This window comes from Mytilus edulis, chromosome 12, assembly GCF_963676685.1.
Source record: "Mytilus edulis chromosome 12, xbMytEdul2.2, whole genome shotgun sequence".
In the NCBI taxonomy this organism is placed as follows: Eukaryota; Metazoa; Mollusca; class Bivalvia; order Mytilida; family Mytilidae; genus Mytilus; species Mytilus edulis.
This window is the reverse complement of record NC_092355.1, coordinates 52,504,401-52,576,489: the sequence shown is the minus strand read 5'-3', so window position 1 is coordinate 52,576,489 and position 72,089 is coordinate 52,504,401. Positions and strand designations below refer to the sequence as shown.

At 31.9% G+C, this 72,089-nt stretch overlaps 2 protein-coding genes across 2 annotated transcripts; both read left to right on the top strand.

The window, feature by feature from the left end:
- Window positions 1-21,708: 21,708 nt before the first annotated feature.
- On the top strand, window positions 21,709-23,514 carry LOC139497684 (uncharacterized). The gene has a single exon (XM_071285918.1). The coding sequence runs from the start codon at window positions 21,709-21,711 to the stop codon at window positions 23,512-23,514; it is 1,806 nt and encodes a 601-aa protein (XP_071142019.1).
- An 18,905-nt stretch (window positions 23,515-42,419) lies between these two features.
- On the top strand, window positions 42,420-46,616 carry LOC139497683 (uncharacterized). The gene is made up of 2 exons (XM_071285916.1): window positions 42,420-42,861; window positions 45,188-46,616. Exons 1-2 carry the CDS (start codon window positions 42,420-42,422, stop codon window positions 45,637-45,639), a joined length of 894 nt encoding a protein of 297 aa, XP_071142017.1. The 3' UTR covers window positions 45,640-46,616.
- Window positions 46,617-72,089: the final 25,473 nt, after the last annotated feature.

Here is a 72,089-nt window from a genome sequence, read left to right as displayed (position 1 = left end):
GTAAATTTACAGATGATAAATAAATCGACAAACGAGTTTTATAGGTACACATGATAAGGTAAATCAAAAGTATGAACAGGTCGTAAACTCCGATTAAAGCGAAAATAGTAAGGTCCCAACGTATTATTATATAGGACATCGTTTTGGTCAAATTCTTCATGCTCGCTTAAGAATGGAGTCAAGTTCTTTGAATTCTCACCTTTTCGTTCGTAATTTAGTAGACTCTCCAAATTGTCGATGTGGTGATGTAGAAACAAATACTCACTTTCTGTTATCTTGTCCTATATACATTAATTTAAGACATGCACTATTAGATTCTATTTCAGTTCTTCCTGTCCAAGTAAACACAAAAACTTTGCTTTTTGGATCAACGGTACTTTCAGATGAGCAAAATAGTATTTTATTCAGTTTGGTGCAAAAACATATTATTAAAAGTAAACGTTTTAACCCTTGATGTTAATGCTTCATTTTTTATCTTGCTTAGATAAAGATATAATTGTTTTGGATTTTGGACATTTACGTCCCTGAAACATTATTTTATACATATAGATTTGAACCACCCTGAAGGGCAGACTGAGGCAGTATTTCAATTTTATTACCGTATGTTGTGTAGATTAGAAAAAAATATGTAAGTGTGTTTACCTTTCAAGCAGTTGTTATACTCAATCACTCATGATTTACTACTTAAAGTACGACAAAAGGGTAATGATTGCTTTGACTTTTACCTCCTTGCCTTATGTATATGGAATGAGCATCTTAGGTGCGGAAAATAAGTCTTGTTTCTATGGAGATTTTATTAGCGATATTAGACTCATCCATTCATACATCGTTTTCCTAGGCCTTACAACTATTGTTTATTCCTTGTCCTATACTCCAAAGGACCTATTATTTACATAAACAAGGCAGTTGGTTTTAGTCCTCAATTATATAAATTAGACATCTATAACATTATAAGAATTATACCTACATAAGTTAGGCCGCTAGTTTTTCGTTTGAATTATTTACAATTGTCATTTCTTGGATTCTTATAGCTGGCTATGTAATATTGGTTTACTTATTGTTAAAGGTCGTACAGTATTCCATAGTTGCTCACTTATGTGTCAGTTGGTCAATGGATTTTTTAAAATCGATATCATTATTTTCTTCATAAAACTAAAGTTATAAAAATTAAAGACAAACGGGATAATTTAACAAAAAATGCAACAAAGAAAGAAAGCATGTAGTCAAAGACGAATTGTTTTAACGATGTAAAAAACCATCAAATATAAATTTAGGTCTTTCCATATGACATTTCTAGATAATTGATACCATGTAGTCAAAGACGAATGGCAATAACGATGTAAAAAACCTTCAAATATAAATTTAGGTCTTTCCATATGACATTTCTAGATAATCAATTATATACTTCAAGGCCAAATATATACTTCAATTATCTAGAAATGTCATATGGAAAGACCTAAATTTATATTTGAAGGTTTTTTACATCGTTATTGCAATTCGTCTTTGACTACATGGTATAAATTCGTGTGTGCACTACTTCTCTGAAACGTCATGTCAAATTGGCATCAAATTTGCAGCCATCAGGTGACAAATGTGTTCCTTTTAACTAAAACAATGTGTATTTGCGTTTTCGTTGAAAAAAAAACAAGTCTCAATGCCAAAAAAATTGCTTGTAAGCTCCGTAAATATCAGAGAAATCTTATGATAGAATAACTGCTCAAAAGTTAAAATACAAATCTGAGTTACAAACTTCTGCTGGTAAATTTACAGATGATAAATTAATCGACAAACGAGTTTTATAGGTACACATGATAAGGTAAATCAAAAGTATGAACAGGTCGTAAACTCCGATTAAAGCGAAAATAGTAAGGTCCCAACGTATTATTATATAGGACATCGTTTTGGTCAAATTCTTCATGCTCGCTTAAGAATGGAGTCAAGTTCTTTGAATTCTCACCTTTTCGTTCGTAATTTAGTAGACTCTCCAAATTGTCGATGTGGTGATGTAGAAACAAATACTCACTTTCTTTTATCTTGTCCTATATACATTAATTTAAGACATGCACTATTAGATTCTATTTCAGTTCTTCCTGTCCAAGTAAACACAAAAACTTTGCTTTTTGGATCAACGGTACTTTCAGATGAGCAAAATAGTATTTTATTCAGTTTGGTGCAAAAACATATTATTAAAAGTAAACGTTTTAACCCTTGATGTTAATGCCTCATTTTTTATCTTGCTTAGATAAAGATATAATTGTTTTGGATTTTTGACATTTACGTCCCTGAAACATTATTTTATACATATAGATTTGAACCACCCTGAAGGGCAGACTGAGGCAGTATTTCAATTTTATTACCGTATGTTGTGTAGATTAGAAAAAAAATATGTAAGTGTGTTTACCTTTCAAGCAGTTGTTATACTCAATCACTCATGATTTACTACTTAAAGTACGACAAAAGGGTAATGATTGCTTTGACTTTTACCTCCTTGCCTTATGTATATGGAATGAGCATCTTAGGTGCGGAAAATAAGTCTTGTTTCTATGGAGATTTTATTAGCGATATTAGACTCATCCATTCATACATCGTTTTCCTAGACCTTACAACTATTGTTTATTCCTTGTCCTATACTCCAAAGGACCTATTATTTACATAAACAAGGCAGTTGGTTTTAGTCCTCAATTATATAAATTAGACATCTATAAAATTATAAGAATAATCCTACATAAGTTAGGCCGCTAGTTTTTCGTTTGAATTATTTACAATTGTCATTTCTTGGATTCTTATAGCTGGCTATGTAATATTGGTTTACTTATTGTTAAAGGTCGTACAGTATTCCATAGTTGCTCACTTATGTGTCAGTTGGTCAATGGATTTTTTAAAATCGATATCATTATTTTCTTCATAAAACTAAAGTTATAAAAATTAAAGACAAACGGGATAATTTAACAAAAAATGCAACAAAGAAAGAAAGCATGTAGTCAAAGACGAATTGTTTTAACGATGTAAAAAACCATCAAATATAAATTTAGGTCTTTCCATATGACATTTCTAGATAATTGATACCATGTAGTCAAAGACGAATGGCAATAACGATGTAAAAAACCTTCAAATATAAATTTAGGTCTTTCCATATGACATTTCTAGATAATCAATTATATACTTCAAGGCCAAATATATACTTCAATTATCTAGAAATGTCATATGGAAAGACCTAAATTTATATTTGAAGGTTTTTTACATCGTTATTGCAATTCGTCTTTGACTACATGGTATAAATTCGTGTGTGCACTACTTCTCTGAAACGTCATGTCAAATTGGCATCAAATTTGCAGCCATCAGGGCCCGGTTGTTCAAAAGGCTGGATAAAGTTATCCACAGGATAAAGTCTGTATCCATGGGATAACTTTTGTCCACTGGACAAATCCGGTTGTTCAAAATTTGTCCAGTGGATAAAATAGCTTAACCACAGACAAAATTTGTCCAGTGTCTGAGGGTTCGGATAAGTTCTTATCCAGAGGCTAAATATGGCTGCCCATATGTTGTATGATGTGTAGTGAACGTATAAACCACGCATGAATAGTGAATTTCACGGTGAACCATATATATATAGAATTTCAGGCTAGGTAAAGATTTTCTGAAGCTAGCATAGAAGTTTAAACAATTTTGCTTTATGATGATTTGAAAAGACCTACCCAGAGAAATTATTGGAACGTAATCATAAATGAATATAGACTAATAACTGGTTCACACTTAAACGCTGCCTATACGCATTTTGTTTCATAATTGACAAAATCGTCGCATCGGAATGTTTTAATCTCCGTTAGCACTTTTGTGGTTTTGTGAAAAGTGCTTTCTTTCACGTCCGCATTTCCATCAAGTATGGCATGCCAAGAAAACATTTTCAGGCAATTTTTTAATATAAATTACAGAACTGTGAATAATAACATACATTGTAAATTCATGACATAAGAAGACATCATGTGACAATTTTAATTATTTAATTGTGTAAGCGTAAGTAACAATAATAGAGATCAACAAAATTATTAAACACTTTTATGATCTAAATTATGTATCTTGAGTATTTTTTTTTGGTTATGGTGTTGAATTTATTTATTGGACTTATGATAAGTAATTGTACCCCGCCTTCCTGTTGTTCTTTTTCAACGACAATGCGTGCTACCTCGAGCTCGTATTTCTTGTTTGCAAATTTTTCTTTACTACTATCGCGTATTTACTTCATAACAAGCTGTTTTATCGCGTAATTACAAAATATTTATCGAGTAATCACAAGAAAACTATCGCGTCCAAAAAATATCGAGATCAGTAGTTTGTTATCTCGTTAAAACGAGATAAGTATCGTGTAATAACAGGAAACCTATCTCGTTATTATGAAATAAAAATTAAACTGTTGGTTTTCCTGTTTGAATGGTTTTTCTTTCAATTCCGTATTTTAGAAATTATTTCTTGAAATAAAACCCAGTGGCCAAGAATAAAGGCATAATCTGAATTTTGATTAATGTAAACCTAGAAAAGCGCTCCGAACGCCAAAAAAATATGAAGAGAATCAGATATGTTTATTTGCCTATTTTTTTCTGAATTAAACTGAAACACTTTCATTTTAATATCATTTTGGTACATGACGTTAATTGACACTTGGGTGTACAGGAATAGGTGTGTTTTGTTGTTTAGTTGGACATGTTGTACAGTTGAGATTTCCCATCTATATTCCACTATGAGCTCCTTATTCAAAAATAAATGTTGTCACCAAATGCTTTGTAAAATAGAACACAATCATAAACGCTTATTATATATGTTGGTCACTTTACAAAGTGACGCGAGCGTACTGTTTTACCTGTGTCCATTTGACCACCCGTCCCTCACGTAATCGGTATATAGGATGTAGCTTTGGGTTTATAAAACTTATTTCGAAGTGCAACATTTTCTTTATGTCAACTTGAAAAAAAAATATATATATACCAAAAGTGCGCATATTAGTAAAACTTTTTTAAATGACAGTTTGCTAAATTTGGTATTTTGAAAAATATATAAAGACACGCAGAGCACATAGTCCGATTTCCTCCTTCTTCAGTGTGTAATTTTAAGATGGACATTTTATAATGTACCGAGTGTTTTACTTATAGAGGATGCATGTATGTTCTCAGATTTTTTTATTGTATTTTTTTTTTCACGAATAACAGAATGTTGAACTTTAATACAGTTTCAATTTTGCAAAGTTTGTCTGCAACTATGCATACTACCCAAACGTTTACATCATGCAGATAATATACTAGTACTATATTAAAAACATGTATTATTTTTCTTTCACTTTTACAACTGACGGAATGTTTTTATTAGTAACGAAATTCGTCTTTTAGACACAACATTTTCAAATTGTATTGTATTGTCCTGAACAAGCCTGAAATATTTGCCACTGCACATTTGCAACCTTAAATCAATCAATTTAAATTGTACTTGAAAATAACTGTTCACTCAATAACATTTTTGAAGCAGAATATGCACCCTGTTAGTTGGAAATAAAACTAAATCAGTAAAATTCATAGGAAATTTACGAAACCCGAAAGGGAAAATGAAAACAAAATAACAAACACCATTCAGATCCCGTTACATGTTTTTTTCAATACCTCTCAGATAAAAGCACGTTACTCTTTATTAAGTAATGTCATCCTTTTTCTGCAAAATTGTATGCATATCGGTTAACTTTGAAGCAATTTATCTAAACAAACAAGGATGGTGACATGTGTCTCTATACATTCACGGGCTCACAAAAAAATCCTTGAAATTGTTAATTTTTAGTCTTTCTCCATATATAAGAGATCCTAATAAATTAGTGACGAGGTTCGGAATATTTTTTTTGTTAGCATGCCATTTTTGTGAATTTTCTGCGACTGTCATACAAGTGAAAGGTTTGACTAGCCATAAAACCAGGCCCAATCCACCATTTTCTACATAAGAAAATGCCTGCACCAATTCGGAATATAACAGTTGTTATTCATTTGATTAAGGACTTTCCGTTTCAATACAATAGGGGTCGTTATTTTTGTTTGTTTTTTACTTTTTATTAGCACTTTTTTTAATCGTTTAATTAACTCATTTATAAGATAATTGTTTTCTTGCTTAATTTTAATAATTTTAATATACATTTTTGTCTCCTTTTTTTTATATCCCTTTTCTCCTTTCTCCTGCCCTTCTCTCCCTTCTCCTGCCCCTCTCTCCCATGCTCCCAATACCCTGTCCAGGCCCTCATTAATATACCGTTTTGTAAATCATTTTCGCAATCAATGATAATCATTGCCATAAATGTTAATTTGGCATGCCATACTTGATAGAAATGCGGACGTGAAAGAAAGCACCTTTCTTAAAAGCGTCAATGAAGATGAATCCGGGATGAATCGCCTAGAATGTACATTCCAGGGCGACGAAATCGTCATTTATTAAACAAAATACATGTTTTTCAAGGTAAAGATGTACTAAAATTAAAGAATATTTATGCAAAAGGTGTTCCTGTTAAGAAACCACCATTCCTCAGAGATTACATTCTAAACAAAGTTTTGCAGTTTTTACGCTACAAAAGACATGTTCATGCTTTGACATGATTTACGTCTATGTCACAGGGTTCTTAATATTGAAATTTTGTATAAAAAAAAAAAAGGAATATTGTTTTAGTATGAACAACTTATCAAAAAACTTTATTCACATCCCTAAATGTCTTTGAAGTTTATCACAGCTCCTTCTCATTTTGGTTAAAATTCGACGGTCTGCTTAAATGTCACTTTTAATCCATGAATATTAGATACTGGAATATCCTGTTTTCCTGTCTCAAATATGTTTAATTTTAGTCCTAAGGAAACTAGCCATTATCTAGCATGAAGATAAATCTGTCGTCGGATCCCACTGAATACTGGAAATCCTCTCCGGTCTGCAGTTCGTTGATTTAATGAAAACTACGAGAAGCGATTTGTTTTTAAAACTGTTTTATAAATGTTTGACTTTGAGCGTACCTATGTCACACTTAAATATTTGAACTGCATCAACATATATATTCAATGAATTTCTGGTATATATCATTGTGGGCCGTTCATAGTTTAATATACAAAAAAAGGTACATGTATGAAAAATGCCATTTTCTGACTTTTCGCGAATCTTGATGTACTTTCGGAAACAGAGCTTGAATAATATCACTAAAGAGTTCTCTGGTTATGGGAGTTGTCCTCCGGATAGCATTTTGTCCAGTGGATAGCTGGTCAATCCTTAACCAGTTTTTGAACAACACAATTTAACCTCTGGATAGCAATCCACTGGATAAACATTTATCCAATGGACAAGCTTATCCAGTGGATAACTTTATCCAGCCTTTTGAACAACCGGGCCCAGGTGACAAATGTGTTCCTTTTAACTAAAACAATGTGTATTTGCGTTTTCGTTGAAAAAAAACAAGTCTCAATGCCAAAAAAATTGCTTGTAAGCTCCGTAAATATCAGTGAAATCTTATGATAGAATAACTGCTCAAAAGTTAAAATACAAATCTGAGTTACAAACTTCTGCTGGTAAATTTACAGATGATAAATAAATCGACAAACGAGTTTTATAGGTACACATGATAAGGTAAATCAAAAGTATGAACAGGTCGTAAACTCCGATTAAAGCGAAAATAGTAAGGTCCCAACGTATTATTATATAGGACATCGTTTTGGTCAAATTCTTCATGCTCGCTTAAGAATGGAGTCAAGTTCTTTGAATTCTCACCTTTTCGTTCGTAATTTAGTAGACTCTCCAAATTGTCGATGTGGTGATGTAGAAACAAATACTCACTTTCTGTTATCTTGTCCTATATACATTAATTTAAGACATGCACTATTAGATTCTATTTCAGTTCTTCCTGTCCAGGTAAACACAAAAACTTTGCTTTTTGGATCAACGGTACTTTCAGATGAGCAAAATAGTATTTTATTCAGTTTGGTGCAAAAACATATTATTAAAAGTAAACGTTTTAACCCTTGATGTTAATGCCTCATTTTTTATCTTGCTTAAATAAAGATATAATTGTTTTGGATTTTGGACATTTACGTCCCTGAAACATTATTTTATACATATAGATTTGAACCACCCTGAAGGGCAGACTGAGGCAGTATTTCAATTTTATTACCGTATGTTGTGTAGATTAGAAAAAAATATGTAAGTGTGTTTACCTTTCAAGCAGTTGTTATACTCAATCACTCATGATTTACTACTTAAAGTACGACAAAAGGGTAATGATTGCTTTGACTTTTACCTCCTTGCCTTATGTATATGGAATGAGCATCTTAGGTGCGGAAAATAAGTCTTGTTTCTATGGAGATTGTATTAGCGATATTAGACTCATCCATTCATACATCGTTTTCCTAGGCCTTACAACTATTGTTTATTCCTTGTCCTATACTCCAAAGGACCTATTATTTACATAAACAAGGCAGTTGGTTTTAGTCCTCAATTATATAAATAAGACATCTATAACATTATAAGAATTATACCTACATAAGTTAGGCCGATAGTTTTTCGTTTGAATTATTTACAATTGTCATTTCTTGGATTCTTATAGCTGGCTATGTAATATTGGTTTACTTATTGTTAAAGGTCGTACAGTATTCCATAGTTGCTCACTTATGTGTCAGTTGGTCAATTCCTTAGTGTTGTCCAATCGATAATTATATCAAATCTTTTTATTTTTATAATTATATCATGTATAAAACTGAGACACAGTGATCTTTTTGGTTCTTATTTTCATATAACCATAATGTGTTGGCTGAATTACCAACAGGGTTCACTTGAATGAAAACCTCAGAAAACCGTGTATGTTGTTTTTTTTAACTTATAGTTCTAGTTGATATATCAATAGAACCAAATTGAAGAAAAAATGAATTGTGAATAAAAAGAAAATTACCAATTCGTCTGAACATGAAATTGAATGAAAAGGCTTCGATGAGCATCTTCTGTTTGACAATTGTCTGAGGAGGATCCCACCAATATGCAACGGAGAAGAGGTCAAAAAGGAGAGTCGCACATTTCGTTCCCATAAGAATTGTCCAAAATGTCTACCTCAACATTCAACATATACATGATATATGTGGTCAATAAGAAATTCCAGCATATTTACTATTTTTTGTGATAGCACTTGTATTTGAAAAGATCGATATTTTTAAATATCTCGAAGTTCTATCGAGTTTTTTTATGATAGATTATAAATACCATTGATTTTCGGCATCAGTGAAGAGAAAGCTTCATTAGAAAACTGATAATGACATTTTTCAACCAGAAGTAGTAAACTATCTTCCATTTTTAAGACAAACGTATATAGAAACCATCCACTTTTAATAAGTAACTAGAAACTTAGAAATGAAAACAATAGAAACTTTATGTAATACGGAAGTAGCTTCTTATCAATTATCTAGAAATGTCATATGGAAAGACCTAAATTTATATTTGAAGGTTTTTTACATCGTTATTGCAATTCGTCTTTGACTACATAAATTACAATTATTCACGTTTATTTATTATTATTTTTATTCTATTTTTCTCATGAATTTTTTTTTCTTCCTTTTTCACCTTTTTCATATTCATATATTTATTACAGAGCATGCCAGTATTTATATTTATGTATTGTTCAATAAGTGTATTATGTCTGTAAAGGGAGACAGATTTGTAAAAGCAAATTGCTTGTTTCTGAATCCTTAATATTATTTCATTGTATAATATGTTTAATGTTGATTTATCTGAATAAATATTGTTTAAACTAAAGCGAAAATTCGCAAAAAAATAAAAAATTGATATTATGTTCATCCTAAATAAATAAGCATAATCTTAAAATATTAAAGCTTTATTCGTCTAGATAAGTGAGTTATTAGATTTTCAAAATCAACTCTAAATTCTCGGCAAGACGCAATCTTGAAAACTATTGACTACGGATTTAACTACCACAAAGTCCTAGTGCACGGCATGACATATCCGTTAATCAGTGTTAATATGACTTGTCAAGCTGATGGATTTTCTACCCGACCAAGTAATGGAAGCCGAAGAAGTCTAAATAGTGTTCAAGATCATCAAATCAAGTAATGCTTCACTAAAATTGATAAGAATATTTTAAGAAATACTTTACAAGACATCTTAATTTTTTAAGAGGGGTAAATATTCAACGTACAATGCTGAGGTCAGATTAAAAAGCTGAAAATGACATAACATAAGATCATGCAATGGTTTCAGCTCGTCAATAAATTTACATTTTTCTCACCCAGATACAGTATCAAGTATTGTATGAATTATGCTATAATAATGTTAAAGTAGTCTTAATAAGATTAAGATACTTATTATAAACTGAATTTATAAAGTTTTTTTTAATGCTTATTTCTAACGTATATTTTTATTTTATTTTGGGTTTTTACCTAACCCACGTTCAAAAACTTGTCTTCTTGTAATCAGCATACCTTTAATTATCGGGGTATTGTAAATGTGACATATTCGGATATTCTAACAGTCGACTTCCTGGCAGGCTTGTTTAATTTAATACACAATGAACCAGGTCAATGAATCACATGCGTGATTGCGAGTGAACCAGGTGTGCACAAGTAAAATTTATATATTTATAAAATATACCATACCAATATAAAACTGTCCGTGATATACGGCCTGTGTACAAAATCTAACAATTTTTTAATAAGAGTGATTGTAGGAATACGTATAGATTATTCTACTGTTATCTAATTTCAATTTTACTTTTATTTATATTTCAGCACCTATTCTTCCGTTTTTATTTATAATTTTTGGTCCCGTTATTTCTTATAATTAATTCGTCTAGTTTATATCTTCAAATATGTGACTTCATTTTCACTCTAGAAAACAGTGGTATATTTTAAAATGAAGGCCGTTAATTTTAATAATTGTTCGTTCATTTTACATGTGATATAAGAATATCAATTTGTACACTTCGGACTATTCAAATGCAGAATAAACTGTGCATGTTTGCTTTGGTCTAACGAGATAAGAGAACTGAAAAAAACTGTCATATAAAAACAAGCACGCTCAAATCAAAGTATAAAAATATGTGAGTAAACGTTAACTTGAACAGCAAAATTAACATTAACAACCTTTGATCTTGAGTGTACATTGGTAATAAATCTATGTATTTTTATAGTATAGCTCCTTCTATAATCCAAATGATATCAGATAATAAGTTTTCATAAGATTAACCCTTCAGACCTCACTTAAATCTGAAACTGTGTTATAGTAGGCTCAGCTAAAATCTAATGCCAAACGCTAGAAGTAAAAATGTAATACAGGTACACCTTTCTTTGATCATGGCTTTCAAATGTCTAAATTTAATTGTTCCCGTACATTTTTTGCCTATATAAGACAATTAAAATGCTTTTGTAAAACAAGTTCTATTTTCCCTTTTAAAAAACATAAATAAATCATAAGAGTGTACTTAGTATATCATTTTATTACGAAAACTAAATTTAATTTCTATACGTTAACCGGTTCATTTTTTAGATATAGGAAGATGTGGTGTGAGTGCCAATGAGACAACTCTCCATACAAATAACAATTTAAAAAGTAAACCATTATAGGTTAAAGTACGGCCTTCAACACGGAGCCTTGGCTCACATCGAACAACAAGCTATAAAGGGCCCCAAAATTACTAGTGTAAAACCATTCAAACAGGAAAACCAACGGTCTAATCTATATAAACAAAACGAGAAACGAGAAACACGTATATATTACATAAACAAACGACAACTACTGTACATCAGATTCCTGACTTAGGACAGGTGCAAACATTTGCAGCGGGATTACACGTTTTAATGGATCCAAACCTTCTCCCTTTTTCTGAAACAATAGCACAACATCACAACAAAGAAAAACATACGATAAAATATCAATTGGCAGACTTAACTCAATCAAAAAACGTATGATTAAACAATGAACGAATAAATTTGATCTGCGATATCTGAATACAAATGCAAAGTTAATTAAATATTAGAGACAAACATTCATGGCCAAAAAGCTAACAAACAAATTCAAACACAGGACATGGCTGAGAAATATTTAACCAATCAATGTTCACTTTAGAAAAAACCCGTTTTTTTTATAATCTTGAAGTTTATACAAATGTTGTAAGAATAAGTGAAAAATTGAAGATATTACAAATAATCAAAGCTGGTGTACAGACAAGATCCATATAAATAAAAAAATAACAAAAAAGCATTATAAACAGTATCAACAGGTCGAATTAACAAGAAAATACGATTTGAGAGTACTCGCAGTTAGTTTAGTTACATATTTGAATTCAAATAAAATTATAGCATCAGATATAATTAAATAATTCCACGGCGATTCACTTGTATTTGTCAACACCTTGAGAATGTATTTCAAATTTGTGTATTATAATCCACTGATCCGAATAGACAGTCGCACCTGACACGGAGTGCCCTAGAGGCAAAGCTAATTACCAATCTGAAAATAACATTTTACCTTCACAAGTATTGTCGGAGAGGAATACACACATCGGATAAACCTAGTGATAACGTAGATAGCAAAAGGTCAATAAGCGAAACCTATATATTGTCTCAACAGTTTAACGTTATATATAAAAAAAAAGAAGATGTGGTATGATTGCCAATGAGACAACTATCCACAAAAGACCAAAAAATGACACAGACATTAACAACTATAGGTCACCGTACGGCCTTCAACAATGAGCAAAGCCGCATAGTCAGCTATAAAAGGCCCCGATAAGACAATTTAAAACAATTCAAACGAGAAAACTAACGGCCTTATTTATATAAAAAAAATGAAAGAAAAAAACAAATATGTAACACATAAACAAACGACAACCACTTAATTACAGGCTCCTGACTTTGGACAGGCACATACATTAATAATGTGGCGGTGTTAAACATGTTAGCGGGATCCCAACCCTCCCCTAACCTGGGACAGTGGTATAACAGTATAACATAAGAACGAACTATAAAAATCAGTTGAAAAAGGCTTAACTCATCAGATGGACAAACATACAAGTGGACGTGGCCAAGTACTTATACATCCCGAAAAAAAAGACCCAATGAACAGATCTGAGATTACTGCAGTAATCTGACAGCTAGTTCAGAGCCACTAACATCTAATAAAAAAAATCATGAATCTAAGACTAAACAATCAATCCGTACACATCCAACATCCAATGGATTTAGTGTAAAGACGTCATAAACAGCCAGAGAAAAACATGACCTTGTGTAATGCCAAGTTAAAGATATCGAGCGATTGTAGATTCATGATTTTAGTGTGGAGTTTCCCGTTTAAAACCGAAATTTAATTCACTTTATCAGTATAAAAAAACATATGTTAAATCAAAATAATAATAATGAAAATTTCTTGTGCTGTCTACAAAAACCAATCGAAACATTTACGGGAAATATAGAATAAAATATCTCATGAATGTGTACAACTGCACGTCTGTGCGTTTTATTTTTTTTATTATCGGATGTTTATTACATATAGCATTAGTCATCGGGGCGCTTACGATTACGTTAAAATATAATTAAAAACCAAGACTTTTAATGATTGTATTTTAAATCCCGGCATGCAAAAAACAGGAGAAAACGTCATGACCTACAGGAAGTAGTTAATATTTTATCATTAATTATTGAATTTCTCCTTTATTACTGAACATATAGCGATAAAAATTTGTGAATATATATATTATTTCATAATGAACATATTTAAACCATAAGTAAAAAATCCCTTAAATACAACAGTTACTTACACTAACAACAAAAATGCGTTATGTGTTATTCGGACGATATACAATTTGTCTGTCCAATATATAAAAAAAAATAACAAATGCAAATATTTCGATAAAATGAACAAGCCTCGTGAAATCATAATCTGCTCGAGAGAAGCGCACGGAACCTAAAGTTGCACCAAATATTCCACTCTAAATATTGAAACTGAACCGACTTAAACGTGTTCATATATGAAAATGTGAACTTGGGTTCCGTTGTTTAACTTGTGTTTTTATGTTACTCTCGCGAAGTGAAGAAATAACTATTAGACGTTAAGACATATATTGAACAGTTAAAACAGACACACAAGAAAAGCAAACAAGAAACAAACAAACTTAGAAACAAACAGCATCAATCAATCCTGTCTCCAAAAGGAAAGCAATTGATTTATATTTTTTTACTGTATAGTACTTTCTTGCCAACTTTGAGTGTGTTTTTGTTTTGTATCTTTTTCAATTATCATTTGTTTATATTAATGTAGGATACATGCAAAAGGTTATATCGAGTTAACATGATATCTTGTACATATTTGTTTTCGTTTTGTTCTAAATAGATAGTAAATTTCAGATAAAGATGTAGATAATCGATTACACAAATTGTTCAAATATTAAAGGTATATTGATTCAGATAAAGTTGTAGTGGTTTCGGATTTTGGACATTTACTTCGCTGTAATGTTCTTATATCATATACATTTAAACCAACCTCAGGGGTAGACATAATGATTATTTCAATTTGATGATCGTGTAATGCGTAGATAGAAAATAATGTAAGTATGTTAACCTTTTACGTATACTTCAGTTCGTCATGACATCATACTTATAGTACGACAAAAGTGTACTGATTATTTTGTGACTTGTATCGTTAATTCCTTGATTAAGATGTATTGATTGTAATGATACCTGAACCTAATAACTAATAACTAATTATCATATGAATTGAATTTCTTTTCTTTCGAACGAGAATATATTAAGTATATGGAATTATTTCATTATTATTTACATCTGTACTTCATGGTAAGGGTTAAGGTAAAAATGGAAATTGATACAGTTTACATGACTTTTTTTGCTGTGAACTTAGTTTTCCTTTTTGTCTTAATATCATATTCCCCGTTTCCTATCTCTATTCTGTTATTTTTTTAACCTTTAATGCCTGACTTGATATTAATAATAATATGCTTTTGTGCAATAGTTATTCTAATAATAGACAACAAAAAGACTATGGTAAACATTGAACTTCAATTATTGATAAGAACTTAAAAGTTGTTTTCGACAATTTACAAAACTCCGACAAATTTTAACAAAGACTTTTAGTTTATGACGAGGATGCCTCCAAAGAGTGCCCAAGACCGTTTAGCATTTCAACCCGAGAATAACGTGTTCAACTGAAACTCAGTATTTTATCATAAGTATAACTTTCTACGTTTTTCTGAGAGTCTGTTTTAGGACGACAGATTTATGTTGATATTCCGTCGATTGCACCTAGTGGTAATGGTAAAATACCAGATGGTAATTTATGCCAGGCACCCTTCATACTACCGGATTGTTCTAATGTTGGCTAACGATTCAAAGGGATGTATACGTTTCTTTAAAAAATAAAATGCAAGAGAAAACGTTATCTTGTTCATTACCTTTGACAAACGTACATCAAAAAACGTAGACCAAAAATAGTTTGACAGATAAGATCGAAAACAAAGAACAAAAAACATGACTCTGTTCAACGGTGAAAGTTTGTGAAGTCGGCCACACCTTAGAAGTTAAAAACAACAAAAATTATAGGTCTGCGTATGGACGTCAACAATTAACTAAAACCATACAGCATAGTAAGCTATAAAATTAAATGGTCCTGAAATGTAAAAGATCTTGTAGATTTGTCTGTATCTAAAACACAATCGTAATTTGGTTCTTTGATGCCCCTTCTACAATAGTTATCTTATGAATAAACAAATATTTAAAAAAAAGTATGACATTAAAACGACAAAAGACAAACAACACAGTAAAACATACAACGACAAACAAAGAATTTGATAATGCAAGCCTAACCAAAACCTAAGTTATGATATGGTATATAAAAAGGTATTTTTATCTTATGCTGAAATGATTTTAGCTTATGGGAAAAATGATTAAAGCTTATGATAACATGAGTTTTGCTTATGCTAAACTGAATTAAGCTTATGCTGAATTATAATTTAGTATATGAATAATTCATTGTGATATCTAATAAAAAGCGTACATTACATGTAGTTGGCTGGACAGTTGTTGCATGCGGTCACTACTAATATCAATATATCACCACTACATTCTGAATTTTCAATGTTTTTTTACAATGTATTTTGTATTATTTAAACATATTTGTTTATAGCGGATTGTGAAACAAGTTTTGCAACCTATATATATTAATCCCTTTCCATTTTGCGGGTGCGAGTGCTGCCTTGTATCTGTATAAGCCTGCTCTTTTTAAAAATATACAAGGGTGTCTTTACCGTGCAAGAGATTTGGCTCTCTCGTCACACGGGACAGTCATTTGTCGTCCCCTTCCGACGAACTGCCATCGTTTTTGCAAGACCATACTCGCAAATGGTGTCAAGGGAGAGCCGAGAATTCAGTCCCTGAATATTTGATGAATTTGCCTCCTTTAAAACATCTGCCTCGCTCTGCTCCGTAAAATTGCGCCCCCTAACCTCAAAACGTGAATCCGCCCTGTTTTATGATATTTATTTTTATTCATTATAGTTTATCATTAACTATTTAAAGGGTACTAGCTACGAGATATGTAAAACAATCAAAAGTATGATTCGTTTTGTTCAATCATTAATGAAAGTGAAATGGTGAAATAGCAATTTGCTTTTATCAGCTATAATGGTTCAATTTTGTCAACTAAAGCTCATAAACATTGATAATGAGTTATTTACTTGTAAGTGAATAATTCGACCTCATTTAATCTGTATTCATGTGAATTCCAATTCAAAGAGATAGAATAACGTATGCATTGTCCGTGTACGGGTATTTAAAGGAAAAGAATGTCAACATTGAAAGTGAAACAAAGGTAATTAATTTGATTTACTGATTCAATCCACACAAATTCATTATCATAAAGGTAAAAACGACGATAAACATAAATTTGTAATCTATAATACAAAATTTAACAGACCTATACAAATCCAATTGCACGAGATGCTTAATCTATTTATATCCATGTTTATGTTAAGGTTCATGTGGACCCTTTGGCTAAAATGGCCGTATTTTCACCTCAAAATTTACTCTGAGTACAGACAAACCTGCGATTCTGTAAAAAAATTTCAGGCATAGCATGCCCTAGATAAATAAATGTCAAATGTGTTTAACATGTTTAATGTTTAAGAAAAATAAAAACTTACCAAGATTTTGCAGTGCACTTTTTTTCATTCCTCCAGAAGGTGCCAAAATAAACTAAGTTGGGAAACAGGTTTGAGAACTTCCCCACAGGTAATAATTGAAGTGAGCGTTTTTAATTGACATGGACATTAGATGAACAATAGATACTTGACAATAATTGGTGATTTAAACTGTGTACCTGAGTAGACCGTATCAAGAGAAACTCAACTGTTTGTTAACTTTATCATCTTCTGCAGGAACGAAAAAAAGTGCACGGAAAAATCCAGTTAAGTAATGAATTTTCTGAATCATACAATGTATTTAAATTCTATTTATCTAGGGCATGCTATGCCTTAAAACTTTTCCAGATGCACAGGTTTGTTTGTACACAGAGTAAATTTTGAGGTGAAAATACGGCCATTTTAGCCATAGGGTCCACATGAACCTTAATATCGCTTATATGATCATATAAGATCAACTCGATAGTTAATTATATGGCGTCTTAAAGGGGCACTTGCTACGAGATATATAAAAAAATCTAAAGTTTCATTTTTTTCTGTTCAATCAATAATGAAAGTGAAATAGTGAAACAACAATTTGCTTTTTGCAGCCAAAAAGGTTCAATTTTGTCAAACTACGCTAAGAGACATTAATAATTAGTAATTCACTTGCAAGTGAATGATTCGACCTCTTTAAATCCGTATTCATGTGAACTTTAATTTAACCCCTAGCTAGAGATTGACAACGCATGCATTTTACGTGTACTGGTTATTTAAAGAAAAAGAATGTCAACAATGAAAGTGAAACTACGGTAACTCATTTGATTACTAATGCAATGCACATAAAATCATTCTTATACGGTTAAAAGCAATGAGAAACATCTATTTTTAATCTATAAAATAAAATCAAACAGACCCGTAAAAATCCAATTGCACGTGTTGGTTTAATCTATTCATATCTTTATTTATGTTTACATCGCTTAATATATGGTTATCTGAGGTCATATCGATAGTTAATTAAATGGCGTCTGGACTAAAATACACACGAAAAACGAACCTATATATTATCTACCCCATGCTCTGTAAACTGTTTATTTTAGACTTTTGATAGTTTGGATAAATATTTTACATTGTTATAAATCAAATATGAGAATTTGAGTCAAATCGGTGACCATGAATTTGACAGCTAGTGCCCCTTTAACTAAAATTCACACGAAACGAACTTGGGAAGCTACATCTTATTGATACCATGTCCTATAAGTTGTTTATTTTATACTTTTGATAGTTTGGGAAATGTTTTACATTGTAATAAATAAAATATGAGAATCTAAGTCAAATCTGTGAATTTGGCAGCTAGTACCCCTTAAGGGAAGGCTATTATGGACAATGCCAATAATCCTTGCGTAGAAAAGAAAATGCTGTTAGAAGACTTTATACAAAATCATCATGAGAATATAAGGATAATCTCTCCGTATAGATCATGTAAAATTACTACGTAATCAAATCAACAAGTCTTAATATAGATTATCTGGTTTTTTAATAGCTGTTTGTCATAGATATTAATAGAATGATCTGGTTGTTGGACATTTTACTTCCCTGTTTACCTGTTGAAAACGTTCCTTTGAAATTATCAACACCTATTGGCAGATATCATCATCTAATTTAACAACGTTACTCATATCACAGCTCTGATATTTTTGTAAGTACATATAGCAGGTTTTTTTTGGATACATGTATCAATTAAATGTTTATGTGTTAAAAAACGAAGGTAAAAACCGTTGACAAAAAGTTGAATTGACCTTCATCAAAAACGTTTCTTCGTTTACTAATAATTACAAGTTTTATCTGTTATGGAAGATTGAAATACCAGTATTAATGCTGGCAGACAATAACAAAAAGTTCGCCGACTCGTTTCGACGGTATGCATCATTCAAAATAGTCTCCTGTTTTAAAAAAACACACACCAAATGTTGAATACGAATAACGTCATAATATGATTGCGTTGTAAGCCTTATATTGTATTACATTGATTTTTTTTATTAGCTAAAATACAAACTTGTGTATGAAATCTCAGATTTGATTATTTCAAGACAAATTTAAATCCGTTATAAGTTAACTTTCCAAAACAATACACTTTTAATCCGAGTATCAACGATGAGTTAACGTGGATTTATTTTTTTCTCGCTGGACATCAATTTTCGTAGATTTCCGGGCATCTGTGAGACACGAAATCCAAATTCCAACGTCCGACGAATTGAAACATCTGCTATAGGAATGTATGCAGACTTTCCACGAAAATTCAAATTTTCCTAAATCGACAGAAATTGGTCCCAATTATCTATAATATGCGTTAATTTTTTAAATGAATTATTTTTCGAATTTTTTTTCGACGTGACAAAGTTATAGCAAAGTTTAATCAACATCTGTGACAAAACTCTCATATCCTTACCTAATCTTAAGTGGTTCATGTTCACGATTTACATATTGTGTTTTAGAAGTCTGCCTGTATTTTGGCTGAACATATATGGATGAATTTTATATTATGCACATATTCAATATTCCAAACAAACCAATAGGGAGATATACATCATGTAAAAGAAGTTAATAGGAAAAGAAAGAGATGTAGGATACCTCGAGACGTCATCAACATAACAAAAATGTAATCAAATGACATATAAACCACTTAAAATTTAAAATTTCTAATACATTAAATCATGGAAATACTTTAATGTGATTATAATGTCACAAATATTTTAATTGGAAGACCATGCATGCAGATATTCAGAATGTAAGTAAAAGGAGATTGAGGAGTTATAGGGGAGCTTAGACATGTTAGATCCTCACCTCTTTTGTACATATGCAAACACAATCTCTAGCCCCTAAAAAATACGAAGTTATGCAAACCTTTTTTTAATAAGAGGGCACTCACATGCAACATCTACAATTGTTTAGGGCCTAAATAGAAGCTATAATTTAAATACTTAGCTTTGTCAAAACATCGGTCAATACATGCAAAAGTGTTCAAATGAAGTCGATAGACTATGTCTGGACAAAATTATATTCATTGAAATAGATGCATCGGCATACCATATATCATGGATATAATCAGAGGTGAATTGTGATTCCTTTAAACAAGTATTTCAAATGCATTCATGTAGTACTTTTATCCTTTAAAATTTATCATGTCTAAGAAAATGTTTTAATGGAAGGACTTTTATCCCAAGTTGACCTTTTAGTTGTACATATCTGTTAGTATACCTGATACGTAGCAAATCTAAAAACCGCTAATAGAACGTTAGAACCTTCCGTACTCTTTATTATTACATGCCTATATAGTCGATCGGGATGTTTACTAAACGTCCTTAAAAGTCTTGACAGTTTTCACTTGAATAATTGCTTCGGACTTATTTTTTGTTAATTAGATTTTAAAAACTTTGAAACGACCTTATCCTTTTCAGTCCTTTTATGAATAATTCGAATTATGCTTTAGATCTCCTTTTTTGCAATAATCATGCTGAATTGATGTACCAACATAACAGACAATGTTAGTCTACTACATAGTTTTGTGAAATCAGTCAAACAGGCGGCCTAGTTGGTATTCTGTACGTTTTGTTTTCTATGCTTGTTTAGAATTCTTTGTTTGCTGGAACATCAAATACATAAAACAGATGTTATAAAGTGGTAAGACTGTTGATTTAAATGTCTATTTAATTATTTTCTTATTTGTGCCAAGGATCTTCGTATCATTGGATATTCCTGAAATCTTTCTGGGAATATATCAACTTATTCTTTTAATTTTTTGTTATTATGTAAAACCACTGGTAATATTTTAGGGATTATATAAAACTGCTATTGATTTTAGCGATTATGCAAATCTTTAAAATATCAAGAATTCACCATAATTATTGATTTTCCAAAATCAATGTTAAATATATAGCGTATACATGCATAGCAAATTATGTCTGCACAACTTAAAAAAAACTAATGAATTATCATGAAACAAATACAATTTAGGTTTTCTCACCCCTCTCATCTCTGTGCTGCCTTGACCAATAAATGCATTGGTTAAAAGATAACACGATTTTCTCCACCGACTATATTCTGTAACAAAACATTGTACATTGTTCGATTCAATAAAATATGCAACATGTACAGTTATCTTAAAAATAAGTATATTTTATTGTTATTATCAAGCAAATATAAAGCATGTATTGTTTCATTTCCTTTATACCTACTTAGTGTAAGAATTTTTTTCACGTTTAAAAAATCTTGCTTTACGTAATATAAATACATTTTATTACATGTCAACGTATTGGTAATAACAACACAAGCTTTTTATAACGTCGCCTCTATATACATTAATTACCTTTTATTTTGCCATTGAAAATAAATGAGTGAAAAGTTTTTGAGACGTTTTGAGAAAAAACAATATTTATAATTTAATATTTTTCACTAACTGTATATAGTATAGTATACTAATTGTAAATACTTTTCTTTCTTTGATTTTTTTTGATAGATATGGTTTAATTATGGATTTATCTGACAAGCATCTGTCGCTTCAGTTTTATAATCACGTATGTGACATAATTGGTTCTCCTGACGTTGTCAAGACAAGAAGAAAAATATTTACCTTGATTGACTGGTCCGATTTGAAACCTTGTGGAATAAGTAGTGGTAGTAAAGCCGAAGGTTTGGATCTCAACGGTAGCGATTATGACGCAATGTATAACTTTTCCCTTGTTCGTGTGTATGAAAGTTTAAATGATGTGCAGTCTGATTCAGATCAAATTATATTACAGATGGATACAAATGATACTAAACCTGGATTTACAAAACTTAAGTTAGTTAGCAATTATATTGATTCATTACAACACTGGTGTGAATCTTCGGGAGAAGAAACGTACATCTCAAGTAAGCTTTTTCGAGAAGACGACTTACCTGATAAAATGGTTATTCATGGTCCATGTCAATCTTCACTTACAGGGAATTTTGATTGTGCAAAATGTTTTAGATGTAAAGAATGGATCACACTAGCTCAACCATGGATTCACAGGTCACGTACAACATGGCCCCACTACACACTAGTTATTTCAGCTATACAATATGGCGTTTTATTTGTTCCTATTGGATGTAAAAACTCTCCAAATGAAAACTTAGAATGGCGCGTATCGTTTTCCGTAACCGAAAAGATGTTGATTCATTCTTTTCCCCATACTCAGTTATTATGTTATGCATTAATGAAAATTATTCTAAAAGACATCATCAAACTAAAACATGGTGATCTACTCTGCTCCTATTTCCTTAAAACGATAATGTTCTGGTTAAGTGAGGAGATAAATCCATCAGAATGGAAACCTGTGAATATGATTCCTTGTTTCTTGAAATGTATGAGAAGACTTATTTATTGTGTTGAACAAAAAACATGTCTTCATTACTTTATCCCTGAAAACAATCTGTTTGAAGACAGATTTATTGGAAATGCTCATAAGGCATTACTGGATACATTACGATTTGTTTTTAGATCACCATGTACTTCTTTATTTACAACTGAAACTTTTCTGAATTACAGATTACAATCAGTAAATTCGCATGGGATGGACCTATCGGCGTCGGCATTATCATGTTTTTTTCATACCAATGTAGCTAATTATGATTCTTGTTCAATTTACAGTAAGTTTAAACATTTTGGAAAAAGCTATAATATTATTTTTGGAAAGGACATGTGTGCGTACATACTAAGTGTATGTTCCAGGGAAACTGTACAATCTTCTGATTTGTTTAACCTGACAATCAAAAACAAAACTTTTTATAAACAATACAAGAGAATATTTGGTCTTTTCAAGATAAGTTTACAGTCAGATGCTGTATCCTCGTGGTTATTTTTAGCATCTTTATTGTACAAGTGTAAACGATTTCTAGAATGTATCGATATTATCAAATACTGTTTATCCAGTTGTACCCCAGATAAGATACTTTTACATTTTAACAACAATTTGACAGAACAGACTAAATTTAAGAACTTTACACAAAGATTTGGTTTACTGATTACTTGGAAATATTTGATAATTAATCCTTTGATGTTTAGGAGTCCGTTTTCTCTATTACCAAATAAACTGAGACCGTTGATTGAAAGTGACCGTATTGATTTCCCCCCTGTTGTTTACTCTTATGTTTTATTATTTTTGTGCTATCATCACATAAGAGATTTCAGGGGAAAGATTAGCGCACTGTGGGATCTTGAACTAACAGTAAAAGAAAGATACTTGGTGTTTCCAGGTGCTAGAATGTTAAAAACAGCAAACAAATGTCTCCATATAGCCAAGGCATTAACATGATATTCGTATAAAGGAGAAATTTATCATCATGCGAATCTTGAATGCGTCGTTGTTGCGAAAACACACCGGAAAAAAATACAATTGTGATAAATGAATATTTTCGATATTCTGCAAATGGTGTTTAAGTACAGCAACGTTTTTTTGAACCAATCAATTGGTTATCTTGGATATAAACTGACTATGCCTGTTTTATAGTAAATGTTATAAACCATAACAACACAAATATCACAGATAAAAAATATCAACGTCATCAGATGTCAGGATTCAGATAACAGAGATATGGTAACCGGATGACTATAGAGGTCAATTCGATAAATAATTAGATGGCGTCTAGACTCAAATTATACGAAACGAAGCTATGTATGTTCATGCCTGTGCCTTGTTTATTGTTTTATTTAGACTTTTAATAGTTTGGATAAATGTTTTACATTGTTATAAATAAAATATGAGAATTTGATTAGAATCGGTGTACATGAATTTGACAGCTAGTGACCCTTTAAGAAGATATATAACATGCAATTCACGTGACAACCAATATGGTTAAAAAATAAAATCAAGTTTAGAATCAGATCGATCAGTGACGTTTTAGACCCTGAATATGAAACAATCGTAATAAACACGAAGGCCATCAACATAAATCTTTTTATCGAGACTCCTGAAGCCGGAACCATGAAGTCTATGTTATGGTCTTGAATGATGAGTTCGATTGTTAATTTCCTTTGTGATGTTGATTGCAACATCAATAAACTATTTTTCACGTATACAAGTTATTTCAGAGCTTAACTGGCTATAGTTTTGGCCAAGCAAACCGCTGGAGCCAATTAGCTATATGTATGGAATGCAACAGTTGTCTTATGTTGAACTATGATATTACGTTATGTTTTTTTAGTATTACTTGATGATAGTTTGTCTCTACATAATATGGTTTTGACATTATTTAATGATGTTTTGATATAACTCAATATTGAATAGTTATTATTTTATGATATATCGATAGCATATAGTTTTGTCATTATTTGATATGGTTTTGTCATAACTCGATGTGGATTCACCATTTTCTAACGTGGTTGTGTAATTGCTCATGGTGGTTTTAACATAACTTGATGTGTATGTGACTTAACGTAATACAGTTGTTTTATTACATGATTTCGTTTTGTAATTTTGTAATGACGATTTGCCAATTCGTTATATGTCTTTTACATGACGCAATTATCAATGATTATGTTTCAAAATTTGACAATTTTACACTACATGATGTGTCAAGTACAATATTTGATGTGGTCCAATCCCATATGTGGTTAAATCTTGTAAAAACAGAAAAATGCACTTCCCTTTCCTTGACAAAATTTGAAATCGTGAGTCTTCGATTCTAAATAAGCAAATAAAACATTAAAGGCATACCTAAGTCTTTAAATAAAATCTATAAGGTAAATTTTCCTAACTACAATATGGGTTCTAAACTTTTTTTTCAAAACTTTCTTTAAGAAATTATACCTTTGTCAGAATACTTAATATCAAATAGTGAGGCATCAAATCTGAGACTTCCTGTGATTACAATTTATAACATGCAATTTACGTTGCAATTTAAGAGACATGTATTGTTGAAATGCGCATTTGGTGCAGGAAAATTGGTACCGTTAATTACTACCAATGGCTCGATGGTGAACTGTTAGTCCCCGAAGGTATCATGAGCCCAGTAGCCAGTAATTCGGTACTGGCATGAAAATACGGATTTTGTGGATTATAAACATTTTGATGTAACCCAGTCCAGGCGATTATTGTTATTCGTAATATTCCTCAAACTTGTAATATTACGACAAATAGTAACATTACAGCTTTGTGTAATACAAGGCCTATATTACAAAAAAAGCGTAATAATCAATATTACGAATATCTGTAATATAGTTTTTCTATATTACGAATATTTGTAATATACGATTAAACGGCTGTTTCGTAAAATTCGACGTGTCTTACCATGACACCAAGAAGTCTTTCTAAAAGAAATACATACGGTAATCATTTTTACATATGCAGAACATTTACTTTTAAAGTCGAATTTTGTTTTTTTTACAAAATTAATGATTTTCCTACGAAATTTCTAACTAACAACTTAAGTTTGGACAAACTGATCATTCCCACAATCTTGAAATTAATTTCCTGAAACGTTTTATGTGTTGTGCTTTGAATGCTCGTATTACGTCGAAAAATCTTTAAAGAGACATGAGTATCGATTCCAAACCACATTTCAATGGAGATAACTCTTGGTCGCTTAGAAGTGGCTGAAAAGTATACATCGTTGTCTCCCTTAAAATTGATCTAATGCACTTGAAATTCCAATGTTTGTTAGTAGCTGGGAAAATATAAGACAAAACTGATAAATCAAATTGATTTCAAGTCATTTTTGGAATATTAAAATAATATAACAGATCACAGAAATTGAAAATAGATGTGCACGACATCTTGAACACATGACAAAGGGAATCATGTCCTATGTAATAGTATAATCTGGAGAGATTTTAAATTTTCCGCAATAAATGATGTTAGGCACCGACCTTTTTTTTGTTATTAGGGTGGGGTATTTTATTGTTAAAGAATTGTTAAAATAAAAATTTCTAAAATATAATAATTTGTTTCAGAACGGAAAAAAAAAATAATTTGTTTTATAATTAAAAAAAAACTTTGATGAGGGTCTTGATTAGGATCTTCATATCTGTATTCTAGAATTTGTCATGTGTCTGTTGATGCCTTTTTCACACTGAAAGACCGCGACTTAAATTTTATTCTTTTAATTTTTACACTCGATTTTTGAAAAGATGTTCTTTAAATTTGGTCCATTTTCCTCTTTTCGGTAAACCCGTTCTGATCCTAATTAATTTAGATAAGTTTTGTGTCTGCATATGTTCGTCACAAGACCACATCATAAAGAAAAAACAAAACAGATAAATAAAAAAAAACCACACACACACACATACCGAAATGAATGGAAGTTGTCCGAGTCAAACCAAACAAATATTTTAGACACAATCTACAGGCGTGCAGGTGTAATAACTGGTATTTACATTTTGATAATTTTGATAAGAGGTTCTTACTTCCTACAAAGTAACCTATGTCAAACAATATTTATTTCTGATTACAGTACATGTAATATGAACAATCGTAACAATAGGCTATTATACTATAGAATATATATTTTAGATTAAAGAAGACTTTTTAATTTTTTGTTTGATTTCCAATGACAAAGCTTTGATCCCTAACCTTCATTCTATTCTGACGTATACGCCCCTAATAGTTTCTTAACTTGAATTCGTCCTTTTGTTTATAAGCGGTGCTACCCAAAAGAAAATTGGAGATGCTTTTCTGGGAAATTGTTTTTGAAAAGATTGGAGACGTTTTAAATTTTCTTTAACCTGGTCAGCACTCGTTAACCCAGCTGTAATTCTGTTGTTGTTTTTTCTCATTAAGGTTTGGATAAAACTGTTATAAAACATTTAAGACACAACAAAATAAGTATTTATATTTAGAATAATTGTTTTCTATTACATAATACGGAACAAAAATATTGATTTGACGACTTCAATTAGCTTATATCAAAAATATTGATTTGACGACTTCAATTAGCTTATATCATGTATATAAGTGTTTCTATTAATGAATGTTTTTTATATATTGTGTGTCGAGAATGATGTATGATTTGTTTTGATTTTTGTTAACAAGACTTGTAAAGTTTATCACCTCCCATAAAAAAACACACAAAAAACGAGATAAAAAGAAACAACGGCATACCGTAAAACCTAATATGGTAAGATGATAGGGTATGCGGTATGGTACAAATGCTACCATAACGTGGTATGTAACGATGGTATCGTGGTATGGCATTGTCATAAGGAATATACTACAATACCATAGTTAAATTAAAAATTGTATAATAAGAAAGTTTTAGTCATAAACTATTAAAACTCATTTCACATCTCCATAATATTGATAACAGAGATTGAACTTGATGATAAATTGTTGGACTCATATTCCCTGTTAAACAAAATCGAACATCGGAATGGTGACAAACAGTGGCGGATCAAAAAGGTGGGGGTTCGCGGGTTGGAACCCCACTGTTTTGTTTGGCCGATCAATGCATTTGAATGGGGATATATAACCCCTCCTTTTTTGTCCTGCGTTTGGACTCCCCCTTTTTTAAATGACTGAATCCGCCCCTGTTAATGTTGAATTCGGTATACTACCGTATATATTCATGATTCACAAGGGTACCTATGAAGCTAATAAATAACATATCATGTGACCTAAATAAGGTGCAAACTTTACAAATGCACGGTAGTATTTGTACCATATCATTTGTATATACATGTTACGATTGGATTTGTACCTTATAACCATTATATTGAGGTTACAATACCACATATCATACCACTGTACCATATCGTATGCCCCCTAAAATGCATCAGACTGATTTATAAAAAGAACTCATTATCTCAGCTTTATTTTGTCATTCTAAATACATTTTGACACATGTTTTCAATGTGTTGTCACATACTTACTTACAACAACATATAATATGGTTCTTGCAAAACGATAGATTTCAATAATTTAGGAGGAGCTCTTCAGCAAAGCAAAGTTTTAAATAATGACATCTTGGTTTAAATACAATTGTTGAAATAATACACATCAATTATATCACTTGATTCCTTTAGTTTTAGTTTGGTTCGTGTTGCTCAGTCTTGGGTTTTCTATGTTATTTTGTTTGGCTGTGTGTTTTTTTCTTTTTCCTTTTTAGCCATAGGGTAACGGTTGTCAGTTTATTTTCGACTTGTGAGTTTGTCCCTTTGGTGTCCTTCGCCTCTCTTTTATAACTTAACTCGTGTGTTCTATGTTTCTTATTTACATGTATATAATTGTAATTTATGCTAATATGTTTACTATTTAACCCTGAAGTTTTACTTTTATCAATTATTATAAATTATTGTTGTTTTTTTTTATTAATTCAAACTAAAAGAATTATTCAGTGTCAGACTAGGTACATGTATATCTGTTATAAAATTGTGCTATACAAGAAGAATATTGATTGATTGATTGATTGATGTTTAACACCGCTTTCACCACTATTGTGTTATTTTGTGGCGATCAGATTTTATTGTTGGAGAAAGCCGGAGTGCCCATAGAAAACCAATCGAGTGCACCTGCTCCGTGCGGGAATCGATCTCACAACCTCAGTGTTGACAGGCTAGTGATACAGTAGTTCGACAACTTAGACCACTTGGCAACAAAGCCCCCTACAAGAAACATAAAAAAAGATATTTTTTTGGGGGGGGGAGGGGGACGCATCACAAAGTGTTCCATAAGAATGATTAAAGAAAAATGCGTAAATGGTTCCCTGAAACCCTGTGTGTCGCCTACTATTGCTGCTGTCCGATTAAAAGTGTAATATTGACTTAAAAGTGGGTCTATTTATCAGTAAAAAAAAACAGAATTAAAAAAAAATCCAACTATGTCTTCAGATGCTATTTCTTGGAGATTTGCTTATGGCCAAGTTTCAACAATCCATCAAGTATTACAAACTTATCATGTCCAGACTGTCTGTATATATATATATATATATGTGTTTTGTTTATATTATGATATTCAGGCTTTTGGATTAAAAATCAATCGACCAAAACTTACCTGTATTATTACCGATCTATTTTTACACCTTATACATTATGTATCAGTATTGTTAAAACTTGTGACACTTGAAGAAGGCCATTTGTTGAGCCGAAATATTTGTCAGCACGATTTAATAACAACATTTTCGTATTATAACATCTTATATCAGTACCGTTGTGCAAATCTTTAGACTGATATGTACTGTAGTACGCCGCTAGATTAAAACTGACGTGGAAAGGTAACACATGCCCACCGAAAGCTCTTTTTTTTTGAGAGCCCAAGTGGTCGTGTGGTCTAGCGGGACGGCTGCAGTGCAGGCGATTTGGTGTCACGATATCACAGTAGCATGGGTTCGAATCCCGGCGAGGGAAGAACCAAAAATTTGCGAAAGCAAATTTACAGATCTAACATTGTTGGGTTGATGTTTAGACGAGTTGTATATATATATATATATATATATATATCTGTATATATATTTATGGATTTTCGTTGATCATCTCAACGAGATTGATATTCTCGCTTGAGCTGGTACAGCGAAAGTGAGAAAAGCAATCGAGTTGAGATGACCAATGATAATCTGTTTATCGCTATTTTACCTATATATGACGACGTTGTCAATTTCATGTCAATTTCGTTAGCAACGCCACGTGGTCTCCTTAGTTTCTAGTATGGAACGCCACAGCTGCCTTATGATAACAATTACCATATCATTAAGGGTAGAGATATATCATGAAGAAAATGTTCTATACTATTATGGCATTTGACTATAATACTCTTTCAATTTACTATATCACTAAGGTAAATTTATATACTACTAGAACACACCCGTGATATCGCGGGGTCCATGACTGAATTAAAGTATATAACTATGCGCAAGCCTTATTTTAGTGTTAGTATTGTCATCTGATAAAGTCATGCCGATTATAAGATACACAGTTTTCTCTGCTTTCAAATCTTTCTGCTTGAGCCCGTCGAACTGGAACTTATCAATTATTGGTAATTTTTATTATTTGGAAAACAAAAGGTCCTGGAATGGAGTATTTTTTAATCAACAGCATTGTCCTATATTAGTTATGAATAAAGTTGAATTCTTTGATTCGCTGTTTTACGTCACGCCAGCTAACAAATTGAAAACTGTACCTATACGCCTTATTTTTAGTCACAGATTTTTAGTATTCGTATTGTTATCTTAGAAAGTCTTACTGATCAAAATACTACAAAAGGTAGCAATTTGACAATTTAGTAGTGTCAACCCTGCGATTATGACCCGTGTATTTAGCATATTAATCCTGAATACACCGTTTGGTGGTGCGCCTGTCAGATGCGGAACGTACAGATAAGGTAATCGGTAACAGGTGAAAATACTATTGGTATCGGTGTCGGACTCGACCTGGAACTTCTTAATTATTAGCAATATTAATTATGTGGAAAACAAAAGGGCCTAGAGTGGTGTAATTTTTAATCTACACCTTTTTACTATATTAGTTATATATAAAGTTGAATTCTTTGATTCGTCGTTTTTACGTGATGACGGCTGACAAATTGGACCTCGTAATTTTAGTATTATAGATAACGGCATTTGACTATAATACTCTGTCAATTTGCTATATCACTAAGGTAAATGTATATACTATAACGACATTTGACTATAATACTCTGTCAATTTGCTATATCACTAAGGTAAATTTATATACTATAACGGCATTTGACTATAATACTCTGTCAATTTGCTATATCACTAAGATATATTTATATACTATAAAGACACTTTGATACAATATGGAGTTAGCTTTTCATATTATTCTGTCATTTCACTTTGTTATGCAGATAATATTTCATACTATGAAGACATTTTGATATACCATAGAATAATCTTTTTATACTATTCTGTCATTCGGCTTTGTCATGAAGATATGCTTTTATACCACCAAGACACTTGAATATACTACTTTGTCAATTTTCTATATCAATAAGATACATTGATATACTATTAACAAGTTTTGATATAACACCGAGCTACCTTTTCACACTGATTTGTCATTTAATATACTACTATATGGTATTTTTATATCATAATGATACATTATATACTATAAAGACTTCTCAATACAACATTAACAACTTTGTTATACTATTGGGTCACCTTACTACACTATTCTGTCATGTTTCTATCTTATTACTATAAATTTGTATACTATACAATCATCTTGATATAACAAGAAACAACAGTTTCATACTATTCTGTCATAATACTATCGTATGAAGATATATTTTAATACCAAGCTACCATATTTTATATCACGAGGTGTCATTTACATGAATATACTAGTTGGTCATTTGATTACACTATAAGACCATTTTACCATATCACAAGACCATTTCACCATATCACAAGACCATTTCACAGTATCACGAGACCATTCTATAAATAACTTTGGCGGCTAAAATTCCGCGTGAAAGGTCATCAGCAACGTCGATTGTCATGACAGACGAAGTACTCAGAAAGGCCCTGGAGGAAGTCGGTTTACAAACATTAGAAAACCGCTTCCAAGGTAAAAGAATTGACTCTTACCGATAGTGAGTTAAAACGACTAGGCGTCGACACTATAGGCGACAAGTACAGGTTGGTACCCCGGCCCCCCTAAATCGAACCTATAGTTTTTACTTATATAAGCACGTGTTTTGCAAACATGATTTTTTAAAACAAAATTTCCGTTGGACCTAAAAATATAAAATTAACTATTTTGATAAGAAAATGGAAATCCTAGTTTATACTGAAACATGTGAAAACAATTATATAATTTCATGCTGATGTAATCGAGTTCCTTCCAAATGTGGCACATATTGTAGGACAAAAATGTATTCAACAGAAAAGGGGGGCGGATCTTTATCGGGACTCCGGGATCGGGTGTTTTTAAGCTCGGGATTTCTGGACCACTCATGCCCCCCCCCCCCCCCCCCCCCCCACCTCACAACAAAATGGCCCAAGTTTATGAGAATCACTTAAAACTGAAATTTTCAACCTTTTATCATTTATTCAACATAAACTTTGACATATATGGTTTTTTTTTAAATATATGCTTAAGAACAGTAAAAAAGGAGATAGTGCTCAAGCTGTAAGAACATAATTTTTTTTCACATATCATTGTTTGTAACATATGAAAGCAAAATAATATAAACATAAAATTTGCTACTTTAATATAAAAGAGGGACGAAAGATACCAAAGGGACAGTCAAACTCATAAATCTAAAACAAACTGACAACGCCATGGCTAAAAATGAAAAAGACAAACAAACAACAGCACACACGACACAACATAGAAAACTAAAGAATAAACAACACGAACCCCACCAAAAAACTAGGGGTGATCTCAGGTGCTCCGGAAGGGTAAGCAGATCCTGCTCCACATGCGGCACCCGTCGTGTTGCTTATGTGATAACAAATCCGGTAAATAGTCTAATTTGGTAGGTCACATTCAGGAAAGGGAAGGGGATTGTAGTTACGACGTAAGGAACATATCCGATATCATTTGTGATACGGTTATTCCATAACGGTCAACCAACTCGTGATGGCGTCCGTAAAATTTACGAAGGGATGATTTCAACTTCACCATTTGGAACTCTTGGTTTAATAGCTTCCTTGTGAGCAGCAACCCTCTATCAAGAAAATCATGATAGGAAATGCAAGCACGGGAATATCGTATCAATTGGGAGATATATACCCCGTATGCAGGTGCTGCTGGAATGTTGCTACTTAGAAATGGAAAGTTCACAATTGGAAAGCTGAAATCATCTCTTTTGTCGTAAAGTTTTGTTTTCAACCGACCCTCATTGTCAATTTCTATATGTAAGTCAAGATATGAGGCCGACTTAACTGTATCTGTAGTATCCTTTATATCTAGCTCGATTGGATAGATGCGTTCCACATAGTCACCAAATTTTGAATTATTTAGTGAAAGAACATCATCTATATAGCGAAAAGTAGAGTTAAAGGATAGTGCTAACTTCTTATCTTTCTTCCTAAGAAGTATAAGAACATATTAGATATAGCTGTGAAAGTGTTGTGGAAATCCCATTTGAAACAGTTAACTTAAGGTGGCTCGTGGGTACAAAAATTTTAGCAAAAAATTAAACCTTTATTTTTTTATTAAAAATTTTATTTATTACACTATTAATTATCACTTTATCATATGGTACAAAAATTAGCCCAACAAATTGTTCCGGTTTGGCCCCAGATGACTTTTAAAATGTTTATATCATTGAAAAAGGTCCAAATTATCCCCCTTTGGTGCAAACATGCCATTTTTTGGCATTAAATTTGAAATATCTTTTTTAACTCATCGGTGACCTATGTTTTTTATTATTGTTATCAAATAAGCTATACATAAACTAAATAATTGTAAAATTTAAGCGATTTCTGTAATTAGGTTATTTTTTCATTTCGATTTTACCTCTATTTCTCCTATTAGTTCAACAGAATAAAAGGACATTAACAAACATGTATGCTTCTTCCAGAGGCAGATTGTGAGCTTAACTGAACGGTGACCCCATCTTTTTATTTCATTTTTCTTTTAAGTATATGATAAAGTTCATTTATGAAAAAATATAGCGAAATCCTATATTAGAAAAAAAAGGATTTATACCCAGGAGCCCCCTAAATGGTAATTTCTAAAGATGAACTGTCTGAATAAAGTCTTACTCGCACTTTTTATTTTCAAATTATGATGCATGTATTATCATACACTTCAAATTGCCATAATAAATGTATGAAATCAGCTCTTTTAAAGCTTTTCTTCTGCACTAGTTTTTATCTGTTATTAGGGCCCCGCCTTTAGGCAGGTCGCCCTATTGTGATCAGTCTGTCCGTCCGTCCGTCCGTCGTACCGTCCGTCCGTCCATCCGTCCGTCCGTCCGTAACACTTTATCTTTGTGTCCGCTTCATATCTAGAGAACCATTATGATTGCATACTTTATACTTTACATGTTTATTAACCACCACCAGAGGGCGTGTCATGATGTATGTACAACTTCCTAGGTCAAAGGTCAAAGTAAAAAATCTTTGGTTTCAGTTGACAACCCTGTGTCCTGTGGTGAAGATCGTGTCCGCTCTATATCTTGAGAACCGTTATTATTTCAAAGCTTATACTTGACATGTATATGAACCAACACCAGAGGGTGTGTCATAATTTATGAACGACTGCCTAGGGCAAAGTTCAAGGTCAAAAACTTTGGTTTCAGTTGACAACCCCATGTCCTATGGTAAAGATTGTGTCCGCTCTATATCTTGAGAACCGTTATCATTTTAAATTTTATACCTGAAATGTATATAAACCAATATCAGAGGGTATGTCATAATTTATTTACAACTTCCTAGGTCAAAGGTCAAGGTCAAAAACTTTGATTTCAGTTGACAAACCCATGTCCTATGGTAAAGATATAATTTTTTAATGCACATTATTCACAGCGGGGCCCACAGAGATGGCTTCCATCTCAATGATATCTAGTTTTTTTTTATTTAATTAACCTGGATCAATATCAATCTCACACAATACAAAGACAGAGTCTATGTTTCTCTCCCCTGCACCTATTTGTCCCCCAGAAGGCAACACAAGATGAGGTTGATACTTCAAAAAGCCTGTGTTGTGAGTTAATATTGTAGCTTCTTTTTTAATCCTCTTGTATCTCAGGGTTGTTTGATTGTGCGTGTGTGTAAAAGGGGGGAGGGCATATGAGTGTTATTGATGTGAAAAAGGAGTTCTACTTTGACACTTCAGTCAATTGGTGAAAACTTTCAAAGTTGTTTGTTTTCATCATAACCCGGCTTTAAAAAAGTGGTGGTATACTGTTATACCACTGTCTGTCTGTCCTTTCATCTGTTCCAAGAATATTTTTGATCCCATCTTTGAGGAGAGATAGGAACTTTATCGGGACTCTAGGATCAGGTGTTTTTATGCTTGGGATTTTGGGATTGACCCTTTCGGAATCCCACAATTCTCTTTTCAAATTTCAGGATGTCTGGATTTAAATTTATTTAAATTCGGATTCTCAGGATTTCGTGTTTTTTAAGGATTATGTATCGTTCTGTTGACTCAATGCAAAACACATAGAAATTTTATAGAAAATATACAGCCTTTCCCCTTGAACTCTCATATTTTCAAATTTGTTGCTTGATAGATAGGGGATTATTGCATGCAATGCTGCTAGCAATTATTTCCTTTAAACAAGTTTATAATTTTGGATATTGGTAAAATCTAATTATATTCAATTCAATTCAATATAAAGTTTTATTGCCATATAAACTTTACATTTTGTGACAGATACATACATCTAACAACAACAAAAACAAATAAAGACAATAACTAAGTAACTCAATATATATATACAAATTCAGGTAAATATTAAAGAGTCCCCTGTCAGTGAGATAGCTTGCCTTAAATTACTGGAGAATAAAGGCTTTTTACCCTGGAGAAGAATCCCAATTTGAAAAAAAAATGGCTCAAAATTATTCCCAAAAAGACAACTTTTTTCCCAAACAGTACAGTCTCAGTAGTAATTGTGCATGAATTCAAACTGAAAAATACTCATTTAAACCATTTTCTTGCCTAAAATGACTATATGTGCACATTAGAGGGTCTATTTATGTCTCATCACTGACAAAATGGGGTCTTATTATAAAGCAGGGTTTAAGTCTTGAAAATAGGTCTGTAAATTGAAGTTTCAGTCAAATTCATGGTTTATTTTAAATTTCCCAATTTGATGAAAATGAAGCATATTTTCCAAATAAAAAGGGTAGAGGTAGTTTTGAAAAAAGCCAACAATATCACTGCCTGTCCTCAGTTCCATTGACCTTTTTAAAAAGGATCCTAGTTTATATAATATGGACCACATCAAATACACCTTTCTCAACTTTCGTTACTCAGCACGGGGTATTTTGTAATTTAAAAGTTGTTTAGAAAGTTTTGCCAACAATAAACGCTAGCACATCATAGAAAAACAAGTAATCATTAGCCTGATCAATGTTTTGAATTTTATAACAAAATTGTCTTTATTAAAGTCTGTGGAGTTTCTATAAAAATTTGGTTTTATCTGCCACAAAATCCGCTTTTTCTATTAAGCACAATGAAACACTCTAAGCAGTACTGCTTTGCACAAAGTTTCCCCATAGTATATGTACACAATGGCCCATCTCTAATAATCATTTTCTTTGCTGTTTTGATACAATTGCAGTTTTAAAATTTCGTACTAACATGACTACAGAAGAGGTCATAAACTTTTAGCACGGGATTTCTGGTAATCTTTTTTTAGAGGGGATCTTGGGAGTAAGGAACAAAGCCAATATTTTGTGTGCAGTGGTCAGGACATTGAATTTACATAATAATTTTATTACATGGAAAACAGTATTAAAAAATTCCCCTTGTAGAAATGAAAATATTTGCACTGGTGTTTTCCACTAGCTGCAAACTTTCTGCTAAAACATTGCAGCTTTTCTGCAAGCTTGCCGAAACATCAATGTTTGCTGCAGGATTGCAGAAGACTCCGACCATTCTATATGTTTGCCAGAACATTGCGAGGTTAGAATTACCTTGATTACACAATATTGACTAGTATGACTGGGCATGCCTTGTTGGCACTTCCTTGAAGCTTTCAACTTGAAATTGTTGGCTAGGTCATCATGGTCATGTTGATTGTGATTGATAAATGTTACAAATATAAGAGATCAAGGAGTGATTTTGGTTCAATAATATACAATGATATAGGAAATACTCGATAAGTAATTTTGTAAGTACAAATACTTAAATAGAACTGTTGTTTTATTGAAACAACTAATTTCACCATCATACATAATTTTCCATTATATGTTGAAATACTCTAGCTGTTTCAAGTTTGAATTTTGTAACTGATTGAATGTATACTGTTTAAAAAATTGAGAATGGAAATGGGGAATGTGTCAAAGAAACAACAACCAGACCAAAGAGCAGACAGCAGCCAAAGGCCACCAATGGGTATTCAATGCAATGAGAAACTCCCACATCTCGAGGCATGCTTCAGCTGGCCCCTAAACAAAAATCTATACTACTTCAGTGATAATGGACGTTATACTAAAGTTTGAAATATATACACAAGTAACTTACTCAAATTAAAAATCATACAGGACTAATAATAAAGGCCAGCGGCTCTTGACTTGGGACAGGTCTTTTGAAATCTCAACCCTCTCTCAATAAATCTAGTCTATATACTAGGTGTAGATAAAACAAACACAGAACAATATGCACAGTAAAACTCAGTTCAAAAGAAGTCTGATTGCTATGTCAGAATAGGAAACAAAGAAAATTAAACAAAATGAGAATGATGCATTAATTAACAAAGGACTATTTGCAGTTACTGACATTCAAGCTCCAAAAAGTTCATATAAATTCTGTCACACAAGTATTACATGTTTTACCTAGCTTTATCATATGTATGGTCAATACCCATTTGAGATTTATCCTGAATTGAAGAACCATTGTACATCGTCATTACCGTAAATTACAAAAAACCTTCTCCGGAAACTAATGGGGCAATCTTAACCAAACTTGGACGCATTTATTACAAAGGTTTGTAGTTAAAATATATATGTGATGATCCTGTCCGCCAGCCAAGATGGCTGTCATGATTAAAAACACTGTGTATCATCGTACAACGGATATATGTTCCAAGCGGGCCTGAGCGATTTTGATCTTACACGGTAACGAAAACAATCTTTGTTGTGTTCACATAATATCACTGTGTACTTCAATCTAAACATAATTGCTGTTTTAAGAAATGATTTGGTCGTAGGTTGATGAATAGAGATGTCTCATTATTTCCCCAAAACAGCAGGGATTACTAAAAGCATGGGCAAATACTTGTAAAAGAAGTTGGCCCTCGTCTCATCCGATATAATTCTATATTTATTGCAACTCTTTTTCTGATAGAAGGTCAATGTGTGTGTGTAATAAGTACATGAAGTATAGCTATTTCAATAATTGGCATCTTTCATACATATGTTATTTTTCGATATTTTATCCCTAAAGAAGCGTTGTGTACGGTGTTTAGCTGACCAAATAAATCCTTATGTACGGTGCATAGTTAAGTTGTTGTACACCGTACACAAAAACTTTATTTTCATACTCGTTTATTACCAAAACAGTTTCAAGGAATGAGTAATCACAGGTAGGTTTATGATTGGTAATCATTACTGTTGCCCTGTATCAGGTTTCTTTTAGATAAAACATGTACATGTCTCGACAATTGTATCGAAATTAAAAGTGGATGTTGACTTTCACAGCTATTTGCGCATGAACAAGTTAATTGTTCTTATTTGAATATTCTGATTCCAAGGGAACATTGTGATATAATTACTATGTTATTGTTGAATTATATAGAGATGAATATTTCCCGCTCTTTTGGTTTTTTAAGTGTTCTTTTTAAATGGTAAATATATGTATATGATATGAAGAACAATTCAGACTTACTTGTTTTTATTCTACAGTGGTTTGCATCGATAGATATCCAGACTAAAAACGAACTTTATCTTTTCAACTGCATTATTTCCGGTGATAGAATGCTCGTGATTGATGCAGGAGATCGTTTATTTAAACCACGTCTTGTTCTAGTTGTATCTGCTGTTAAGGGGCTTCGTACGGTAGACTTGAAACCCGAAATACGTGTCCTTGTTGAGTTTTACGATTTGATGAGGACAAATCCGACTGAGTGTGTAAATCTAGTGCAATAGAAGTTTCATATTCCTTTCAAATTCACATATGTGTTTTTGCCGATTCATGTGTAACACCAAATAATCATTAGCATCGTCATTAAAATGTTTTGAAGAACAATGCACTTATTTTCTTTGGTATTAAGATGCAATGTCGTAAACGAATCCGAAAAAAGAGGTGAACGATATCAAAGGAAATATAAAAAAGTACAAAAACACGAGAAAGAAAACTAAAGACTGAGCAACATGAACCAAACCAAACGCTTGGAATATTGTAGACTTTAAAATGTTTGATTTGTCTAACTTATAGAAATAAGAAGAAATGGTATAAGTGCTGATGACACAACTCTCCATCCAAGTCACAATGTGTAAAAAGTAAACAATTATAGGTCAATAGTTATCACTATCAGTCTCCGGAGGTATCATCAGCTCAGTAGTCAGTACTTCAGTACTGACATGATTTAACAAACTTTTCTAAAATTGTCCGTTTATAAATTTCGAAATTATTAAGAAACTAAGGTTTCAAATCCCTCAGGCAAAGTTGACTTTAGATGAATTTGGCCGTCAATTTTATGTATTTTTGTCATATAGCTCTTCAACGAATTCATTACTTGTACATCCCCGGATTTCAAATGTTTGGCTTTGAGCGTTCCTGATGAAGGTAAATTTAGAAAAGCGCTTCGGACGCATGAAAATATTGAACGTGTTGTTTTCAATTTTTTTTATCAAAGGTACCTAGAATATAATGTAACGCGCGTTTCGACTTCATAGGTCAATGTACGGCCTTCAACATGGAGCCTCGGCTCGCAACGAACAACAAATTATAAAGGACCTTTAAATTACTAATGTAAAACAATTCAAACAGGAAATCCAACCATCTAGTCTTTATAAAAAACGTCAAACGAGAACAACAGATTCCTTTATGTATACATAAGTTATGATCTGGTTTATATATAGTTTCATAGAATAATGCATTGGCTTCTATAAACGCCTGATATCAAATGGTAGCAAAGTTCTACTTGACAACATACAATTCAAATTATTTTAGCTGTCAGTACAAGGAGACATTGCATTATGCATTTGTTGAATTACTATTTATATTGCATTTTGATTTGATCTTCACACATTCTTTCGAATTGATTTTCTAATATGCAAGGTCGAAAAGTACCAATGAATCGGCTTCTATATATAGTATGTAAGTTAAAATATTAAAATATTAAAAAAGATATCAATACAATATTTCAGAATCTGTTGAATATATTTCATATTAAAAGTCTTTGTCATGTTTCTAACAAATCAAAAAATATTCCAATTTTCAAATAATGAATATAAGATGACATCACGTCATCTCCCTTAACAATCATACATAATAATCAGGTTAATATGAAAGCATTACCAAAACATAATAATTTTTTTTTAAAAAACCATCACAGTGTGAAGTTCAGGTATCGTTTTCATATTACGGAAATTTATTTTCATGAATCAATGAAGTTTGTAACCAAACAGAAATTCATTACTGTTTTCAATTTTTTCAACTTTTCATTCTGCTATATAGAAATGAAATATATATATAAACGAAAAGAGTTTCTTGGGAATACGTCTATTGGTCTTTCACGTTAAAAGGTAACTCTCTCATGTAAACCACTATTTCTTTATTGCCAAGTATTTCTAGTTCAAAGGAAAACAACTCAGGTTCAAAGGGGATAAACTATTAACCTAAAGGAAGCTGCACAAAATATACATAGATGACAACATGGCCGACATCAACCAAGAAAGAATACAACACTCCACTAATTTTAAAGACACTGTTTATCATATTTATTATGGGAAACAATTATAATAAGCGAGTGACATTTTTTGAAAACATGAACAGATAAAATTAATGTTAACAAAATAAATTGACCTTAATAATAGAATAATGATAAAATAAATTAAAAGCCAAACCTTTAATGCAATTCTTAATTGAGAATGGGTGCCGCTAGGTTTTTGTTAACTCAACCTTTTCATACAAGTTAAAATAAAAAAAAAACATGTATACCTTTTCATATATTGCGTAGGTAAAAATATAAACTTATCCCATATTGCTTGGGTTTCATGTGTTGTGTAATGGTGTGTAGCGTACATGTAAGAGTGGAATACCAAAGTGCCAAAACAGAAAAATTGTTTGATAAAAACAGTCGGGAACATCAAGAAAGATGACAGTCGAAGAAGTTATGGGAACTTTATTGACCTAATTATATATTTCTGACAGTTTTCCTGACCTATTCACATATTATCAACCTGGAAAAGATTATATATTCCAGCAGCACGTCATATTACCTTGTAAAAAGGAAGTTCACCCCCCCCCCCCCCAAAAAAAAGTTTGGCTTTTTCAGATAGAATAAATTCCCTATAAAATAGATCAATTTCTATTCGATATAAATATAATAAAGATGTGGTATAAGTGCCAATGAGACAAAACTTTATCTAAGTCACAATTTAATTAGATTCGGTTAAGTATTGTCTGGATCTTTGTTTTCCTTTTTACTGTGGTAATAGTGGTCTCGTTTCTGTTCGCCTTGTTCTTAAAGATTGTCTGATATTATGCTCATTTTTTCAACAGTTATCAAAATTTCAGACAGTTGCTAAGGTTTAGCGAGTTATACATGTTATATAATCACAAAAGGGCTTTATGTGTTTTGCAAAAAGTTAAAATGATATTTTTCGTGTAAGACACAATGTTAAAAAATTCGGATGTAGTTCAAATATTCTCTTGGAATTTTGGGTCACCAATGCTCATCAACTTTATAAATGTTTGGTACTACACATATTTTGATCTGAGCGTCATTGATGAGTCTTGTGTGGACGAAACGCGCGCCTGTCGTATTAAATCATAAGCCTGGTACTATTGATAAACTAATCTTTACAATAAAATATACGTTATGCAGTGTTGAAAGTGTTTAAGGGTCATATCCAGTATGTCACATGCATAAAAATGCAGCGCTTCATTTCAACAAGGATCCATATACTTTAAATGTCGAACTTGACGTTAATATGAAACAAATGAAATTACCTAGGCATTAACCTTTTGATTAAACGTATAGAAATAAAAGATATTGAGATCACCTTGTCTTTTAAATATTTAAATGTCAACTGTTTTGATGAATTCCCAATTGCTGAATCTGATATCAACACGGGGATCTGGTGTACAAAATTGTAATCCTTATGTCGCTGATCAGATTTTTTAATGAATTTAAGAAATCTAAAACAAAAGGAGTCAAAAATGAAATGTTTCAAAATTGCGCATGAAATTTGCTCTTTTCGTAAAAAACAAGATAACTAATGTGCAAATTTTGAGATTCCCTCGATTTGTTAATACATCATTCTTAAATAAAACATCGACCTTAGCAATTCGAATCAAATTCATATACATATATGGATTCTGAACTGCAACATAGGTAGACATTTCAATATAAAAAGAAACAATTCAAAATTAAAAAAAGAAAAAAATAGAGAGACATATGAACGTTATCAAAATGTAATGGTTTTAATCAAGTCTCAACACAAGAAGTTCAATAAAAATGTATCGCTTGCCGTCTGTGTGGAACACTTTATTGCAGGAAAATATGAATTATACAAGAATCTATCGCTTCAATTTTATTATTACTTATGTGACATTATCGGTTCTGAGGAAGTTGTTCGGACAAGAAGAGAGATATTTTCCGCGAAGGACATTGTTGATCATAAAACTCTTGCAGCCTGCATAAGTAGTGGCAGCAAAGCAGAAGGTTTAGATATCAAAGGAAGTGATTACGATCAGATGATTCTTCTAAGCTTTATCCGTGTGTGTGAAAGCTTTAATAATGTCCAGTATGATTCAGATCAATTACTACTCGTTATGGATACAGACGACACAAAACCAGGATTTACAAAACTTAAATTAGTACAAAAATCAGATAGTTATATGTGGCTGGGGCGAAACTGTGGGAGAAGAATCGTACATCTCAAGTGAACATATTCGGGAAAAAAACTTTTGTGATCATATGGTTAATCACAGTCCATGTCAGTCTACACCAGAAGGGGAATATGATCTTGCAATGTGTTTTAGGTGTAATGAATGGATCACATCAGCTCAAGAATGGAGGCACAGATCACGTACAACATGGCATCACAGGGTCTTCAGATATACTGTGAAACTGTTTACTCACGTAGTGGTATTAACCATATGTGGATTCTGAAAAACTCTAAAGAACTTCTGGATAATTTTAGATCTCGGTCTTTTTCTGAAATAAGTTCTATTAAAACTTTTGATTTTTCAACCTTGTATACAACCATTCCCCATGTGAAATTGAAAACCCGTCTAAAAGAAATAATTCACAATGCTTTTCATCATAAAAATGGTAGAATACGCTATAAATTTATCACTTTGGGATACCATAAGGCATATTTTGTTAATAAGGAACAAAAGGGTAAAACATACTACACAGAAGAACAAGTGATCAGTATGCTGGAGTTTCTTATTGACAACATATTTGTTGAATTTGGAGGTAGACTTTTTCAACAAATTGTTGGCATTCCTATGGAAACGAACTGTGCGCCTCTCCTTGCTGACCTCTTCTTATTTTCATATGAATCGGAGTTCCTTCAGACACTTGCCAAAAACAAGAAGATCAAAGAAGGCAGGTTATTTAATTTCACTTTCAGATATATTGATGATGTTCTTTCCATTAACAATCCGAACTTTTCTGATTGGATTCCATTAATATACCCACCAGAACTAGAAATTATAGAGACCACAGACACGGCTTTCTCTGCCTCATTTTTAGACTTATACCTCGAATTTGACATACACAGTCATCTCAGTACCAGAATCTATGACAAACGAGACGATTTTAATTTTGAAATTATCAATTTCCCCCACCTTAGTAAAACAAATGTAGTAATATACCAACTTCACCTGCATATGGAATATACATTTCCCAACTTATTAGGTATTCAAGAGCTTGCAGTTCCTATTCAGACTTTGTAAAACGTCACCAGTGTCTGAGCAGAAAATTGATGAACCAGGGGTATGTCAAAGAACGTCTCGTCCTTTTTCTAAAAAAGTTCATAGGAAGATACCCAGAACTTGTTGATAAATATTCCGTATCAACTTTACAAATAATACAAGATGGTCTTGAAGTATAGATTTTGCGTACTGACGTTTTTTATCATCTTAATTACGTATTATAGTATTCTTTTATATGTCTTTTATAGATATTCATTTGAAGTGACTCTGTGGTTACGTAAAACCACATACTTTGAACGGCAAAATTATTTCATTAATTGATATTACTTTTACTTAAGGATCTTGACATACTATGAATGACTAAACTATTTTATTCTAATAAGACTACTTTTTCTGTTTAGTCTGTTTTTTATGATATACATTTGACGTGAAACTGTACTTATGTATCCCGTCATACTTTGAACTACACCATTATTTTATTTATTATTATTACTTTTACTGTTAAATCTGGTTTTTGTTATATCTACTTTACGTGAGTCTGCATTTATGTATGCCGTCATACGACAAAATTATTTTTATGTCTACCTGTGCGAATTTCAAACGCGCAATTTTACACCAGTAATGAAAACCTTCTATCATTTATGGGTAGACTTTACAGGGATAAATTCAGCCGTATTTGACGTGAAACTGTACTTATGTGTCCCGTCATACTTTGAACCACACCATTATTTTATTTATTATTTTTACTGTAAGTCTGTTTTTTGTTATACAGTATCTACTTTACGTGAGTCTGCATTTATGTATGCCGTCATACGACAAAATTATTTTTATGTCTACCTGTGCGAATTTCAAACGCGCAATTTTACACCAGTAATGAAAACCTTCTTTCATTTATGGGTAGACTTTACATAGATAAATTCAGCCGTATAATAAAAGCAAAATGAGAATGTTAAATTTGATGTATGCCTTTTTGTGCTACTTTGTTACATTTGTTGTTTATGTAGTGATATTAAGATGATAACACAATATTGATTGTTGTACCCCTATTTTTGACATTTTTACTCTTTGAGTATGTTTGTTTTGTTCATGAATCGTTGACAATGTAATGGAATTTGATGCGACTGTCATACAAGTGAGAGGTTTAGCTAGCTATAAAACCAGGTTCAATCCACCATTTTCTACATTAGAAAATGCCTGTACCAAGTCAGGAATATGACAGTTGTTATCCATTCGTTTAATGTGTTTGGACTTTTGATTTTGCCTTTTGATTTTTGATTTTCCTTTTTGAATTTTCCTCGGAGTTCAGTATTTTTGTGTTTTTACTTTTCATTATACCCTAGTAACTTTAGCTGTACAATATGGAGTTTTATTTGTTCCAATTGGATGTAAAAACTCACAAAACGAGAACTTACAATGGCGAATATCGTTTTCTGTGACCGAAAAACTGTTGATTCATTCTTTTTCACATACTCAGCTACTATGTTATGCGTTAATGAAAATTATTTTAAAGGACCTCATCAAACCGAGACATGGCGATTTACTTTGTTCCTACTTCATTAAAACAATAATGTTCTGGTTGAGTGAGGAGACACATTCATCACAATGGAAACCTGAGAATATGATTCCTTGTTTCTTGGACTGTATCAGAAGACTAATATATTGTGTTGAATATAGAACATGTCTTCATTTTTTATCCCGGAAAATAACCTGTTTGAAGACAGATTTACTGATAAGGAACATAAGTCATTACTGAACACATTACAGATTATTTATGAAAGACCGTTGATTTCTGTTTTCCAAACTTCAACTCTTCTGAACTATATATTAGAATCATACCTCTTTCATGGAATGGTACTATCAGCGTCGGAATTGCCATTTTATACTTACATGAACAGTCTGAATGTATTAAGTATGTCTCAGCCCATTTGCAATGCAATTAAACATCTTGTAAAAATTGGTATAAATAAGAAACTTTGTACATACTTGCTACCTGTATATGCCAGGGACGTTTTACAATCTTCTCGTCTTTGTAACACGATGGCTAGAAACACATCGTTTTACCAACAATACAAAACAATTCTGTGTTATGTCAAAATAAGTGTACGTGCAGAGTCAATTTCCACGTGGTTATTGCTAGCATCTTTATTTTATAAATGTAAACGATTTCAGGAATGTCTTGTTATAATAAAATAGTGTTTATCAAGATGTAACCCGGATGCGATCCATCTGAACATGACAAATAGCTTTGTTGAACAGACTATTCAAGAAAATGAAACACAGATATGGATTATTGCTTGCTATGAAACATTTGATTGTACAAAATGTGTGTTTTAAACATCCGTACTGCTTATTACCGGACGAACTGGAACCTTTAATAGTCGAAGAAAGGTTTTTTTATCCCACCTGTTGTGTACTCGTATCTTCTACAATTTCTTTGCTACCATCATCTAGGATATTACAGAGGAAAACAAAACGCGCTGCATGATCTTGAACTAACAATCAGCGAACGATACTTTATAATAGACAATGTTTCGACTTTAAGAATAATATCTGCAATCCTCGATGTGGTAAACAAATTATTATGATTGCACCTTAGACCTGATTTGAAAACCAGACAGCACTTGGAGGCGTCATGGTTTAATATGCACATATTTGTCTTCTAAGGAAACATTGTGAAAATATTTACTTTGTTATTATGTTGAATTGTACAGAATGGTAAATGATGATATATCTGAATATTGACTGATCTTTGTAGATATAAAGTTTTATAACAAAATGTAATATCTGTATAATGATGACCTGATATTTATTTTATTTTATTCTAAAGAGGTTTATATCGAAAGATATCCAGACCATAACTAACTTTATCTTTTCAACTACATCATTTTTTACTTCAGATTCCGGTGATAGAATGATTCTGATTGAACCACGTCTTGTTCTAGTTATACCTGCTGTTTTGGGGCTTCGAACGCTAGACTTGGAACCAGAATGGCATGTTGTTGGGTTTTACGATCTTATGAAGAAAATACGACTGAATGCGTTATCTAGTACAATATTTTTTCTCATATTCTCTTCAAATTCAAATATGTTTTATGCTTATTCATGTAGAACAACAGTTCACAACCAAAATCATCATTATCCTCATCGTCAAATTTTTTTTGAAGACAATTTATAGATATAGGAAGCTAGGGTATGAGTGCCAATGAGACAACTCTCCATCCCAGCAACAATTTTTAAAAGTAAACCATTATAGGTCAAGGTACAACCTTTGACACAGAGCTTTGACTCACACCGAACAGCAAGCTATATAGGAAAACCAACGGTCTAATCTATATAAAAACGAGAAACGAAAAACATGTGTGAACTACATAAACAGACGACAACTACTGTACACCAGATTCCTGACTAAGGACAGGTGCAAATTAACATTTATGTAAACTTATTTTCTTCGCGGGTACAAAAAACCATCAAAAAAATAAACATATGTTTTTTTTCATTTAAAATTTTATTTATTACACGATTAGTTATTACTTTATAATATTGTACAATAATCGACCAGACAAATCGATTTGATTTGGCCACATATGACTTTAAAAATGATTATTTATTGAAAAGGCTCCTATTTATCTCCTGTTATCCCTTTGGTGCAGAAATGTCATTTTTTGACGTTTAAATGAAACTATCTTTTTTAACTCATCGGTGACCTATATTTTTTGTTGTTGTTTTCAAACAAGCTGCACATAAACCAAATAATTGTAAAATTTTAGCGGTTTCTGTAATTTAGTACACTTTACTTCGATATTACCAATATTTCTACTATTAGTTCAACAGAAAAAAAGGACATTAACAAAAATGTATGCTTCTTTTGGAAGCAGATTGTGACCTTACATGAACGGTGACCTCGTATTTTTATTTTATATTTCTATTAGTTATAAGATAAAGTCTAATCATAGAAAAAATAGCAAAATCCTATATTAAAAAAAAGTAGATTTAGACCAGCGAGCCCTCTTAAGATGAAATGTCGTACACGAATCAGGAATTAAAAAAAGTCGGATGATATCAATTGGACTTTCAAAATAGTACACAGAACACAACAAAGACAACTTAAGACTGTATAACACGAACCAATCCAACAACTAAGGAAAATCGCAGGTGCTCCGGAAGAAAATGCAGATCCTACTCCCTATGTATCACCAGTCGTATTGCACATGTTAGTATAACCCCGGTATTCAGTCTTATTTGATAGGTCACATTCGGGGATGAGAGGACGGGATCGTCAAGAACAAATGACACCAATATCTCTCCAAATTATTTCTTCATTATAAATTGGTTCTCTCAGGCTTATAAAACGCAGCATTATGAATGTCACTTACCCAGGTGCAACTAGTCTTCAAGGAAGCAAACTAAAGTGATAATAAAACTAAACAAAATGAAGTAAAAATAGATTCACATATTTAACTACAAAGAAATCAACACAGTTATTACAGTCATCTATGGAAATATATTTTAATGTTACAATTTTCGTTAAAAATGGAGGTGTTGTATTTTGATGATACTACAGGTTTTGTTCGTACACAATGCATGTTAAGCTTTTTGAGCTTTTATCTGGTACATGAACTTTAATTTTCGAGAGTAAGAATTTTGCAAGTTCGATAGATGTCACTGACCTTCACTAGACCGTCGACTTTTTATAGATCTATTACTTTGAATTTTAATATCTACTTTAAGTTCAAAAGAATGTGTGTATGTATGTAAAACAGGAGAATACTCCTTCAGATTGAGCGTAGGTATTTCTGTCAACTTAGAATTTATATGACTGCAGCCCTTTACACCTCTTGATTTGTGCAAATTGGTGTAACAGCATTGAAAACAAGACAATAAAATTGAGAATGGAAATGGGGAATCTGTCAAAGAGACAACAACCCGACCATAGAAAAAACAACAGCAGAAGGTCACCAACAGGTCTTCAATGTAGCGAGAAATTCCCGCACCCGGGGGCGTCCTTCAGCTGGCCCCTAAACAAATATATACTAGTTCAGTGATAATGAGCGCCATACTAATTTCCAAATTGTACACAAGAAACTAAAATTAAAATAATACAAGACTAACAAAGTCCAGAGGCTCCTGACTTGGGACAAGCGCAAAAATGCGGAGGGGTTAAACATGTTTATGAGATCTCAACCCTCCCCCTTTACCTCTATCCAATGTACAAAAGTAATCGCATAACAATACGCACATTTCAAATTCAGTTCAAGAGAAGTCCGAGTCTGATGTCAGAAGATGTAACCAAAGAAAATAAACAAAATGACAATAATACATAAATAACAACAGACTACTAACAGTTAAATGACATGCCAGCTCCAGACTCCAATTAAATTGATTGAAAGATTATGATTTCATCATATGAATATCAGGCACAATCCTTCCCGTTAGGGGTTTAGTATCATACCATCATAACATATATGAGAAGAACACAACCCGTATCATGCCAACAACTGGTTTTTGAATAAATGTGTTTAGTTCCGATGCAAAGACCCTATAAGTGAATCAATATTAACGCCAAAATATGCAATCTTTTATGACCTGGCAACAGTATCGTAACTATATCCCTTCTTAATAAGTCTATTTAAAGGTTTTGTTAGTTTCTGAGGGGAATACTGACATTTTTGTGCTTTATAAAGAATATTTCCATAAAAAAATGGATGTGAAATGCTTGAACGTATAAGAAGCCTGCTTGTTTTTTCCCCTTTTTGAACTGTTGGAACCATAACCATCAAAATTAATCAAAACCTTCTTCTTGTGGTATTAAACATTGTGGTATAATTTAAGAGCTATTGAAATATTTATATACAAGTTATTATCCTGGAAGTAGGAAAATGCTTGTTTTAGCCCCTTTTGGGCCCCCAATTCCTAAACAGTTAGGACCATCATACCCAAAATCAATGCCAACCTTTCTTATGTGGTATTGAACCTCCGAATTGAATTTCATAGTGATGCATGACTTAAACTTTTGTTATTGTCCGGAAACCAAATGTTTCTTCGGACGACGATGGCGATGCAGACATCATACCATTATACGATGCTAAAAATTATTTTATGGTCGTATAAAACAATGTTGCTTTATAAAGTGGAAACTCAGCTTTGAGCTAGATTTTAGAAACTAAAAGCACTCTCTGATATGTAATGCATGCCATTTTTATCTTTTTTGTCTTTTTCTTTTTGTGTTCTTAATACTGATTTGATAAGTCAAGCACTGCATACTAGATTTTTAATAGTCTAGGGTTATGATCTCTAGCTTCATGTTCTATTTATGAAAAAGAAAACATTATCCAGTGGTTCTCCCTGTTTCCTTTCTGTCACAAATGTTTTTGTTTGTTTTGTGTAGTATAAATCTTGTTTGTTTCATCATATATTGTTATCATGAGGTTTTTTAAAGCTTATTTTATCATATAATATTAGTGTTGTTTATGGTGAAAGCCTACCCTTGGATTTGCACTTGTTGCAATCATTGTCATTTACCTTCTACCTGGATAGATGTGTCATTGACAATAATACCACAAAATGTTTTCTCTTTAATACAATAAAAAAAGACTGGAAAACAGAAAAAAATATCAAATATTGGAAATATTTTTAATATTTATCATCAAACTTAAACATATGGTAAACAAAATCTCTCTCAGACAACAAACATTCTTTGATCTATGATCTATAATACAATCATGTAAAATGCAACAGCATGATGCTCAATTACAGATAAATTGATTTAAAAAACTAACTTGAAAACATATTGTTACCTGGTAATTTCCAAAATTATTTGATTTTCAAATGAATACAAATGGTCAGAAATCATGGAAAGTGCCACATTGTCAATCATGGAATAATAGAAAAAAACACTTCCATCCTTTTCACAAACAAGGAAATTGACCAACTTCGATTCTGGAAATGTATTTTGAATAGATACCCATTTTTTAAAATAAAATGCACAAGGTCAACTTTGCTGAATACAACATAGATTCTGAAACTTTTTTAAAATGAAATTTGAGGAAACAGTACCTATGTCAGAATATTTAAGACCAACTACAAGAGTAGGAAAGAAAATGTGGGACTTCCCACGAATAAAATCGTCATTAAATCAGTGAAATTATTTCATGATTAAAGAAAAAAATGCCTTAAACACAAGCAGAGACAGTCATTATGAAAGTAAAAAAAATATACATGATTTACATTACTTGCAATCACATGGTGTGGTACATGACAAAGATAACCATAGGACAAACAAGCAGGAGCATTTATACAGCATTTAAACACAAAATGTTTGTGAATTTACAAAATGACATACAGACTGACTTTCATATGCTTAGCAATACAAACAATACATCAATATATATCTGCAATGAATACATAACCATTTGTTCACAAACAGTAACTATACACTGATAAAATAAAAGAATTTTGTTGGTTTGAAATAGCTAAACATTCATACAGAAATGATATACGTGTTCACAAATGAGCTTAAAGATTGACAATCATCCCAGTTTCTGACAAAACTAATGTTTTTAATCATTTCTTCACTATTTTATTTGATTTTTAAAGCAATCAATTCCTGTGTACTACAAGTTTCCCACACTAAATCATACACATGTTTGGTACAATATTACAACTTTTTTTCACAGTCTCATCTAAATAAATACTCTCTATCAATGAGCAGCACCAAACCAGATTATAATTACTATTCCGATGTTCATAGTCATGTCCACACTATTCATCAATCATACACATGTTTGGTACAATATTTCAACTTTTACTTTCATAGTCTTTATCTATATAAAACTCTCTCTATCACTGAGCAGCACCAAACCAGATCATAATTACTACTCTGATATCACAATTAACTTGATATGAACATTTCATGTTTAACCAAGTGTGACTATTTACTTACAAGAAAGACTAATTTATATATCATATGAATTAACAAGTTTCTTTTTTATTTATCAGGCATTATTCATAATTCTCAACTATTTTTGTTCATTGTTAAATATTTATTCTGGCTATCTTTATCATTAACTTTTTTGAAAATTTGACATATCAATGGAGAAAGAGGAACATTTATGATATATATATTTAGCTCATTATCATGTAACCATAAGCTTCATACAATATAAATCTATCACGTTTTGTTTAATCTGGTAACGGTAAGGACTCTGGTAAAGTGGTCAAACTGATGTTAACATATGCTAAATATTCTGTATGAAACATGGTCCCCTCCTTTTCTGCATGGTCATTTCAAAAGTCTTAAAAATTAAAATGATTCTTACAACATTTAACATATGATTTTAGAATATGGTATGAAAAAGCTTGAAGAAATTACAACACTCATTCATGAAGTTATGATAAATAGCACCTAAAGTTAACATGAAATATGTACAAAATATAAATGCTTCAATTTCTATCATGATTTTTATTTTTGGGACCTATCCATTTTACAATATTTTTCAAGTCTTTCTTGCAGCTTCCAACATTTAAAAAAACATGTGAAATTACACAAGTTTAATTGTCACACATTTGATGAAGGTAGATTAACCATGACCAAAAACCATGTTCAATCTGTAGCTAACAGTTGAACCACAAACACATTGGAATTTTATTTAAAAAACGGCAATATATGAGGCAACAAGAATGAAACTGTTTTAAATCAACATTTCACAAATTTAACTGACTAATGTATAATAATATGTTGAATTCAAATCTTTTCACATCAAATACTAGGGATAGACACCGGAACACAAAGGCCACGTCCACTTGTATTTTTGTCTATCTGATGAGTTGAGCCTTTTTCAACTGATTTTTATAGTTCGTTCTTATGTTGTACTTTTATACCACTGTCCCAGGTTAGAGGGAGGTTTGGGATCCCGCTAACATGTTTAACCCCGCCACATTATTTATATATGTGCCTGTCCCAAGTCAGGAGCCTGTATATTCAGTGGTTATCGTTTGTTTATGTGCTACGTATTTGTTTTTCGTTCATTTTTTTACATAAATAAGGCCGTTAGTTTTCTCGTCAGAATTGTTTTACATTGTCTCATGGGGGCCTTTTATAGCTGACTATGCGGTATGGGTTTTGCTCATTGTTGAAGGCCGTACGGTGACCTATAGTTGTTAATGTTTGTGTCATTTTGGTCTTGTGTGGATAGTTGTCTCATTGGCAATCATACCACATCTTCTTTTTTATATCAATAAAACGGTGAGGTCTGATTAACTGAGATCAACTCTGAATAATGATAATATGAGACTACTTTGAACCAATTCTATGCTGAATGAGAGACAAAGAATGCCTTTTAAATCGTAGTTATCTGAAGAATTTGTGTTTTTGTCCAAAAATTCATAAACAAAATACAGGAACAACAATAACACTGAAATGGAGAAGAAAAATATCAACTATGAAACATATGAGACTTCTTTGAACCAATTCTATGCAGAATGAGAGATCAGATGACTTTTATTCATAAAGGCAACATCAGTATAGTGCTGTTCTAAAGTCATTAATCATTTAAAAGAAAACGAATCTGGAGTACAGACTAAAAATTAGGAAAGAACATCAACTATAAGAGAAAAACAATCCTAGGTATCTGAAGAAGCTGTATTTTTGTCCCATAATGGACTCACTTTATGAACAAAATACATTGGGCAATGACCAGTAAAAATGCTTTGATGATGAATTAAAAGGTACGTTTATAATACAGAGTTTTTTGGTAAAGTACAATTTAAGTTTGTAAAAACATATACATGTATGATTCAAATAGAAAAGAATAAAAAAAAAAATATGACATTCCATTTTCAAAAGTAGTTTCCAAGACAAGACAAGACAAGACAAGACAATTTATTACAACTTAGGCACACGTATTCCAGTATTAAATAAATCCTTGTTTTAATTTTTAAACCAACCATACATTAAATCGTACACATGTTAAGTATAATATTTTAACTTTTATTTTCTTAGTCCCATCTATATAAAAATCTCTGTGCTACTGAGCAGCACCAAACCCAATAATAATCACTTCTCTGATACCACATTTAACTTGATATAAATATTTCATGTTCAACCAAGTGTGTCCTATGTCAACATCTTGCCACAGTCCGACAGCCATTTATGGAATCTATGAAAATTGTTATGCGGTAAATGTTACAAGTGATTGTTTCGAAGAGATTGCAATAAACAACTCATGCTGAACTCAAATATATATACCCAGTGTTAATTGCAGGATAAAAAATGCATGTACATTCATAGAAATATAAAATGTACTCACTGCGATTCATTATTTACTTAAAATGTAAAAGGTTTTATCAGTTGAATGAAGTGAAGTGATAAGTCTTAGGTGAGCGGATACACTGGACTGCACCTTACATGTAGGTAGCACTCCACAGTTAGAAAATAAAATTAAAGATGAGCCACAAAATGTTTTATCATCTCCTATTCCTGGATTTCTAATACATTAACCTAACTGTATGTATTGTACATGTGCATATGTATGTAATCAGTATGTTCCATAGACTTGATTTTCAAAAGTTAAAAGTGTGAAACATAATTCCTTTTATGTGTATCCATGGCAACATTCTGCATTTATTTACCATAAAATCTTGCAAAAAGTGGAGGAAACATGTCACATATCCCCTCAAAATTTGGATCTAACCAGAATTGCAATGCCTATGAGTGATACCTTTTTAGAAACTGATGCAATAAATCTTTCTAATGATCAAATAAAAAATAGGTGTCTTTCGCCTCAATTTTTCGTAAAATCCAATCACAAAGTTCGTGCGATAAAAAGTTAGGAAAAAACATTACAATAATTGCCGGACCAATGTATGGTAGGGAAATGCAAATACGGACTGTCATATAGAAAACAACCTATATTACATACATTGCATAACCTTGCTGTTCATAAAAACCTAATACAAAGGCTATTCTAATGCAATTATTTTGAATCAATGGTTCTGATTGGATGATTGTTAGCGTAAAATTATCTATCTCCTTGTCTGTAACTAAGGAAGCCGACATTTTGAATTGCTGAATGTATAAACCTAATACAAAGGCTATTTTAATACTCAGCTATTTATGTAACTGTTAAAATCCTCTACTATATGTACACCTTTCTTTTATTACAAGACCTTTTAGTCAACACTTACAACAGGTCAAAGGTGTTTAATTGTTATACAAACAACTATCTAAATTAAAAATTATACATCTTTTAAATCAAATAGCACTTTCAATTTTGTAGTGTTGGGTATGGTTACCCAGCACTTCATAAAATATTTATATGCACTGTCCAACTTTTACAACAATACTAAATTAAAGTCTATGTACACACTAAAAGCGGGGTGGTCCCTACTATGTTTCAATCACTCAATCATGATAGTATGATAAATGTTAAACATGTTAAATGAAATCTATTCCAGAGCTGTTCTGAGTGCTATATGCAGGGCATAGCAAAGTCCTATACTTAAACAATCAAGTCTGTTGTAATATTGAGGTTGCACAAACGGGCTAGACGAGCAGTCAAGTATGACTTGCGTAAGCAGAAGTGGATCAGATGTTATCTGTTGATGTAGATCTGGTAACATTTCCCGCATAACAATTTTCATAGATTCCATAAATGGTTGTCGGACTGTGGCAAGATGTTGACATAGGACAAGAAAGTGTTTGATGTTCAAGGCTGGAGTTTGACAGACGCTGTTCCGGTTCCATATGTACCATGACAATCACGTGACATATAAGAACATCACGTGACATAATGTCCTGCTCGTCCTTAAGTAGATATTACACCAGTTATTAATCATCTTTATTCAGATGGAAAATTGGAAAACTTAAAGAAGAAGAAGAAGTATCAGACGTTATAGTATTTGAAGGTCATAGTACTTTCGGCGCAGTTCAGTAGAAAATCTCAGTTTATTTATCATGTTTATTTAATCTTTTTATTCAAAGAGGCGCGTAGCACTTTTATAATACTTTGGTACATAAGCTACAAACAAATAACAATACTTAGAAGAACAACACTGTCTAAGAGCTAGCACTTTCGAGTTTTCTGTTTTCACGGTTATTAATAGATTTTGAGTGTCGCGTGATAACAACATGATAATTTAAGACTGATATTTTTGAAAACGAAAGTTTATATTGGCAAGATATTAGCAAAACTAAAAAATATAGCAAATAAAACTATAAATGAGTCTTAAAGACTTTTTATTAAAAGTTGAAATTTTAGTATTATTTTTTTCATTTTCGTTTAAAATACAGCATTAACCTACCCGCGAAGTACCAGGATGAACGAACTGACTAAAAAGGATAATTTCACATATAATTGTCAGCAGCATGGAAAATGAAATCTGCCAAGAATTAATGTTGGTAGAACAAAGATGAATTTGCAGTAAATACTTGGGGTGTGCTCCAAAGAATCTGATAATTTTGAAACCGGCAATGTAAATTATTTCCACAGTGGACAGAAATTCTTCGTAAATGTAAACATGACATGTAAATCAATAGATTGAACATATTGTATTGATTAGTGAAAGTGTTAACTGCAAGGAATTTTACAGAGGCTAAACTAGAAATAGACTTTAAAAAAACGCACTCACAAGTACCAAAAAACTATACAGAATACAGGGATATTATATTCAAGTACATCAGATGGTGCATTAGGTACCTAAATACAATGAAGCAGTATTTCTTAAAGTATCTAAATCAAAACTACACGCTTAGTTAAAGAGTTTCAAAACTTCCTAACAAACAATGGTATAGTCATAGTCTCCTCTTCTCTCTTCATTGACAACATTTACAGAATCCTCCCTACAAAAGGACAAAAGCGCTTGTGAAAGAAGACTCGATTTTATCATTTTCATGTTATTCTATCAGTTATTGGTAATTTATTTTCCAAATATCGATTCCCGTATCAAGGAACCTTTCATGTGTACATTTATATTGCATGTCCTCTTTGAAAAAACCATGTGGCATTTTACAGACGTAAGCATAATATGTCTATAAATCAATCGGCGAAAAAAATGTTTGAATAAAATATTATAGACGTAACATTTGCATCATCATAAAGTGTAGAAACTGCATAATCAATTAGATTAACATAGGAAAGTAGAGTCTGTCATAAATCAAATTCGCCCACCTTGTATGTATCGTTGATGTATTTTTAAATTTCTCTATTATATTAAATGTTAAACATTATATCAGTAACTAATGTTCCAGCAACTTTTGCTTTAACTACAAATATAAGGTGGTATAATTGCCATTGAGACAACTTTCCACAAGAGAGCAAATGACACAGGAGTTAAGAGTATAAGTCACAGTTAGACCTTCATCAATGAGCAAAATTTATTCCAAAAAGTATAACAATTGACACGAGACACTAACGACAGCATATTTGTACATAACAATGACACAGCAACAAACTACAACAACTAAATAACAGACTCCTGACTAGGGACAGGCATGTACAGAATATGACAGGGTTAAACATTTGTGAAGGTATCCAACCCTCAACTTACTTGGGACAATGGTGTAACAGCACAACATATACGTAAACTATAAAATTCCGTTAAAAAGGGCTCGACTCAACAGATCCATACAATGTCTGATTTATATCTGAATGAACATACCTTTATAAATGTAAGGACAACATTCTAAATGAACAAAGAAAAACAGATTCAAATCTAAAAAGCACACCCATTATAAATGCAAGGACGACACATTAAATGAACAAAGAAACACATATGAGATTCAGAGAATAACACCCGTGCCGGTATAAAGATCCGAACAAACTATATAAAATATAGGGTTTTACCCCATACGAATACTTACGCACGATATTACATTAAGAGATAAGGTAAATGTTTCTAATTTTGTACTTACAAGTTTATTTTCAACACTTATCATTTTATTCTAATAAGCACTATTTAAAAAAAAATCGACCCCACAATAAGTAAAACACCCCCTGCATCTATCTCGCACATGCTATTATATTTATAGATAAACGAACGGTCCCACTCTTTTTACAATAAATGCAATTTTTTGGTTTCTCTTTTTTTAATTTTCACGGGAACATTTACTAAATAAATCGAGGGTTTGACAGAACAATTTGGTTATCAATGATACTTTTTTCATCCGTATTCTGATTTGTACTCCACTGATGAGTCATGTGTATGAGGGTCGTAATGAGGGAAACTTCATATATTGTGCCATGTGTTCTATTGTTTGTTTGTCTTCTTTCATTCTTATCCAGGCGTTGTCAGTTTTATTTTCGATTTGTGATTTTGACTGTCCCTCTGATATCTTGCGTCCCTCTTTTACAGATAAATAACGAAAATTCTTGCAAAATGTTATTTTAACATTTTGAAATGTAAAAAAATAGAAATATCAATAAATATGTTATCAAAAATATTTATTGAAACTTATAGTACTACTTTCATTTACATATAGGTGTTCTTTTGTATATTTTTTTTTAGTGTAGATATATTTTGCCTTTTTATTCTAATAAAAATATTCTGAATTTGCTGAGGCAATTACAAAATCGATCATTAATGAAAAAGTATAAGCAACAGATAAAAGATGTTACACGTTCAAAAAATATTTGCGTAGTCAGCTAATAAGGGAGAAAAACAACATATGTCACTAATCGTTGTTGCACACCTTGCATAATATTTCAACAATTTCTTGATATATCAGTAGGCATTTCATTTTAAAAGTAATCTTTCTATCTAGAGGTCTTCTATTACACATCGTGGTAAGTTTTGAAATATTTTCTTAGATACGAAGTTCTTGTGATATGGAATTGTTAAATTCATTTAATAAGGTAATACAATAGTATTTTCGAACATCGAAACAATATTACGTTGCTTCGCTAAACTATCATTTTAAATCAACGTAGCGTAGTAATGAACACGTAACCGCTGTTTCGGGGATTGCAGCATTTTATCAAATAGTTGTTAGCTCATGTTGTTTGCCGAGATCTTTTGACAAATACAACAAAGGTATCCAATGTGCATGAAAAATTCAACTGAGAGACAAAAATTACAGTTATTGCTGTCTACTATTCGTCTTGGGTTGGATTAATTACTGATTTTTACTAAATATTGTCAGTTTTGGTTTATGTGGTTTTTTTTTATACAAACTGTAAAATCTACTAATATTTTATTTCTTTGAAGTGTTACGAGTAAAAAAAAGTGAAATTGTTTGTACAAATAATTGATACAGTCAATATTATTGATCATTGTACACAGATAGTGCTGTAATTTGTATTTAAAATGTATTCTGAGTATTCTGACAACTGTAGGTCACCGTACGGCCTTCAACAATGAGCAAATCCCATACCGCATAGTCAGCTATAAAAGGTCCCGATATGACAATGTAAAACAATTCAAACGAGAAAACTAACGGCCATATTTATATAAAAAAAAATGACAGATAAACAAATATGTAACACATAAACAAACGACAACCACTGAAATACAGCCTCCTGACTTGGGACAGGCACATACATAAATAATGTTGCGGAGTTAAGCATGTTAGCGGGATCCCAACCCTCCCCAACCTGGGACAGTAGTATAACAGTACAACATAAGAACGAACTATAGAAATCAGTTGAAAAAGGCTTAACTCATCAGATGGACAAACAAACAAGTGGAAGTGGACAGGGTACTTTTAAATAGTTTGCGTATTTATATTTCATATGAATATTTCCCCCTATCTATTTTTAATGTATTTGCAATTGAATAAGGGACTTTCCATTTTCGAATTTATCTCGGCATAAGGTATTTATAATATTTCACTTTTTTTATTTTTAACACGAGTATCTTTTTGAAAAATGAAAATGAAACTGCAAACATCCTATTAAACATGTTTTAATTAACTGTATTGTCTTTGCTGATATTTACAGGAAGCATTTCAATGTCAATAATATGTATGATTTATTTAATAGTGTTCCTATTACAAATAGTGTTTCATTCTTAAAAGAAGTTGGAATAATTTATAAAATATACAAATATCATCTTATATTTAAAACTATTTTAATTTTTAACACGTTATCTTTATTTGTCTTAGTCAAGAATTTCAGCTTATTGAAAGACCTTTTGTCTGATTTCAAAAATATACTTAAAATTGTAAAAATATTCGAATAAGCTCTCGCCGCGATACAACTTTTTTTGTGCTAATGTATCGTAAAGCAAACAACAATTAATCAATCAATCAATAGTTTATATTTACACCTGTAGAATAACTTAAAATGTACAACTTGTACAAAATTATAAGTTTTAAATGGTGAGGTCAACTTTTATTATCTTAAAGAGAAACTATTCTAAGGCACTGTAAAATAATATTGCATTCTATTGTCTCATGCGAGCCATCTCGAGTTTGAAAAGAAAGTTTTATCAGAACTGATTTACGTACGAGTGAATAGTTTCAATTGTACTGAATTAATGACAGTCAACAAGTCTGTTTGAGGACTTGAAAACTCGGAATCCCCACCCCTAAACCATATACATTCATGTATGGGACAATTTAAGAAATCAAATGAAATAATGGGGTAGTCATTTGGGTAACCACAACCCCCCCCCCCCCCCGCCTGTTTGGGAACTTGGAAACGGTCGATATCCCCACCCTAAACCACATATATTCATGAATGGTACAATATAACATAGGGTATCCCAACCCACTCGTGTTTTATAACTTGCTTGTAAACGGTCGATATTCATACCCCTAAACCATATATATTCATGTATTAATCAATATAACAAATCAAATGAAATATAGGGGCCGTCATTTTGGTCACCCCACCCCTCCTGTTTGAGAACTTGCAAATAGTTCTTGTTAAAAAAACTTGTGCTCTAAACCACATATATTCATGAATTGGACGATATAACATGGGATCTCCCAGCCCCCTCCTATTTTAGAACTTGTAAACGGTTGAGATATTTAGTCGTAAACCATATTTATTTCTGTTCGTCATTTCAAAAAGATTTGAATGCCATACATGGTCAATCTCGTAGGCGTCACATATGCATATCACTTCATAATTTCTATCTGCACCGAACCATTAAGTACTATACATAACCAAAACTCAGGCGACCATAGGAATGACGAATAATGGGAGCTTTGTGTGGGAGACCTCGTGACAGCATCCTGTTATTTCTTGTTTATTATATAATTTTATTGATGCAAAAAATGAATCTAGATTAATTCACTTTACTTTTATTATCTTTTGTATAATTTCCGGGCCTATAAAAAAAATCATTTGTTGCTCATTTTAAAGAAATCATATATTTTTTTTTTCAAGCAGTGTAAAGCCAAATAACGTTTGACCAACTGTTTTATAATCACCGATCATTTTATTCTAAACTTGGTATGGAGTGACATCATGGACTCTGGGATGAAAGTTGGGGTCATTTACACTAAAAACATGTTATAAGAAAAGTGGTTTTCATCTAAATTACTACAACTTCTGTTTAATCTAAACGGTTTAAAATTGTCATTATCGTTGAATTATTCGAGTAGAAGAGTTCATGGGTTTTAGGGCTGACCAGGATAAACAGTAGCACTTGTGTGCATAATCATAGACCTAGTACATGTATCGCTGTCTAGGATGAAGTGACCAGATAACAAAAGACCATAATTTTCTCAGTTTTTTCCAAACAATTTATTTGTGATTATTAAAATGTAATGACATGCATGCATTAGAAGTACATTTGATAGATAATATGGGGTTCATAACCTCCTTAACATCTTATATAATTTAAATAGGGCAAACAGTTGTTGATGCTTACATCTCGTATGATTCGCTGAGACAAAACAAAGTGACAGGATTTACATAAGCATACAAAAGAAATAGGACATATATAAAGGAAGGTACTTGATTAATAAAGATGGACATAAATTTTGTAAGGTAAGACATTATAACTTTATAAAATATCATATTAATCTTTGTACTCGTTCTATAACTTGATTGCATTTCAACTTGTTTTGAAAACAAAAATGATCTGATTTTAGTAGCAGTTAAAACTTATGTTGTTCAGTTAATTATGAACTTAAATTCAAGTTTTGGACATTTTAGTGCAAATTTCATACGTTGAAAAAACTTTAATTGAATTATGACAATAATTTAATTTTGTAATATTTTGTTGACTTCTATATTGCGATAACACAAAAGTTGTAATTCAATGTCTCTTGAAAGACTTTCTTTTTGTACGTGTAGCTTTGTATGTTTTTTTCCAATTGATACACATCCTATATTTATTACAGATTAAGCGCAGTGTTTCTTATCATCATATCATATCTTCGACCAATAATAACTGTAGAGGACAAACGCTGTTTCCAGCCTAATCCAGGATTATCAAGTGGCTGTAGCATCCCATTAAATATGGCGTTTCCTTACAAAGAAAGCTTCACGCCAGCCTGTAATCGTCACGATATTTGCTACACCTGTGTAAGTACGAATTTTAAAATATAAAGATGTGGAATGTTTGCCAACTAGACAAATATCAACCATAGCCGAAATGATATTGATGTTAACAACCAAATAAAATGCGACGTTTCATCGCCATACCAATTTAATGTTTCTTCCTGATATCATGTTTGAAGAATGCCATTTAAAAGGAGTGTTTAATTCAGATATTAATTAATTAGAACTTCTTTATTTATTTTTTTGTTTTTTTTGGGTAAAGCTTTATGATCTTCAATTTGTTTTCCAATTAAAATATTTTTGGTTTTTATATATTTTTGCCAAACAGGTTTATTGCTTCTTAAAAGTTTTACTTACTTTAGCCATGGATTTGTTTTTTTGAACGAATGATTGTTTCTTTCTTAAAATTGCATAATACGTACTTTTGAGTAATTAACAATGGTGTTATTCCGATATATTTTTGTTTGCAAGTTTTATGACTAGATTCATGCTAGAACTGGAGTACTGGTTCTTAGCTAGCATTCTACCAACAGAGTTATCAACCAACAGGTGAATAACATAAGCGAAACCAGTTTTCGGTACAAAATGTGATTGAAAAATAAATGTCTCATCAGTGATGCTCGGGGTCAACATGGTCAAAATACAAAAACTTATTATAAAAGAAGAAGCTTATGAACCAAAAAAATAATCCCGAAACTGTGAACACAATTGATATCTGCAATTGTGCATTTTTAATGTGTCTTCACTATCGCTCTTTGTTTAGGAATCTTGAAGTTTAAATATTTTCAAAGCTCAAAACTAAACAAAGACTACAATGTCTTATTCAACGGAATTTTCTCGCTGCGTTAATGACCCATTGGTGGACTACGGCTGGTATCTGCTCTTTGGTCGGGTTGTTGTTTCTTAGATATATTCCTCATATCCATTCTGAATTTTATTTGGAAGTCCAATAAATTAGGGCAATGACACTCGTACACTATTATTTGAAAATATTCCAGGTCAAAGAAATATCACAACGTATACATATCTATTTTCAGGCTTCCAAATTCTTTAAAAGTAGAATATACTGTGACAGTCTTTTCTTAAGGGATATGCAGAAAGTTTGTAATAGCAGGAAGCCTCTCGAGAAAATTGCTTGCAATACATTTGCAGTTAAATATTACAGTGCAGTGCGTTTAATAGGTGGACTGTTCTTTAGGAAGAAAGCAAAGTGTCAATGCAACCAAAAATGGGTGCGAACTTGTTTTCCATGATATATACGACAGTCGGCATATCATATTTGTCTAAATTTAAATAAATTATAACAAACTTGCAGTTTGTTCATTTAATTTCCAATTTCATCTACAAGTTACTTTACTGATTTTACAGGTCGAGACCAGTTAATTTAAAAACTGTATATCCATATCAAATAAATGTTTACAATAGAATATCATTTTTATGTCTTATCATAATAAAGCATGAAAAAAATATGATGATCTATCGATTTTACCTTTCAGAAAGACTCAGGAATATGATTTACATAATCACTGTTATCTTTTATTATAATCACTTAATATATACACATACAATGTAATATGTATACAGAATCTTAATATTTGGACCGATGAAAATAATTAATTTCTTGACTATCCTGTACTTCTACCTTTAAATAATATTGCTGATTTTTTCATATAATAATAACCTTGATACTAAAAATTACGTGACAAAAAACGTAAGAATAAAGGCAACAGTATATAGAGACGATTTGATAACAACTGTCATGTTCCTAACTTGGTACAGGACATTGTCAGAAAAAAAAACTGGAAGGTGAAACCAGGTTTTATCGCAAGACAAACTTCCCGCTCATACGTTAATGTTAGAAATACATTTAAATGACACGATTACGTGACAGGAATATAGTATAAATTAAAGTAAGAACACTCAGGACTTAGAAATACATAATTATATAATATAAATGTACATACAAACATGTACAGCACCGATAAACAATGGACATCTCCCATCAATTAGAATGGCAAAATATTAGTTTTTTAGCAAACAAATCATTCTGAAGGAGTAAAATGATTTCATAGTTGTATTGTAGACTAAATATATGAGTGTCATGACAACGAATGTCACTTGGTTTGCTACTTTTGCTTTCTTATTTATTCTATACATATTCTGTGTCATTATCTTACTGTAAACCAAGAGTTCCGAATGCTGAAGTTGAAATTATCCCTTCGTAACGTTAACGGACGCTATCCAAACCGTTACTAATACTAGTATCCATTTCCCAGATGATATAAGCTATGTTTCAAATATCGTAACTACAACCCTGATCAAAGTTTACGAATATTACCTTCCAAGTTAGACTTATACCCTTGTTTGTACTCACATTAGCAACACAACGGTCAATATGTTGAGCATGACCTGCTAGTAGAGGTTTCCAGATTTGCTACGTATCAGGTACGGTTGGTACGTAACACAACCGTTGGTGCTGTTTGGGAGGTTTCATTTAATGCATGAGATTATATATGTATCATGATAAAAATAGAGAAACAAAATTGCATATCAGTGATAAAAACCGTTATCTTTTATTTTATTACGATTTCACTGCTTCTAGAAAACCTTGCATGTGATTTTATACGATAAAATTTATTCTGTGCCCAAGAGAATGAATCAAACAGTCCTTACTGGAACTGAGTTGCCTCGACCTTTATATTCTAAATATAGATTTGCGTTTCTGTATAGCTATTCTGTTTTTGTATATTAAGAAAAGGATTAGAATAAAATCTAATACTGAAATATAAATTGGAATAATTAGAAATTACTTAATAATATCTTACTTGAACCTTACTGGTGTCGTTAATGGCTACATAGACGGATCCAGGGGAAGGGGGGCTTGGGGACCTCCCCCCAATTTCGGGGATAAAAATGGTTGATTATATAGGGAATCACTGAAGCATGGATGGAGCGCCCCCCCCCCCCCCCTTTATGAAAAGTTCTGGATGCGTCACTGAACTAGTACACGTGCTAATGGCAAAAATGAGTTCAAAATTGTGTTGATTTCTCATTAAAATAAATTTTTATTAATTAAGCTATCTTTTCGATCATTTGAGCAACATTTTTTCATAAAACGCAACACACATTGTAAAACTATCGATCTATCTTTTTACTTATATTTTGTCACTGAACTTTTAATAAAATTGTTGATTATATTAATTGTAAGAATATGAATTTTATGACACTAACGAAAACCATTTTTTGAGTAGAAATATTTATCATCACGATGTTACTTCATCGTGTCAGCTTATTATTATTATGACACTAGATATTGTTATTACATTAATATTTGTAAATATTGTCGCGAGTAAAATTGCACATGCCTGCGAGTAGTATAATATAATCTACGAGGGGTAATATTAAACCAATATCCATCCATTAATCCTTTGGTCGTACAGCATTGCCAGAAAAACTTCATACAACACAGCGTATTTTGTTCACTGATAACAGCCATAATTTGACGCTATATTTACACTTAGTCTAATGCAATATGAATATGTCTTTCTAACTCTTCGTAATGTTCTACGGAAATACTGTGTTGCTATATAATGTCTTTTGCACCATTTACAACTGATTTATGGACTCAAAATTAAGGATCATTTTCATCGGTTGGTAAATGTTTCTTGTAATTTGGTTCAGGTTTATATGTACTAGTATCATGAATACGATATTACTTTTAAAAAATAGTTTAACATCAGTTTTTCTGAGTTTTCTCTCTCGGCTTACTGCGAAAAAGATATTAAAAAGGGCATGTTTCTGAAAATTTATAGAGCATATTGATTTTATGAGGGTTTTTTTTTATAAAGAAAAACTTTAAGCCCGACGGTAAAGATAATTGTCCAAAAAGGAAGGATGCCAAGTAAATACGATATCAGCCATATCTCTATGCATAATTGTTCAAATTGAAGATGTAAACGACCTTGTATTTTTTATAACTTCATTCCGGATGTCTGAGTTTTTTTTTATTATCTTTATTCAATTCTTCAACATATATTTACAACAGATATATTACATATTACACAAAATTATCACAAGGCAATGTTATTAAGTATAATGACATACATAATCAGTACAGAAATAAGAAATCATGCGTTTTGACACCTTCGGTTTCTTGTAACAGAGTATAAATTTTTTTAAAGTATGTCTGATTTTGTCTCTCTGGACTTTTTTTTATCTTGATTCTTATATCTCTTGACAAGTGTAATAGACCTGTCGCGCACTGACAGAAAAGTGATTTGGTTTTATATTAATTTTGTCATTTTTCTTTTGTTATTAAGGTCAATTTATTTCGTTCAAATACATTTTATTTGATCATGTTTTCTAAAAACTTACCAAAATAAAAACAAAACTTTAACATTTTATAATGATAAATAAAGTTATTACAAACAAAATTTATAAAGTTTTAAATTTGTTTTGTAATTTAGCTCCTTTGTATCTATGTAGTTTCACGGGGAAATAACTCTTAACTATAAACCTTTCGTACCGACGGTTACTTGCAACGGTTGCTTGAAAGCATAATCGAGTGCACACACTATTGTTTTCTACGAATACAAGAAGAAACCACATGAAATTAGTCCCAAATTACAGCTAAAAATTCTCTAAACAGTTCTGCATATGATTCCTAAAACATTTGTTGATAAAAAGTGTATACATCAATAATTTTCAAAAGTTAAATGACGGCTCCCACTTCGTACTACGGTTGGTACGGTAGCAAATCTGGAAACCTCTAGTACCAGAGTTCAATCGTAGTTTTGATTGGGTTCGTGTTGCTTACTTTTTAGTATCTATGTTGTGTTCTGCGTTCTTTTGTTTATCTATTTGTCTTTTTGTTTTAGCCATGGCGTTGTCAGTTTATGTTCAAATTATGAGTTTGAATGTCCCTTCGGTATCTTTAGACTCCCTGTTACACTTCCTAGAAATCAATTAGTTTGCATTTATTTTTAGTTTTTAAACCATTTAATCAAAAGACATTTAATCTCTAACATTAAGCATCACAATTCCATTACGAAAGTCTTTGGCAATGATGCTTCTTCCTTTACAAAGTTCAAAAGGATAGTATTCCACTGTTTGCATACTATTGATAGTTAAATAAACATGTGATTGATTGAGATGATTTCACGTGAAATTGAAACAAAACATCATATTCCTTGCTTACATCATATTTAAATCCAATCTAACTAATGTAGATTTGATCAATTTAAAAAAAAACAATCATTATCAATATTAAATGATAAGGTTTTTAAAACAATGTTTTAAATTGACAGTAGTGTGGTTGTTTTCGAGATATAAGTATTTGAAAACATGGTAGTTAATTCTTCTCTCTAGATTTTACATTAAGTTAACATTGGCACCTACTTTCTGTCTAGAAGTATGAATTTAATGATATTTTCAAAGAAGGCAATTTCAACTATATTTAATCACATCATGAAAAGAAAAGTAGGAGTTAGTGGGCACATATTTTAATAGCACTACCGGATGGGTGCGGTCCTAATCTTGACGATAGTTAACTTGGAGAAGACTTGTTGACTGCTTTCTAAGTTGAGAATTTTTAAGCAGTCAAGCAAGTTAACTTCGTCGTTGGTGGACCAGACCTACGGTCTGCTTTTTTAGGACTGCTGCAGACCTATCGACAGGTCTGATCCACACCAGACCTGTGGACAAGTCTGCGTTTAACCAGTCCTGGTGACAGGTCTGCCCCAAACCAGACCTGTGGACAAGTCTGCTTTTGACCAGTCCTGAGGAAAGGTCTGCCTCAGACCAGACCTGTGGACAGGTCTGCTCCTGACCAGACCTTAGGACAGGTCTGCTTCTTGCCAGACCTGTGGACAAGTCTGCTTTTGACCAGACCTGAGGACAGGTCTGCTTATGACAGATTATCGTTATCGTTATAAGAGTTTTCATATCAGACTTGAGCTTTAATTAAAATATGTAAACAACATTCGCATTGTTTTTCCAAATAGATATCAAATTTTATTATTTACTCGCTAGACTCTACTAGATATTATACAAAATTCTCTTTCTTTTATTTGATATACATGTATTCTTATAAACAAAAAACAATGTCTATACAATCACATAGAGCTACTCATAAAGGAAATGAGAGTGTCTTTTTGTTTTAATAAAAAGCGGATAGAAAGGTTATCCAACGCATCAGAACAATATTCTTATATCACGGGATATCAACAACATTGTCGACGTTGCTTCGTTCCCCGTTTTTTTACCTGTCCCTTCCTCAATTTCACTTGATGCATACATTTATACATGCATGGATATTTCATCGTTATTCAAATTGTTTGCATTGGATTTACTATTTCATTTTCCGCAGAATATTCTAACAGAAATTGTACAGTGTCCGCAAGCATACGGTGTGGTAAAACTGTCAACATTCTCGTTAAATTCGTCAGATTTGTCGAGAGATTTGTCTTTGCCGATTAATTGATATATGGGACGACCCAAATTGTACTCAATGCGCACTTGAATGAAATAGTTGCCACTTGACGTTTAACTATACACAAAATCAATCAACAGACATAATAGATTAACAGTATACTATTCCCAGAAGAGAACCTCATATACCTTTTTTTTATTAAATAGTACAAATGAATTCAGACATGTCAGTGTTGGTACTTTGATGATGCGGCCTTTTGTAGTTTTGTTTTACACACCATCATGAACTACTTATATCTTGTACCTGTTCATAATTATGAATATAGAGATGAAATGCTAACTCTCACAATTTATTCGGTAAAATTTTTGCATTAATTGTTTTCCAATATTATTGACTACATGTACATTTACGGTCCTACTAAAATGTGTACGGGAGCCAGGAGAAGACATTAAGGCGCTCGAGACAATACTTTGCGGATATATAGATTTACAAATAAAAGTGCACATATGGTCAGTTTTGGTCAATGCGGTCAAATAATTTTGTTGTACTAGTCAGCATGATGTATCAAAACTACTGAAATTTTGTTACGTCTCAATATTTTGAATAAAAGGAGGACATGCTGGCACCCTAAGATTAAGCGAACAAAAATTTGTTGTTATTGTATTGCACTATTGCTGTCCATTGTATTATACATTGAATCCTGCCATAAAAAATATGTCTGATTTACAATGCCGGTATATAGATTTACAAACTAAAGTGCACATATGGTCAGTTTTGGTCGATGCGGTCACATTATTTTGATGTACAAGTCAGCATGAGGTATCAAAACTAAGGAAATGTTGTTACATATCAATATTTTGAATAAAAAGGAGGACATGCTGGCATCTTAAATTTATGCAAACAAAAATTTGTTGTTATTGTATTGCAATATTGCTGTCCATTGTAATATACATTGCATCCTGTCATAAAAAATATGGCTGATTTACTATTCGGATAGATAGATTTACAAATTAAAGTGCACATAAGGTCAGTTTTGGTCGATATGGTCAAATAATTTTGTTGTACAAGTCAGCATGAAGTATCAAAACTACTGAAATTTTGGTTCGTCGCAATATTTTGAATAAAAGGAAGACATGCTGGCACCCTAAATTTATGCAAACAAACATTTGTTGTTTTTGTATTGCAATATTGCTGTCCATTGTATTATACATTGAATCCTGACATAAACAATATGGCTGATTTACAATGAAGGTATATAAATTTACCAATTAAAGTGCACATATGGTCAGTTTTGGTCGATGCGGTCAAATAATTGTGTTGTACAAGTCAGCATGAGGTATCAAAACTAAGGAAATGTTGTTACATATCAATATTTTGAATAAAAAGGAGGACATGCTGGCATCTTAAATTTATGCGAACAAAAATTTGTTGTTATTGTATTGCAATATTGCTGTCCATTGTAATATACATTGCATCCTGTCATAAAAAATATGGCTGATTTACTATTCGGATATATAGATTTACAAATTAAAGTGCACATAAGGTCAGTTTTGGTCGATGTGGTAAAAAAAATTTGTTGTAAAGTCAGCATTAGGTATCAAAACTACAGAAATTTTGTTACGTATCAATATTTTGAATAAAAAGGAGGACATGCTGGCACCCTGTATTTATACGAACAAACATTTGTAATTATGTGTTTAAATGAATTAAATTATTGCTGATTGTGGCTGCATAGTTCAAGGATGTATAACTAACAAGGATGTATACAGCTAACATCAAATATACGTCTTTTCAAAGATATACATAATAAAGTGCACATATGGTTGAATTTGATAGGTATTGGAATATGTATTCAGTGCCCGTTATCATTGTAACCAAGATCGTGTTTATAATTGATAGATCGTCAGATCTCAGATGCATTTGTGTTACAAGCAACGTTTTATGCGTACTCTATTTTCAAATATTTGTATTTAATCCTGTTTATAAAATTATAACGGAAGTATTAATTTTTCTTTATTTTCGATGTTTATACTACTAAACCAGGATATTAAAAAATATTTTTAAAAAATCAATGTAGAGCGGTCCTGGTTACAGGTTTACTAAGTGCTGAGCAGACCAGTCAAAAGTTAACTTGGGAACAGGTCTGGTTTTGATCGGATTTGTCAAAGCAAAAGTTAACTTATGATAACTTTGTGGCAGGACTGGTTTCGAAGTTAACTTATGTTAACTTTACGGCAGGACTGGTTCCGAAGTTCACTTATGTTAACGTATGACAGGACTGGTTCGAAGTTAACTTATATCAATAGCGGACCTGTTTCCAAGTTAACTTTTTGGCAGACATAGAACCAGTCCTAGGACAAAGTCCGCTTTTCAAGTTAACTAGAGTTTGGTCCTAGGACTGGTCAGAGCAGTCCTAAATCCGATCACAGGTTAATTTTGACCAGTCCAAATGACTGGTTATCAAGTTAACTTGCTGTACAGGTTAGGACTGCATCCATCTGTACATTGACACAAGCGGAGGATCCTGAATATATGAAAAAAAATCAAAAAAAGAAAAGCTAAAATCCTCAAGCTTATTTGAATCGTATAATTGAAAAAAAGCATGTCCCTATATAAATAATTAATAACTTGATTATATATAAAATATAGAAGATTAATTGCTTATACCTTAAAACCCCACGTTTGCACGACGTTTGATAAACAAAACCTCGAAAATACAGTTTTCAACCTATATAATGTTTAGAGCACCATAACCGTATATTTAATTTTAATTTCAGGTAAAAAGCAAGTATCATCAAGCACAATAATTCAAATTTATGTTTTAAACTAGCATATTGGGTGAGGTGTCAAACTAGGAGCAGTAGTACACTACAGTCAAATAGAGCATCAAATTTACTTTTCGGATAATATTTGCTTTTTTTTTCTATCATCTTCTTCTCCATCAACCATCACAAGACGTGTATTAATATGTTTACATATTGCACTTGCCATGCATGGTACCGGTCTGTACATGAATGGTTCTGCTCAAAGCAAACACATTCTTTTGAGCACACATATCTTCCTTTACAAATACAGACATGGTTTTGTAGAAAGTCAACTTACAAGTCAAGAAGACCTTCATCACCACATAATTTACAAACAGCAGCAACAAAGGCAATAAGGTACAACTGTACGACTGTGTGAAATCCGCTAATGCGTAAAACAGGACAGTCAAAAACCCACTTTACTTGCTGAGTAACTGCGTACAGTTGTCGGTCAAATATCTGGATAGCATGATCTTGTCAGAAAGACTTTTTACTTTGCTTTGAGTCAATTATAGTTGGGTAT

Bases quoted from the DNA above. Each gene is read 5' to 3' on its own strand.
- LOC139497684 (XM_071285918.1), top strand. From the start codon at position 21,709: ATGGATTTATCTGACAAGCATCTGTCGCTTCAGTTTTATAATCACGTA.
- LOC139497683 (XM_071285916.1), top strand. From the start codon at position 42,420: ATGGTTTTAATCAAGTCTCAACACAAGAAGTTCAATAAAAATGTATCG. The intron at 42,862-45,187 runs GTGGGAGAAGAA...TTTTCCTCGGAG, and splicing joins TATGTGGCTGGGGCGAAACT to TTCAGTATTTTTGTGTTTTT.